Here is a 60,948-nt window from a genome sequence, read left to right on the forward strand (position 1 = left end):
CAGCAGCCCTAGCAAATTAATACATTACCCAAACAGAAACAGCCCTAACACGTATTTCCCTCTGCCCTCCATATAGTCATGGTGTCCTTTCCTCTCCTTTATGTGAATCCATATGAAAATGATGCCTTGATTCCAGTGCCTAAGAATGTGGGTCTCTAGAAGAGCTTGTGCAGAATACTGAATTCCATTTTGTGTTTTTCAAACAAGTCCAAATGAAAGGCAAAAGTACCCCCCATTACCTCCTCTGCTCTCAATTTTGACGGAAAATAGTAAGATCGGGCAGCTGTGGGACCCACAAGGCACAGGGCCTCAGCATGGAGACCATCTTGGGAACGCCATGGAGGCCATTTTGGACCCTGATAAAGGCCAGCAGGGCTTGCAGGAGAGCCAACCTCACCTAAGGTTTCCAAGCACTGCAAAGTATCACTGTGCTTTAAAGTTAACATCCCCAAAATTCATCATGTGACTGTTTTATTCCTGTCAAAAATGCATCACCTCTCATCATGAGGACACATCAGGCAAACCCAATTTGAGGGACATTCTACAAAATCACTGGCCTGTACTCTTCCAAAATGTTGATGTCATGAAAGACATAGAAAGGTTGAGGGCTATCCCGGGTTTAAGGAGAATTAAGAGATATGACAACCAAGTACAACAGGTGATTGGTGATCCTAGACTGGAGCATGGACTAGGAAAAAACCAGCTATGAAGGATATTCTTGGGACAATTAACAAAATTTGAGTATGACATGTAGACTCTATAATAGTATATAATGTATCAATGTTATATTTCTTGAATTTGCTAACTTTACTGTGTTTATATAACAGAATGTTCTTAGGAAACACATTGAAGTATTAGGGAGCAATGGGACTGCAACTTACTCTCAAGTGTTTCAGAAAAAAAATGTGTGCATGTGTGTGTGTGAGTGTGTGTGTGTGTGTGTAGAGACAGAGAGACGATGGTAAATGTAAAAACATGCTAACAATAATATATTAATCTTTATCAAGGGTATGTGACATTTCTTTTCACTATCTTTGTATACAATTTTCTGTAAAATGAAAATATTTTGAATTAAAATTTTAAAAATATATGGCACTTCCCTGGTGGTCCAGTGGTTAAGAATCTGCCTTCCAATGCAGGGGATGTGGGTTCAATCCCTAGTTGGGGAACTAAGATCCCACATGCCGCGGGGCAACTAAGCCTGTGCGACACAACTACTGAGCCAGCGCCCTCTACAGCCCACGCACCACAACTAGAGAGCCCTTATACTGCAACTACTGAGCCCGTGCGCTCTGGAGCCTGTGCACCACAACTAGGGGGAGAAGACTGCACACCACAACTAGAGAAGTCCACACACTGCAATGAAGAGCCTGCGTGCCACAACAAAGGGTCCCACGTGCCACAACAAAGATTCCGTGTGCTGCAACTAAGACTCGACACAGCCAAATAAATAGATAAATGAATATTTTTTAAATTAAAAAAAATAAAATTAAATTTAAAAAATATATTATTTTGAGCATTTTACCATGGTTCCTGATGCTGTGCTAGGTTTGATATTCAAGGGAGAACAAGACATGGTCTCTATCTTTAACCCAGAAGCTCATAGTCTGGGGCTGGCAGGACAAAAAAAGAGGCCAGCACAATTCAGTGTGATAAAGGATGGCACAGAGGAGGTATGTTAAACCCAGACTTCCTGGGGTGAGGGGGTTGGAGGAGGCTTTTTACAGAGGAAGTAAAGGAGAAGCTTAACGTTGGGGGAGCTAATTAAGTTTGGGGTGCCAATGGGACATTGCAAGCAGAGCTGACCAACAGCCTGTGGGTTATAGCGCAGAGGTGCCTGGACCTGTAGGCAGCAAGAGAAAGCCACCTGCCTCCTGAGGACAGACAACAAGGCCTGAATTAGCAGGTGTCGGGGGCCAGGCCCAAATCACCATAGCCTCTGAGGTAACGTAAGAAGCGCAGGCATAAGCAAAAACACTTGAAGCCGAAAGGTTGAACACAAGTGTGCTTACTGATGGCTTAGGATGAGCTTTGTGGTGCTGTATACTGAATGTGCTAGAGACATCAGCCCCTAGATTGATAAATATCAACAATAGTGGCCTGGATAAGGGCATGGCCCCAAATTAGTTAGGACTGCTAACAACAGACTGTGAGGCAGGAAGAGGACGTTACTGATCATAAGAAACTAAAGAAGTGATTTTTCGAGAACAGGATGAGCTTTACCAGCAATAAGGATAAGGTAGTACCCAATTAACACACAACAGGATGGGGAGAGATTGTTGTTAACAGGAAAAATCCTGAGAACAGTACCGGGTCCCATAATAAAGGGAAATCAGCAAGGCAGTACTGCTGCTTCAGAAGTCACGGGGGGAATGGGAATTTCCACTCAATTATTAGATATAAGAGCCAGGATGAGAAAGTACATGAATGTTCCTACCAAGGGCCTGGTGGGAGCTCATTTTTTCCCTTTCTTTGAAAACTTTTATATTATGGAAAATTTATAAAAATAATGAGAACAGCATTGGCTTAAGCCACATACAACTGCCAAAATGTGACAATTTTTGACTCAGAACAATGGCAATTTCATGTTTCAAAAGAAAATGAACCTCCATATACCCATCCCCCAGCTTCAGTGATTATCAACACACAATCAATTTCATTTCATCCAAATCCCCACCCATTACCCTGGCAAACCAACTAATTTGAAGCAAATCTCTGGTGGGAGTTTATGTTGTGCTTTTAAAAAATGATTTAATATCTATAAAAGAGATTCAAATTATATATACATATACAACGTTTTTACTTAATTTCCTCAGTAAGTAATATATTTATGTGGCTCAAAATTCAAAAGATACATCCTGTTGTATACCTTTAATATACACAATTTTTACTTTGTAATTACACTTCCATAAAGCAAAAGCAAAAAAAAAAAAGGTACAAAACAAAAGGACAACATCTCTCCCTCCTCAGAGACAACCAACATTAACAGTTTTTTATGTATCCTTCCAGAGACATGTTATGCATATGTTAGCAAAGAGACTGCAAACTATTTCTACTGATTTGTACCTTGCTTCTTCCAACTAACAAAATATTTTAGAGATCAATCCATATCAGCACATAAAGAGCTTCCTCGTTTTTCCAGCTACCTAGAATTCCATTTAAGAACTCTAATTTATTAACGTTTAACTAATCAAATCACTGTTGGTAGACTTTTAAGCTGTTCCCAATCTGTTGCTATTACAGACAGTGTTGCAATGACTAACCTTATGCATTCATCTTGCACCAAAGCAAGTAAGTGTATTTATCTGTAAGAGAAATGCCTGAGGGCTGAATTGCTGGATGAAAAGGAACGTGCACATGTAATTTTGATAGATATTGCCAAGTTGCCCTCCATCAGGTAGGAGTTATTTTAATGCTGTCTTCACCCTTTTACTATGTGCAGTTTTCTAGCTGCTCCTTTTCACTTACTCCAAGGGCTCTATAGGGGACCATTTCAACATATCAAACTCAGAAACACCCCTCTGACCTCAGTCTCCTATGGGTCTCCCTCTACCACTCTGCCCCCACAGCCACCAGCCTGTCCTTCCTCCCCTCTCCTTGCCCAAAGGTCATCAGTAGCCTGCTGGCTTCCTTTCCTCCTTCCAAGCTGGCCCCATGATTAGCCATCTTAGCCCCCTAGTGTTGATCCCTGCACTCACTCTCTCCATGACCTTCTGTAGTACCTGCTCTGCCAATCCTCAGCCCTGTGAAAATCCCACCATCCATTCTCTCCATCCGCCACTCCCAGTCTGCTAACTATTGCTGGAGAAGGTCATGAGATTGGCTCTGCGACAAAGCCAGGCCAGTCAGCCTCAGCGGGGCCCCAAGGGCTGCAAGGCAATCCTTTTACACATCTGTATCAAATTTCTCTCACTGATGGTTCCAAATCCTCTCCCACTCCTCAGATCCCTTACCCCACCCTCACCCCGACCCCTCAGATGAGGTCCTAGCTTTGGGTTTCAATGACAGGACACAGGTCATCAAGCAGGAACTCCCTCGAGTCTCGGGGCTCTACCCCTCCCTTCTTTGGATCTCCACATTTTCGCCTATGCCTGCTCACCCCCCACCCCTCAGCCTCAAGAGAATGAGAGGCTTTCTCCTCAAGGCTGCCTCTTCTACCTGTGCCCTTGACACTAGGTTCTCTTGTCTTCTCCTGCACTTGGCCACAGGGGCCATCCTTTTTCCCTTTGGGTAAGCTCTCCCTCCATGCTAGTGTTTCCCTCTCAGCCTAAAAACACTTCCCTCATATCGGTGTCACTGTTCCACGCTACCAACAAACTTTAAAAATTTAGTCATCTTTAAAATTACACAAGTGATTCATGCCTCCTGGCTACTTATTCCTTCTAAGTAAGCCCCAAAATTTAACAGAAAACTCAGAAAATAATGATAAGCAAAAAGAAGAGATTAAAAACCACTCACAATCCCACCATGTAACTGTTAATATTTTGGTGTATTTCTTTCCACTCATTTTATATGCACATATATGTGTTTACATTATCTATATGTATTTTTTTCTTACAAAAGTGGATCATAGTTAACAATGTGTTGTCACACTATATTTCAGACATCTTAGCTTTGCTGTTTGTCTGATCCTGGTTAAGGAAATTAACATCCCTGAGTCCATTTCCTCCTGTATAAAATGAGGACTGTTATAGTAACCACCTTGCAGGGCTGTTATGAGGACTAAATGAGATAAAAATATACAAAAACACTTTTCACAGTGCCTGACACACAGCAAGTTGAATTAATGTTATCTATTATGATCTTCCCACGTCAATAAATATAGCTCTACATAATAATGTAATGAGTTCTGTCAGTGTTGTGTCTAATAGGAGTGACTAAAGCACTGCAGTGACTCACCGACACATATTCATTTGGCACACGAGCAAGTGTATCTGTGGGATAAACTCCTTAAAGCACAACTGATAGATATTGCCAAATTGCCCTTCCTCAAGTGGAAGTTACCATGTTTTCTATAACTTATCCCTTATTGACGAATACTGAGGCTGTTTTCAAATTTTTCACTGATACAAACCCAGACTGTGAAGAACATTCTTATAACTAAATATTTGCATGGATCCATGACTATTTATTCAGGACAAAGGAAAGAGTATGAGTAAATGCACAGAGATGGGGGAGCAAATGGTGTGCATGGGAAACTGCTAGTATCAGTGACACACAGAGGGGAGAAGGACAAGAGGTGAGGCTGTAAATAGACTGGGACCAGCTTGTAAAGGACTGTGAAAACATTTATTCATTTAGTCAGTCACCAAATATTTAGTGACTATCTATTACAGGCCATGCACTGTTTTAGGCACTTTATCCACTTAGTGAACAAAACCAGAAAAAGATTCCTGCCCTGAGGGAGCTTACATTCTAGCGAAGAGATACAAACAATATAAGTGATAAGTAAACTATAGAGAATGTTAGAATGTGATAAGAAAAAAGGGAAGAGCAGGCTAAAGGGGATCAGGAGTTGCTGGGAGTGGAATTATTATCTTATTGTAATAAAATAATATATTGTTATTAAATTTTAATAATTAATACTAATACTGCACAGTGCAATATTAAATAGAGTGGCTGCCCCGTTGCAGTTTGAACTTATTCTAGTAATGAGGAATCATCATCATCTGTGCCATGTCCACATACCACCTGATACCTAATTATTTCTTTAAATAAACTTACCTTTCCCTACTTAAATTTATTCTAAATGAAGCTTTATAACACCAGCATAAATGGAAACCCAGTATTACATGCCATGAAGGTCTAGAAGGGGGTACTGGATGATACCTAGGACTGCCCTCTTCCCTTAATTACAGAGACCAGCTAGTAAATAAGAACAATAACAACCAGCACTTTAAAAATTGTGTGCTCCTTATTTGCCAGGTAGCTTAGCATTTTTTTTGGTAGCTTAGAATTTTACATGCAGATAGTTAATTTTATCTTCACCATAATTCTATGCTGTAGGTACCATTATTGTTCCCATTTGTTTAGGAGGAAATTTGGGCAAGTGATGAACTCTCCTAAGCCTCAGTTTCCTCCTAAATAATGGGGACAATAATGAGGATATAGATTTAATACCTTTCTCAAACTATTCCAAAGTTGAAGAAGAAGAAATACTTCCGAACTCATTCTACTAGGTCAACATCACCCTGATACCAACATCAGACAAAGACACTACCCCAAAAAGGGACTTACAGGCCAATTACAGGCCACTGATGAACATCAATGCAAAAATCCTCAACAAAATATTAGCAAATCGAATCCAACAACACATTAAAATGATCATACACCATGATCAAGTGGGGTTAATCCCAGGGATGCAAGGATGATTAGATATCCACAAATCAATCAATGTGATAGACCACATCAACAAACTGAAGAATAAAAATCACATGATTATCTCAGTAGATGCAGAAAAAGCTTTTGACACAATTCAACATCATTCATGATAAAAATTCTCAACAAAGTGAGTATAGAGGGAACATACCTCAACATAGTAAAAGCTGTATGTGACAAACCACAGCTAACATCATACTCAATGGTGAGAAGCTAGAAGCATTTCCTTTAAGATCAGGAATAAGACAAGGATGCCCACTCTCACCACTTTCACTCAACATAGTATTGGAAGTCCTAGCCGCAGCCATCAGATAAGAAAAAGAAATAAAAGGAATCCAATTTGGAGAGGAAGAAGTAAAACTGCCACTGTTTGCAGATGACATGATACTACAGAAAATCCTAAAGATACCACCAAAAATCTATTAGAACTAATAAATGAATTCAGTACAGTTGTAGGATATAAAGTTAATATACATAAATCTGTTGCATGGCTATGCACTAACAATGAATTATCAGAAAGGAAAATTAAGAAAACCATCCCATTTATAATTGCATCAAAAAGAATAAAATACCTAGGAACAAATCTAACCAAGGACGTGAAAGACCTGTACTCAGAAAACTATAAGACACTGATGAAAGAAATTGAAGATGATACAAGCATATGGAAAGATATACCGTGTTCATGGGTTGGAAGAATTAATATTGTTAAAATGACCACTCTCTCCAAGGCAATCTACATATTCAATGCAATCTCTATCAAAATACTAATGACATTTTTCACAGAACTAGAACAAATAATTCTAAAATTTGTATGGAAACACAAAAGACCCCAATACCCAAAACAATTTTGAGAAAGAAAAACAAAGTTGAAGGTACCATACTCCTTGCTTTCACACTACAGTACAAAGCTTCAATAATCGAAACTATGGTACTGGCACAAAAACATACATATAGATCAATGGAATAGAATAGAGAGCCCAGAAATTAAGCTACACATATGTGGTCAATTAATCTATAACAAAGTATATAAGAATATACCATGGGGAAAAGATAGCCTCTTCAATAAATAGTGTGGGGAGAACGGAATATCTACATGCAAAAGAATCAAACCAGACTGACTACATTCTCACACCATATACAAAAATAAACTCAAAATGGATTAAAGACTTAAATGTAAGACCTGAAACCATAAAACTCTGAGAAGAAAATATAGGCGTATGCTCTTGACGTCGGTCTTAGCAATATTTTTTCAGATATGTCTCCTTAGGTGAGGGAAACAAATACAAAAATAAACAAATGGGACTACATCAAACTAAAAAGGTTTGTACAGCGAAGGAAATTATCAACAAAACGAAAAGCTGCCTCATGAATAGGAGAACATATTTGTATATGATATATCTGATAAGGGGTTAATACCCAAAATATACAAAGAAATCATACGATTTACATCAAAAAAAAAAAAACAAAACCCAAAAAATCTCATTTAAAAATGGGCAGAGGACCTGAACAAACATTTTTCCGAAGAAGACACACAGAAGGCCAACAGGTACATGAAAAGATGCTCAACAGCACTAATCATCAGGGAAATGCAAATCAAAACCACAATGAAATACCACCTCACGTGTCAGAATGGCTATTATCAAAAAAGATAAAAAATGACAAGTGTTGGAGAGGGTGTGGAGAAAATGGAACCCTCATGCACTGTTGGTAGGAATGTAAACTGGTACAGCCACTATGGAAAACAGTATGGAGGTTCCTCAGAAAATTAATAGAGCTACCATACAACTCAGCAATTCTACTTTTGGGTATTTTCCCAAAGAAAACAAAAACATTAATTAAAAAAAAAATGCACCTCTATGTTCAGTGCAACATTATTTACATGGCCAAGATATGGAAGCAACCCAAGTATCCATCGATAGGTGAAAGGATAAAGAAGATGTGGTATGTATACACAATGGAATATTACTCAGCTATACATAAAAAAAGAATGAAGTCTTGCCATTCACGACAACATGGATGGACCTCGAGGGTATTGTGCTAAGTGAAATAAGTCAGATAGAGAAAGACTACCATATGACTTCACTTAGATGTGGAATCTAAAAAACAAATGAACAATCAGTCATAACAAAACAGAAACAGAGTCATAGATACAGTGAACAAACAGGTGGTTGCCAGAGGGGAAGGCGGGTTGGGAGGATGAGTAAAATAGGTGAGGGAGAGTAAGAGGTACCAACTTCCAGTTACAAAATAAATGAGTCACAGGGAACTAACATAGCACTGTAGGCCAATTATACTTCATTTTTTTAAAAAGGAAAATAACCTAAATGGTCCCAAATGAGGATCTAATTGAAGAAATTATGGTCAGGGGAAAATCATAAGCAAACCTATACATATGCTTATAGTCTCTGGTCAGAGGTTATAAAAACATAAAAAAACTGTTAAATTTTTAAACAAGTAAAACAAAAAATACAAAATTATATATATAGCATGATCACAAAAATATTTCAAAAATATGCATAGAAGAAAAGACTGGAAGGAAGTACATCAAAATATTATTGATTATCTTTGCGAGTTAAGACTATTAGTAAATTTTTAATCTTGTAGTTCTTTGGCTTTTACGATTTCTCTATGAGTATTAATTATAAAAAATAAACTTTTTTAAAAATAAAAAAAGGCGATATATAGAGAGAAGGGCCCATGGCTTCTGCTTACTCCATGTAGTGCTTGGGGGGAGACTTGGAGAGAGGACAGGAAGGGAACAGAAGCTCCCAGCTAAATCATCCCCTTGACCACTAACCTCCCAAAATGCAGTGATTGAGGTTAGAGCTAAATTACTGCTTTAAAATACAAACACCTCCCCCCAGAGTTAAATTTACTCGTCACTTTAATTTTCCTGTGAAGAACTTTAATCAGAATGTCCAAATTGATTACAGACTTGCTAGGATGGAAGTTTTGATTAGAAGAGGGGAAGAAGATGAACATCGGGAGCATCAGCCCTGGCCCCTTTTGGAAGAGGGCAGACCTGGAAGATATCAGCAGACAGAGGGAAGGCTGGTACTTGCGCAGCTGGAGGGAAAGAGGCAATAGAAAGCAAAATGGGAGAATACTAAAGACAAGCTATCAACTTCAGTTGTCTCTAATTCAAGTCCTTTGGGGAAGAAACAGAATATAAATACAATAAATAATACATCAGCAGAGAGACAGTGCCTAATTTCTGTTAACATGCGTAGTCTCTAAAAGCATAGTACTGCTATTCAACTTCCTGAGAAGTGAGCTTTGTTTCTTAAAAAAACAAAGCCACTTTCATTCATAAGAAATAATATGGGACTTTGAACCACTCAACCTAAGAGTCTGAACCCGAGATATGTCTTTTCCTGGTTTCAGTCATCATTGAATAATGAGATTCCCATAAAGTCACACAGATGAACCCAGGTTCCCTGAAAGGCTTACAACCAAGGAAAGTTCAATATAATATTGTAATGCGGTCCTTTGATATTTGATTTCTAAAGGGAAGATGAATCTTTGAACGGAGTAAATAATAGTATTTTAAATAGCTTTGAGAAAATTGGATATTGAAGAAAAGCTTCCCATGGAAACAAAAAAACTAGGAGCAGAAGGGTTACATCTCTGATGTAGAGCAAGCATTGCCTAATGACCTCCAGTAGCCTTCAAATGTGATATTATGTTGCTCTTATGTCACAAAGGAAAACAGTATTGGATCTGTTCATTGCAGACCGTCTAGGATGGGATAGACATCCGTAAAGGCAAATACACTATCCCCGCTTTCACAATGTAGGAAAGGAGACAACAAAATCCTTTAGTTGATAGCCTGGTGAATGTGGTACCACATTTTCTAGTACACAAATAGCTTCCTTCTCCTGCCCAACATTTGAGGAGTCCCAGACAAGACTCAGACAACCCTGGCACTTCTGCTGGAGTTCCTATTTGGTAAAGTGAAATTAGCAAAGCTCGTTGCTTGGCAACAGGTGCTCTATTAAACACTTGGATCCTGGGTATGATGAAATAGACCAAGTATATCTACTGTTTTGTTTTGCTTTTCTTTCTTTCTTTCTTGTCACCAATATCCAAAGGCTAATACCATGCTTCATAGCTTTCCATGTAACCACAGCCCCCTAACCAACAGGTTACTGGCAAATCTCTATGAAAGTCAGACTCTTCAGTCAGTAAATGAGGGCGTTTCGGAGGCTACATACACATTTAGTATGTCACTGGGACTTTAGCAAGCCATAGCTTCTCTTTAATCGACTATGATTTATCTATGAATTTATCTTGAAGTTAACTAAAAGAAGTGGGAAGTCACATGATGCTATTCCTAAGAACCTTAGAAGCCTCTGGAGAAAGTCGTCAGTTTACTTTCGAAATCAAATAGGATTATCTTTTGAAGGAAGAATTCCCTTTAGCTGATCATTTTAAACAGTAATGAATAATCATATTTGGCCAAATACCATAACCCAAGATATACAAGGTAAATTCTTTGAAAACAAATATAATCTGATGAGCATTTTTGATAAAATAAACATATTTAAACATATCTCCTCACTCTCATTGATGGCCTTATCTCAAGCAACATTTAACACAACAAATCCTTTTGATTTCAAAATCAAAATATTATTTACACAAACTACACACATGAACCACATAAATGAACATGCATTGCTGGTGGAAATACAAAATGGTAAAATTACTTTGGAAAACAGATCGGCAATTTCTTATAAAGTTATACATGCACTCGCCATATAACAATCATCGGTATTTACTCAAGAGAAATTAAAATACATGTCTACACAAAAGCTTAAACAAAAATGTTCATAGCAGCTTTATTTGTAATAACCCCCAACTGGAAACACCCTAAATGTCCATCAAAAGGTGAATGGATAAACGAATTGTATCATATACATACAATGAAACACAACTCAGCAATAAAAAGTAATTAAGTACCAATATAGGAATGGATTTCACAGACATTCTAAGCAAAAGCAGATTTTTCAGCAATCGTTGCATATGGATTATATAAAGTGAAGAGCAGGGGAAATACTAAAATGTCTGTTCTCCTGATCCACACGTGCATGGCAGCCCAAGGCTTTGTTGTGGGAACAATGACTCTTGGTATGGGCTATTCCATGTATCGAGAATTCTGGGCAAAACCTAAACCTTAGAAGAGGAGATGCTGTTTTGGTCTTATTGGTGGTGCTTGCTTTAGTTAGACATCTCAAATTGAGGTTATATGTTTATGTTGAAAATAAATTGTATGAGACAGACAATAACATGGTAATTTGAATATAGGCTTCCCTTCTTGCAGGCTTGATTTGCCTGGTGACCAAGTTACTGGTGACTAGTTCACTAGCTAGGTCATTCAGGGGAGTTGGATTAGCACAAAAGAAACATGTCACTTTTAAATGCACTCGATAGTGGTACAATGTCCACCTTCTTACTCTTCTGATGAAATTAGTTCTAAATAGGACATGCCAATCCTGAAAATGCTCCCAGTTGCTGCAGAATATTCTATGCTTTTGATGTAATGTAGGAATCCTATTTACCCCAGTTAATTTAACTCTTTCTGACTGACTTGTGGACTGAGTACTGTTTTAAGGGCTGGTTGGCTCTTGAGGAACCCTTTCAGAACAGTGCATGGTATACATTATAAACCTCCTGGCAATATGTATGTGATTTTAAACCAAACCTAAAAAGCTGGTAACAGAACTGCTTTGAAATAGTAATTATTTCAGAATCAAAGTTGTAAACATGAGAATAACTTAATTGTAGATACCCATTTAGCTCTTTTGTAATTTCAGAATTATATTTTGCTGCTGTTATAGCAGAATAATTTTTAAATGTCATTTTGAAATAGAAATGTGTATTTTAAGTGCTAATGCAAAGGTAAATGAAGAACACTTTTTAAATGTGTGCAGTATGTTTATTTTCTCTATAAGAATCATAAATGTCAAATGAAATAAATTGCCTATAATGGAAGTGATTTATGAGCAAGCTGGTTTGGTGAGACATTACACAGACTTTGGTATACTCCAGAATGCTTTGTTGTACTTGTGAAATTCTCTTGTCTAACCTGAATTTACATTCCATGGTGATAACATGGTAAAATGTAGTGTTATTAAAGTAAGTGGACACACATACACACAAAGACCAAAGGACGGAAGATAGACTTTAGTTCAATATCTGGGGGAATTTTTGAATGAGTAGAACTTTTCAATAGTTGAAAGGCTCTTTGACTCTCCTTCAATGAAAATTCAAATAGAAGTAAGTGAAGAATCCAATAGCAGTAAGGGAGTCCTGATTCTCTTATCCTCTCTATCACATAATTAATAACTGCATATGAGTTTCTAAAACATATTTAACTTCTATTATTTCTTGATTATACAAGTAACAGATATGCCATGTGCACAAAACTGAAAATACAGGCAAGCAAAGCAAAATGCAAATGAAAACAAAATGGTTCATCTTCCCACCTTCCAGAGATGTAAACATTTTGGCAGATAGCCTTACAGACTTTTTTCTGTTATAGAGCCCTATAAAATATATACATATACTTTTTGAAAAAAAAATGAGATCCCATTAATCACACTGCATTTTTACTTTACAATACAGTGTAAACATCTTTCCTTATCAAGTAATATACAACCATATCATCGTTCTTAATGGGTGCAGAGATTTCCATGGAATGAATGTACTGTAATTTAACCCAATGTTTCCCAAAGGGCATTCTACATAACATCAGTTCTGCAAGATGACCCTCAAAAAAGAAAACTTAGGTTAAATAGTTTAAAAATGCTCCATACCATATCCCCTTTCTTGGACTTTCACAATGTGAAAGAAATGAGTTTCCCAAAATTATTTGACCATAGATTCTCTATGGCCTCTCCTGTCTTTAATTCTTCAGGACACTTACGTATTCACATTTTATAAAACACCTTGATAAGTGCTGAGTTAACTGATCCTTCAATGTTAAATATTAGGTTTTTTGTTTTTTATTTAAAACTTGTCATTTTAACCATTTTAAATATACAATTCAGTGGCATTAATTATATTCACAAGGTTGTACAATCATTCCCACTATTTATTTCCAAAAATTTTTCATCATCCCAAACAGATATTCTGTACCCATTAAGAATAACTCCCCATTCCCCCTCCCACCAGCCCCTGGAAACCTGTAATCTATTTTCTGTTTCTATGAATTTGTCTATTCTAAGTAAGTGGCAACACGCAATATTTATCCTTTTGTGTCTGGATTATTTCACTTAGCATAATGTTTCCAAGGTTCATCCATGTTGTAACATATATCAGAACTTCATTCCTTTTTGTGGCTGAATAATATTTCACTGTATGGATACACCACATTTTTATCCATTCATGTGGTGATGGACACAAGTTGCTTCCACCTTTTGGCTATTGTGCATGAATAACACTGCAAGGAACACTGGCATACAGGTACCTGTTTGAGTCTTTGTTTTCAAGGAGTAGAATTATTGGATCCTATGATAATTATATGTTTAACATTGCGAGGAACTGCTAAACTGTTTTCTACAGTTGCTGTGTCATTTTACATTCCAACCAGCAATATGTGAGGGTCATATTTCTCCACATCCCCACCAACACTTGCTATTATCTGTCTTTTTGATTATAGCCATCCTCATGTATGAAGTGGTACCCCTTTGTGGTTTTGATTTGCATTTCCCTAGTAACTAATGATGTTGAGCATCTTTTCATGTGCTTAACCGACCATTTGTATATCTTCTTTAGAGAAATGTCTATTCATGAAGTACTTTACCCATATTTTAATTGGGTTATCTTTTTGTCGCTGAGTTATAGGAATTCTTTAAATTTTCTGGATTAAACCCTTATCAGATATGATTTACAAATATTTTTTCTTATTCTATAGGTTGTCTTTTCACTGTTTTGCTAATGTTCTTTGATGCACAAACGTTCTTAATTTTTATAAAGTTCAATATGTCTATTTTTTTCTTTTGTTGCTCATGCTTTTGGCGCTATATCTAAGATTCCATTGGCAAATCCAAAGGTCATAAAGATCTACCCTCTTTCTTCCCTAAGAGTTGAATGGTTTTCGGTCTTAATATTTAGCTCAGTGATCCATTTTGAGTTAATTTTGTGTATGGTATAAGGTAGGAGTCCAACTTCGTTGTTTTGCACATAGATATTCAGTTGCCTTAGCAACTGAAAAACATCAGGTTTTTCACAGTGACAAATAACATTACAGTAAACATCCATTTCAACCTGTCCTATATTTTTCCCTGAGAAAAATTCCTAGAAGAGTTGCTATATCAAAAGACGTACACATTTTGAAGGCTTTTGATACATACTACCAAACTTCCTCCAGAAAGGCCATTAGGAAATCACGACAGTGAATCAAATAACACTTTCCCCACACTCTCAACAGCTTTGTCTATTGTAAAAAAAATTTTAAAGCTCTGCTAATCAATGTGGTGTGGGAATGTATTCCGAATCAAGTTTAAGGGAGTTTTAGCAGAACTTCCCTTGACAACCCTAACATGCTAGCTTTAGCACCTGCCTCTCCGAAGACCTCACACTTATGAACAGATTATCTAAGAATAAGATGATGTAAACCACTGCAGAGTTTAATATGTCTAGTTAAGGAAGCAAACTAAACCCTTTCTCTCAGGAAAGTGGGACTAGAAATGAAAAGTATAGTTAGGTTCCTCTGCTGGATCATATCATTTCAAAATATTTCTTTCCTCAGCACAGTCACAGACCAGCTATTTGTGACTTTCAAGTGTGTCCTTTTCCATTTGTGTTCAATGGAGAGTTACCAAACAAGAGCCATGCTAAGAAATCAACTAAACTGAAATTAGAGGAAGAAAGTTTTCTGATAGCCATATAATAATCATTAAGGAAAAAGAAAAAGCTATTTTGCTGGTTATCTGTTTTTTTAGTACTAGTTGAGCACTTCCAAATGTGTATTGGGACAGAATTTTTATAGCTGATGTTGCTTTTGGCCCTGTCTCCGTTGCTTCTCTGAAACAAATACACCAAGTATATCTTTATTTTTGTTTTGTCTCAAGCTGTAGTTATAGTAGAAAAAAAATTTTATGGTGAGTGTTTTGTCAGTGAGAACTTGTTATTAATATGGAAGTCCTGAGAGGATCATTTATCCACACAAAACAAGAAACCAGGGGGAAATTAGCTTCCCACATTTCATCATAAAGCATGCATAATTCATAGAAGAGAGGAAACTATTGATGAGGCTGAACAAAATGAGTTTCTTGTTGCCAGAAAGAATAAAAATATTAGGTACAAAGCTCTCTAATTTCCTAAATATTTTCTTAAAGCCTTCTGAAGTTTAATGTCATCATGACTTTCGCTGTCATGCTAGCAGAGATGAAGGCAGATGTTTTTACAGAATCGATAAAATTTTAAGAGACAGAAGAGAGCTTATAAATATCTAGCCCAACTCTCTTTTACAGATTGGAAATATGAAATGCAGAGAGGTGACGTGACCTGCCTCAAGTCATAAAGAGCTAGTGACAGAGCTGGAGCTATAAGTCAGGCTTCCTGACTCCTGTACTCACTAACAGTGTAGACTGGTCACTCACCTAAAAGGTTGATGTGAACCAATGTTACCAACGTACTTTGCTATTAGTAATGCCACAGACATCTCCAGTTTCATACAGTAGCTTATTGGTCAATTTATAGGATTCAGTTAATAACTGCAGCAATTTAACACATTTCTTCTGAGAGACTAGGGTCATTAACTCTCCCACTATTAAGAAAGTTGAGCAAGTTTCTCACATTCCTTTATGATGTATGACTCTTTCCACCTATACCTTGTGGATATTTGTAAAAATCAATCTTATTTACTCTTGGATTAAGAAGCATGTTTTAAGAGTTCACGATATCTGTGAGATATCGTGGAATTTAAGGGAAAGAAAGCTACCTTTTCACCAGAGTAACTTACTGTTCTCTGGCCTTTTTTAAATGCACAATTTCAACTGAGAGTGAAGTCTACCTATATGATAGATTTTTCAAGCTCAACTTTTAAGATTTAAAATATTTAAAAACACTTCAGGCAAATTGTAATTAGTTTTCTCCATAGATATCCAAAGTACCATACATGCATTTTCATCATGGATATTTATATATAGTTGCTTCTAGGTGAATTTTAAAAATTCATTTAGCAGATGAGATTAAATATCCTGTAGTAGGAGTACTAATAATTCAAGGAGCAGGGACAAAGATTAATGCAGAATTAGAATCTTGACTCATGTGCTTTTAATAGCTCATTTGATTTGCCTCAATTCTAAAGAGCCAGTGAAACAGGCCACCTAGATACAAATTCTAACCCCATACCCATTTTTAATGTAAGAGCTTTCTAATTGTGAGAGTTGTCCAACAATAGAATGGACTGGCCTGTGAGGGAGTTCAGTCAGTCACTTTGAAATCATAAGATTTCAAACTAAGGCTAAAAGATAATCTGTCTGGAGTTCTTAAAAGGATTCCTGCATTGAGAGGTAGATTAAAAGACTTCTAAAATCCTTTATGTTCTAAGATTCTGTGATTTCAATATTGTCTTTCTCTCCTACTTTTATAGCCATTTCATATGTGTATTTATAGTCATATTATCTTAGACTGCCTTGTATCATTACTATTTTTGCACTTATCCTGCTTAAAGATAGCAACAGTATCTCACTTATCTTCATATAAACCTACAGTTTTAAGTATAGTTTATGTACAAAGAAAGTATTCATTAGATACTTATTGAATATACTTGAAATTACAAGCTTGATTAGTTGATTTATTCATTATAAATTTTAAGAACCATATTTGCTATTCATTATAAATTTTAAGAACCATATTCTCAGACCTGAAGCTAGGAGAAAGGCATTAACAGATTCTTCCTTAAAGCCTCCAGAAGGAACCATTTCTGCTGACACCTTGATCTTGGACTTTTGGCCTCCAGATCTATGAGATAATCCATTTCTATGGTTTTGGGCTACCCAGTTTGTGGTACTCTGTTGTGGCAGCCCTACAAAACTAATATATGTCCTTCACTGAGGAAAAGTGGCATGACAACTCCATGGCATATTTAGGATAACAAAACACAGTCTTTGGACTTCCCTGGTGGTGCAATGGTTAAGAATCTGCCTGACAATGCAGGGGACACGGGTTTGAGCCCTGGTCTGGGAAGATCCCACATGCCGTGGAGTAACTAAGCCTGTGTGCCACAACTACTGAGCCTTCATGCTGCAACTACTGAGGCCAGTGTGCCTAGAGCCCGTGTTCCACAGCAAGAGAAGCCACCACACTGAGAAGCCCGTGTACCACAACTAAGAGTAGCCCCTACTTGCCACAACTAGAGGAAAGCCCGTGCTTCAACAAAGACCCAATGCAGCCAAAAAATAAATTAAAAAATAAAATTAATTTAAAAACAAAACAAAACATAGTCTTTCCATAATTTTTTAAAAATCAACCACAAAATACCTCATGTAAAAGTTAGAATTGCTTTGGTCTGAAAATTAATAAATGGAAAATCATTTAAGACAGAGCCTCCCTTAAGATAGAAAGTGAATCATTTTCTATCCCTCTAATTTGGGAGGTCTAGCAGTACTCAGTAAGCAAGAAAATCAAGACAATTTTGTAAATGACTTAAAACACAGCAGCTACGAAAAGGATGATCTTCAACAACCTGCAGCCATGCATATAGGAATATTTTCCCCTAATTTAACAACACATAAACGCACAAATTCCAGCTCTAAAATTTCAAATCAGAGAATCCGAAAGCTGCTGCAGTCTGTCTTCGTGAACACTTTTTTTTCCTTTCTTTTTTTTTTTTAAAGGAAAAATACCTTTCCTTTAGAAAACTGTAACAAAGACTAAGCCCAGAAACTTTGTCAAAACATAGCCAAGGCAATAGATGCTGGAGAAGACACGCAATTTAAAAACAGTCACAAAATGTCCCAGTATGATTGCTTAATAAAAAAATTAACTTTGTTCTGCTGAATGCTCCAAAAAAAAAGAAAAGAAAGAAAGAAATGGAGCCTCCCAATACACAAACTCAAAAGGTAATAGAATGGAAAACTAACTACGAAGTTCTCAGTTCTGAGCATATTATAGTGAGTTGTGGCATCCTAAGATTCAACTAAAACAATAAAAGCTAACCAAATAAAGTGAAAGAAATTGTTTGAGTTGAAAAAAAAGAGTATATTGAGGTGAGAGAGTCAAGATTATCAAGATTTATCGATGAAAGTTCCTCACACATCTGAGTAGTAGTCTCACCCCCATTGTTCACTTTCTCCATCCTTAGTCTTTGTACTTAATCATTCTGAAAAACTTTTTTGCTGGAGTGTCAATAGTGCATGGGGACCTTTTTTTCTGTCAATGGTTTATAATTTAAGCAAGGAACATCACTGTAATTACACCTAATTCCATGAAGGCCCCCTTATATGCTCACAACTTGTTCACTAAAGTCTGGCAAGAAGCTAAGTAACAGAGGCAATATTGATAGTTCACTTGTCCTTAGCCAATTTGTAGAATCCTATGCCAGTTTCAGGAGACCATATGATCCTCGTCATCTCAGAAATATTCAGTTTCGGGCTTCCCTGGTGGCAGAGTGGTTAAGAATCCGCCTGCCAATGCAAAGGACACGGGTTCGATCCCTGGTCCGGGAAGATCCCACATGCCATGGAGCAACTAAGCCCGTGCGCCACAACTGCTGAGCCTGCGCTCTAGAGCCCGCGAGCTGCAACTATTGAGCCCTCGAGCCACGACTACTGAAGCCCGAGCGCCTAGAGCCCGTGCTCCGCAACAAGAGAAGCCACTGCAATGAGAAGCCCGTGCACTGCAATGAAGAGTAGCCCCAGCTCGCTGCAACTAGAGAAAGCCCATGTGCAGCAATGAAGACCCAACACAGCCAATAAATAAATAAATAAATTAAAAAAAAAAAAAAAAGAAATATTCAGTTTCATTTATTCATAGGTGAATAGAATCTCCCTCTGCCATATATATCCATTCTAATCAATTCCATCAGGGCCATTATCAAAAAAATTCTTGATGCCAGTCTTTTTCTCATGTGGTCTATACCTACATCAGATTTCTATCATTCTGATTATTTTAATGACAGGGAAAAACATTTAATAAACATTTTAGATAGCCATTTCTACTTTCATTAGCTGAGGAAATTTAAACCAATTCTCAACTTCATTTCATGAAGATACATTTCAATTTTTCAAAACGCTAATACTGCCCCCAATTATTTAAAGCACTTATTTTAGATTTAAAATTTTTAACACATTATTTTTCTTATTTAAAAAATCCTTAAGGCTTTTGAATAGAAAATTGGGTTTTAAACAACCCTTTATAGCCCTTACAGAAGAACTGGAAGTGCATGATTCTTGCAGAAAAATCCTAACATTTTAAGCCTGTATTTAATCAAATCAGTAGTCATGATGATGAATAAAAGGTAATTCACAGAAATGTAAAAGACCACAATTTATCTACATTGTCTTTTTTCTATACTTAATTAGAATGTAAAATTGATCAGCGATAATCAGGTTAAGTACAAATTGAGTGAAGCCCCAATTACATACTATTTTCTTGCTGTTCAATTAGCTTCCATTCATCTTGCTTCCCCTACCTATTCCTTCTCAACAAATTAAACATCCAAGGATTCATGTGTAAAATGGGCAATCCTCGGATCAGTATAGTATAACCAGCTTAGCTTTTAAAACTGCTTTTGATAGATGATTTTTCCTTACCAAATGGAAACTAGTAATTACTGAAAATATTAAAAACTAGCATAAATATTCACTATTAATTTTAAAAATCATTTTACCTATTGATTAATGGAACAATTATATTTCATTAGAATGTATAATTTTACTTTTTATTCACATAAATAGAGCTCTCAATTTTCTTTTTAAAAAGTCAAGGTACAGCATGTTTCTATACATCAGCAACTTGAAGATGTATGATTGTATCTTTAACATACTTCTTATTTGGAAAACATCTTTGAAAGTATTACTACATTGCTTTTAAGGGCATACACAGGAATCAGGCATGCAAGTTCTGTAGACAAACAGAATTTTAGGAAATTGAGAAAAAAAGATAAAGAGGAAATAGTCTAAATTATACCACATACAATTCTGTTATTGCTCCAACGTGCCTGTACGTGTGTGAGAGAGACAGAGAGAGAGACAGAGAGAGAGACAGATAGAGACAGGGAGGTATCAAGTGAGTGGATGAGTGTTACGCCATTGCTCCATTGGGGATAGTCTTGGGATGGGTAAATCACTTAGTTGAAAGTTCATCTATTAGAATAAATGGAGAACTAGAATCAGAAGGCAACACAGGAGAGTTTGTAACAGTACAGATTTTAGCTGGTGAATTATGAGAAGATCCTGCATTGCCGCTGTTTCTGTCAAGAGCATCTGAAGATAGACTAGGAAAAGAAAATGCCACTCATTGATAACAGAATTCAAGAGATCTCTGTGCTTTGTCTAAAAACGAATGCAAAATACGTGAAGCAAAGAACTGGCATGAGTTACAAGAGCAGTTTCATAAGAGCAGTAAAACAAAACCAACAGTAACAGTAATAAAAATCCATTCACCGTATTTCCCATTTTGATTATTAAAAACGTGCTTTCTTGGCACACTTGTAAATAACATGCTCAGCCTAACAAAGCACACAAAAATCCAAGGTAGAAGAGACAGGCAGAACATGACTCTTTTCCAAGTTTGCATTTTTATGTATTTTTCTAATACCTCTTAATCTAATGCCAAAATCCCACTTCTAAAAATGTGTCTACCATGTATTAATGTCACACATAAGTGTTGGGGAGAAGAACTAAAGTTAATATTACAGTATCCATTTGGGATATTCATTTTATAAAACTTCCAAAAATATTTCATAATATACCATACTTCTGAATATATACAATAGCTAAAGTAAACTTAAATACGAAGTTAAAAGTGGCCAATGAACGCTTAAAATCTCATGCTAATACTCACCATAGGGGGCTTCCTAGGTGGTGCAGTGGTTGAGAATCCACCTGCCAATGCAGGGGACACGGGTTCGATCCCTGCTCCAGGAAGATCCCACATGCCACGGAGAAGCTAAGCCTGTGCGCCACAACTACTGAGCCCATGTGCTGCAACTACTGAAGCCCACTGCACCTAGAGCTCGAGCTCTGCAACAAGAGAAGCCACGGGAATGAGGAGCCCGCGCACCACAACAAAGAGTAGCCCCCACTCACCGCAACTAAAAAAAGAAGAAAGCCCGCGCACAGCAAAAAGGACCCAACACAGCCAATAAAATAAATAAATAAATTAATAAAAAAAAGAATAGATTAAAAAAAAATACTCACCACACATTCGTATCAGACAGTTGGATAGTATTAGAAGAAAGCATGTTGGTCGTGTCTTGGGAAAAATCTCTTTGGCTGATGTTCAGATGTCATTTCACCTATGACAAAAATGCAGATCAAGGTAGATAGATTTTATCTAATGTGTTTATTATGCTTTTAATTGCAAAAGTAAAACTTATTCATTGCAATTAATTTATAAAATACAGAAAAGCAAAAGGAAAAAATTTTCACATCATCATTATCCTGAATATGTGTGTATACATGATTGTTTTTTTAATGAAATTGGATTTGTACTGTATATAATACTCATATGTAATCTATTTTTTGTTTTTAATGATTATAATTTTTCTCATATTATTAACTAAATGCTACAACATAAGTTTATATAGCTACGTACTAAGGATGTACCATAATTTAATCTCATTCTTTATTTTAAAACTTTGTTACTGCTATCCTTAATTTGCTAAACATACACAGTGAACTAAATAGATCGATTTTTATAGCATACAATGAACAAAATAAATACATTTTTAAAGATTAGGGGAAAACAATCTCAAAAAACCTCATTGCTATAATCTTCACTTTGAAGTAAATGTTACACGTTCATGTGATAACCACGTCTGGATGTGAGTAAAACTGATGACCAAGTCCATAACTTCTAGGGTGGAATATGTTTGAATGATAAAACGCTAAGGCCACCTACTCATTAAAAAATATCCTTTGGAATAGAGATTTCACAGACCTTCCTCAGGAGTATAATCATGGCTCACAAAGCTCAAAAGAGGTCTAGGTATTCTGTTTCATGCCAGATACACTTATACCATTATGGAAAAAACTACTCATCTCTCCTTTTTGGTTTAAATTGAAAACAAGACAAATCAAAACAAATTCATCATAGAAGAAAATTAAAATTTTCTTTGCTAAAATCAGTATTATTTGTAAAACAATTTCTACAGCTGCCTAATTTCTGTAGATTTCTCAGAGTTCCCACTTGAAGCCTTATTTTTTCTTGTTTGTTCCCAATGCAAGTAACTGCTGCTAATCACCATAACATATGCCTTCATACGCTTGGAGACGCTAACCTTTATTTCATACTCTCCTCCACTTTACAGAGAGTCCTCATTCTTTTTTGTTTTTTTCCCCCAGGACCTCTTTTTGATTTTTTATACCATCTTTCCCCACACTTCACTTGTATTAATGTGATAACAGGACATAGTTTGTTGTTTCCCAAATAAATATTCATATTCCAAAATATATAAATAAAATTAAATTTCTGTTTAATATGTTATTATATCTGAAAAGTCAGATAAACTTTGACCAAATTTGTTTAGGCTAGGTTTGGTAGGGTCTGACAATACATATAAACCGTGTGGTACTTATAGAATTGGCTTTGGAGTTCTTAGGGACACCTCAAAGAAATCAGTCAGTCAACTTCCAGAGCAACTGAGAACCAGGTACAAGAAGTTCGAGTGGGACATGCCACATCTACCAAAATACTGGACAGAAACCAAGTCTATTATGTCAAAATTGAAATACAAAAAACGATTTTTAAAATCGTAAATTCTAAGAAAATTCCAGGCATTTCCAATATCATGAAACATTTTATGTGTTGTCTTAAAAGAAGAATTATTTTAACTTAGTAAAACACTGTCTTTAATTTAAGCATATTTGATTTTAAATACTCAAATGCCCCCCAACTTCCTGACAGCTCTTCAACTTTTTTTAAACATTAGCCCAAAGGTCACAGCACAGGTAAAAGACCCCTAAGCTAGGTCATTGAATCAACTCATAAAACAATGTGCTTAGTTTGCAAAAGAGCGTTTTTCAGAGTTGATCTCCTCTTAGTCTTAGAATATAATGAGCACACGCTGAGTTAGGTATGTTGTTGGGAGGACTGCCATTAATTCACACCAAAGGCATGGAACACTGCAGCACACTTCAATTTCCTTCCCTCTAGTTTTGTTCTCCTGCTTCTCCTTCCCCTTCCCCTACCCCTCCCGCTCCCCCTCCCCCTTCCATTTCTTCTTCTTTCTCCTTCTTTCCCATCTTAATGAATTTTTCACAATTATACATTTTTAAGTTTAATCTCCTTCCCCATTTATCCATTTCCCCTCCCTATTATAGTTAAACTCTGTATTAAGCCTGTAATTCAGTAGTTATATCAAAAAAAAAAAAAAGGAAGTACTATATAGCTTAGTGAGGCAGGGATGAGAAATGGGATCCAGGACCATGGGAGTTTAAAAACAAAAAAATTCTGCTCTTTCCCTGTCATTACTGAGTAAGCGGGTCATTTTCCATATATTTAACCAAAAATAACTCCCATAAACAAGTGAAACATCAAAGAACATACACTGCAGCATATATTTTTAGTGTACTAAGTGGATCTAATTTGTGTCAACTTATTCACATGGTATCAACATGTATGTGTGGTGGCGGGGCAGGGCAGGGGTTGAGATTCAGCAGAATACTTGATGGCTGACTCACTCTATTTATTTATTCATTCCCCACCTCATTTCAGAAAGTATTTAAGGCAGCTACCTTGGTGAATTATACAATGAAAATCATAATAGTTGACTTAAACTGGAATTAAATTTTTCAATTCACACTTATATGGCAATGTCTTTACAGATAGTTTCATTTAAGTAAAACAAAAGCCTCTAGTAATTTATCAAATATATTTTAAATAAATAAATCCTTTAAAATGAATTTTTGTATAAAACTTGATTTTATATGATATCTTATAAAAATAAAGTTATATTTATTTCTGTTGGTAGATAAAAGTACCTTTTCTTTTTAATGGTCCAAGGATACTTGGTCTAATAGTGTTGGTGGGGCTTTGACTTCTTCTAAAACTATCATAATCATTACAAGAAAACATTTGAAAAAGATCAGCTGTGACTATTTCATTATAACAGATCTAAGGATATACACTAAAAGAGAACTCTATGTAGTATCCCACATCATATGATTTCATCGCTTTTCTCTAAATCTAGGTAAAAATAGGAAAGCCTCAGGACAGCAAACTGTCTCGTAACTTATAAGGATTCAGGATTTTCCCAAGTTTCAGGGAAATAAAGCTAGAAGGACCTACAGTCCTGGCTGTGACCTGCCTTGAGTCAAGGTGAAAATCATGAATGAATGAGAGGGTATGGTTGTTAAACGTTCATTTGAGAGTTTGCTCTGATCCTTATGAACAAGATGGGTCAGAGGAAGACTAGGTTCAGACAGGGTTAATGAATTACTGATTCTTCATATGTCCACATGTTCTCACATGTTCTTGGTTGATTCCTTTCAATAATACAAAGTGATAAACCAAAACAATGACATTTTAATTTTTTAATTTCACTAAAAAGACATTACTTGTTTGGTTGTAACAGATCTTGGAACTATAATTTCTTTTTTTTTCTTTCTCTCTCTCTTTTTTTTTTTTTTTCTGGCTGCACCGCGCAGCTTGCAGGATCAACCAGGGATTAAACCCGGCATAATTTCTTTTAAGTTTCTAAAATTCTTATTCTGCAAGCAACTTGGTATTTTCATGTAACATAAACTTACATTGTAAATTGTTGCATAGGACTGGGAATGGGACTTGGAAGCAAGCCGGTGCAACACATACTTCGTAATGATGGAGAAAAACATTGCTAAAACCAAATTAGAACAGAGGTTTTAAAACTGCCACTTTTCTCAGAAAGCATATCAGTGGTTTCCTAGGGCGGGCGGGGAGGGGGGAGGAGATCAAGTGCAAAAGATCACGAGGAAACTGTTTAGAGTGTCGCAATTGTTCTGTATCTTGATTATGGTTACAGTTACAGGATTATACACAATTACCAAAATTAATCAAATTGTATACTTAAAAGTTGGTGACTTTTGTAATATGTAAATAATAGCTTAAGAAATGAAAGGGAAAACTGCCGTTTAGAATCAGATATACTATAGCAAAATAAATTCCCCAAAAGATTTGGGTGGTGCAACATTAATGTTTTATAAATATTGCAAGGGACACAGACTTTTAGACACTCCTTTCTTACTGTCCCAATCACCCCAGTGAGAGAAGCTGCTGAGGATGCTGGAATTAAATCAGTGCACTTTGGAGAAGATGGTTTCTCTAAATCGTTGTTGCTTTGTGTAAGCAGAAAGCAGTGTACAATTGTAGCGCCTGTCGCTTACTTATCAAATGCTGAGGGTGATAGCTATGGCATGGGGAAGAGAATCCTTACTGCATCAGTGGTTGTACCATGGAACTCTCACCATCCTAAAGCAAGCAGGGAACCCAAGACTCACTTCAATAAGCAAAGGCACCTTTTGCCTTTTGGGAAAGAGAGTGACATGCCAGATGAGGGGCTTCCCTAGCACCCTCAAAAGACCTAGAATGTGAGTACTCAATATTGAGTAATACTTACTATATACACAAATCCTAAATTTCAGTCTTTCTCTTTGGGTTTGACCTGTGCTTTATTATTGAAAACTACAATACTATGTCCAGGAAAGGATAAAAAAGATTTGGTTAGAACTAAGATAAAAATGGGACAGCAAAAATCAACAGCTATAAAAATGTACATAGATTTTATGTGGACAAAATCAGGACCCCACAATTCAGGATTTTAAAATGTACTCTTTTCTTCTCCAAGACACAAGTAAAGTTATATTACATGTTTCTTTCCTCCTTCTAACACACTTGCAGATTTACTCACTCACTCACACCAACACCTAAAGTACTTAGAATTGGGTCAGTTAAGGGAATCCAACAGCCTCTATAAACTGTATTAGCACCAAAACATGAAAAGTGACAGGCTCCAAGGTTATCTACTCATTCTTTAGGACTTATTCCTAAATCAGGGATAGATGCTCATCTAAGGCACTCAGGGCTCAAAAGAAAATAACATGTTACTGCTTCTTCTAATGACCTACTTCCCTACCTAATAATCCCCAAATCTAGAAACTGACATCTAACCAGATTCTCTTTTACTCAAATTTCAGCTCAATTCTTATTCTGTCATTATCTGAGATGTCCATGGAAAAGAACCCTAAATATCATTCAACTACCACAACTTAGTAATTATAATACATACAGGGACATAAAAATGTTAACAAGGAATAGAACTACATTCAAAATATATTTAAATGGAAGGCTATACGTTAAAATGTTGGTAGGAGTATACATGTTACAGGCATAAAAATGCAGTATTTTCCCAGTAAATCCATTGTCTGTGGTTTAAAACTCTAATATACAGTTAATAAATGACACAGAAGGGAGTGAAATCATTTATTGTTTTATCATCTAAGCAATTCAACCAGTAAAACTGAACTTTTTTTAGACTCACTAGGACAGAGAGGAAGTTGGTCCACAGGAACAATGGTTTTGTATCAGACAACTATTTACTTTGAACCCCACTCTCAAACAATTAGTTATTTTTATGGGTAAATCATAAACTGTTTCTTAAGAGCAATAAAAAATTATGCAGCATATGTAATTTTACTTTCAAATGAGAGTTTAAATTTCTAGAAATTACAGCAAAACTAGGTAGTGCCAACATTAAAAATCAGAAAAAATTTCAAATTTTCTACAAAATTGAAGTGCTAATACCATACCAGGCTCAAAGTTTCTTTCCAAGATTGGCTTATCTGTATTGTAGTTTGCATCTTCCTACAAAAGAAAAGACATCAGTACTGAAGTTTGCCTACCTAAAAAAAAAAGATATAACTGAATATGATCAGAATAGTAATTCAATGTACACTACTCACCATTCATGTATTGTTTCTCTATTCGATAAATCCATGCCTTCTTCCTGAAAGGTAAGAACATCAGAATAAACTGAATACCCAGTTCCTATGATTTTACAGAGTTTTATTTCATTTCGCTATACGTTTATTATCATTCACTGGGCTATAGTAGAGCTAGAGTATAAACAAATCTCTAAACAAGTGTCTGGTTCTCTACTTTTCATTGTTGCACTTACCACATCAGAGATCTATTACCATTACAGTATACTGGATATGCAGGAATTGATTAGATGAAAAATTTGTACCTTTCTTCATTCAAAAGAGAAAACATCAAACATTCAACATTAAACTATTTTTTCCAACCATGAATTATTAACAAATAATTACTCACAGTCCAACAAACTAAAAGTCTTTCAGCATGGGTTTGCTTAAGCAAATGATGATACAAGCATGATTTAAATCTAGTCATTGATGTTGAAAAACATGTATTACATATTAAGTAGGAAAAAACCACAAATGCTTTTTATGTAAAATTGTAAATGAGAGGTGCTCAGAGGAATGTTCCCCAAAAAGTTAACAGTACTTATCAATGAGTAGTGGGATTTGTGGCAATGTGTTTTTTCTTTCTCTGTACTTTACCATATTGTTTGACCTTTTTATAGTATGAAAGTATTTTTCACATAAATAGTTACTTAAAAAAATAACCCACATATGGAAAAACATCCTGTGTATGTGAACTGGAAGACTTAATATTGTTAAAAAGGCAATACTACCCAAAGTGATATACTGATGCAAGGCAACCTCTATCAAAATCTCAATGGCATTTTTTGCAGAAATAGAAAAATGATCTTGAGAAAGAAGAATAAACTTGGAAAGACTCACATTACCTAATTTCAAAACTCACTACACAAAGCTAGAGTAATCAAAACAGTTTTGTGGTTCTGGTATAAGGACAGACATATAGACCAATGGAATAGACTAGAGAGGGCCTAGAAATAATCCCTTGCATACATGGTCAATTGATTTTCAACAAGGATGCCAAGACCATTCAATGTGGAGAGGATGATCTTCTCAACAAATGGTGTTGGAAAACAACATCCACATGCAAAAGAATGAACTTGAACTCTTGCCTTACACCATATATGAAAATTATTAACTCAAAATGGATCAAAGACCTAAACATAAGACTTAAAACTATAAAATTCTTAGAAGAAAACATAGGGCAAAAGCTTCATGTCATTGGATTTGGCAATGATTTTTTGCATTTGATACCAAAAGCATAGGTAACAAAAGAAAAAATAGATAAACTGAACTTCATAAAAATTTTAAACTTTTCTGCATCAAAAGAGAGTGAAAAGACAATCACAGAATTGGAGATGTTTGCAAATGATATATGTGATAAAGGATTAATGTCCAGAATTTATAAAATATTCCTATAACTCAATGACAACAAAACAATTCAATTGAAATATGGATGGTCCCCAATTTACAATGTTTCTACTTATAACTTTTCGACTTTACGATGGTGTGAAAGCAATGTGCATTCAGTAGAAACCCTACTTCGAATATGAATTTTGATCTTTTCCTGGGCTAGTGATACGCGGTCAGATACTGTCTCGTGATGCTGGGCAGTGGCAGCCGCAGCAGCTCCCCGACAGCCACACAATCACGAGGGTGAACACCCGATACCCTTACAACCATTCTGCACCCAGACGACCATTCTGTTTTCACTTTCAGGACAGTATTCAATAAATTACATGAGATATTCCACACTGTATTATAAAAATAAGCCTTGTGTTAGATGACTTTGCCCAGCTGTAGGCTAATGTAAGTGTTCTCAGCACGTTTAAGGTAGGCTAGGCTAAGCTATGATGTTCAGAAGGTTAGGTGTATTAAATGCATTTTCGTCTTAGGATATTTTTAACTCAAGATAGGTTTATTGGGACATACGCCCATAGTAAGTTGAGGAAGATCTGTATGGGCAGAGGACTTGAATAGATGTTCTTTCAAAGAAGATATACAAATGGCCAATAAACATGAAAAGATGCTCAACGTCATTTGTCATTAGGTAAATGCAAATCAAACCCATAATGAGATACTGCTTTGCATGCATTAAGGATAGGTATTACTTTAAAATATGGGGGGAAAAAACAAGTGTTGGTGAGAATTTGGAGAAACTGGAACATACATTGCTAGTGGGAATGTAAAATGGTGCAAACTCTGGGGAAAAACTGGTTTCTCAAAAAGTTAAATATCAAATTATCATATGATCCAGCAATCCCAGTCCTAGGTATATACCGAAAAGAATTGAAAGCAGGGACTCAAACAGATACTTGTATACCAATGTTCATAGTAGCAGTATTTTTTTTAAATGGTATACACATATAATGGATTATTATTCAGCCATAAAAAGAATGAAGTTCTGACACATGCTACAATATGGATGAATCTTGAAATGGGTACAGAGTTCCTGTTTGAGATGATGAAAAAGTCCTGGAAGTGTAGAATAGTGATGGCTGCCCAACACTGTGAATGTACTTAATACCACTGAATTGTAGTCTTAAAAATGGTTAAATGGTTAAAAAAAAACCCACCCCATACTCCAAATTCATCCTGGCATTCCTAAAAACATACTTCACAAATAATGAAGAACTTAGGATGGTGCTGGGGAAATATGGTGCTAAATATTATGGAGAACATGAAATAAGCAGGTGAGCCTTCCCTTAAAGAGGCCTAGAACCATATTGGAAAGACAAGCTTTATTATATACATTAAGCCAATGCTCTCCAAAGTAAGCACAGTCATAACTCAGGAGGTATACAAGGTGATCCACCAAGAAGAAAAAAGAAAAAAAACAGAAACTTAATTTATATATTTTAAAATCTAAGACAGTAAGAAATGAAAGCATGCCAATATTAGATTGACACTGGTGCCCTCACTCAGCCCATAGGGTCCAAAGATCTTGTGAGAGAAGAGCATTTTTCTGGCCTTTAACTAAATACACCTAATTGCAGTTCACCTGTGCCAAGTTAGGTGGGCACATAGATATACTATCTAGTTTTAACTAAACCAAGCTCCACAATGGACAAGTGCCTTAACAAGATTCCCATGAGAAACCTTGGACAGAGATTAGCAATGCAAATCTATGCAGATAACAGGGCAATGGCGAAGGCAGAACCTGTGCCTCTCCTACCACAGCTTCTCATCTGCCACATGACTGAAAACACAATGCTGAGCTAATCTGCTTTGTCAAGGAGCTGGCTAAAATAATTCTAATCCTCAAAACTATTGGAAATATGAATTCATACTGACTCTCAATAATCATCTATAATTAATAAAACAAAATTTAAAATTTTCTAGAAACATCATTTCATCTTCATCTCATCCTTTTTATATCTCTATTTTGCATATATTCTATGATTCACACTGTATGCTGGCACTCAATATACACTATATTCACAGTATATGGCCATAATGTAAATACAATATACATAAATTGGAAGCATGTGCTCAAACAGTTTTTATTGATGCAGTGCATGATTAAGAGTTTAAATATTATTGTCTGTAGTATAAACAATAAATGTCATAAATAGCCCGTAATAGAAGAGTGGAGTGAATTGTGTGAGTGCAAATTTGACCTAGGCCTTGAAAGATGTTTAAAATCTGGACAAGCAGAGGTTGCAGAGGAGGGTGTAACAGCAGAAGGAACCATATGAACAGAAGTTTAGAGGAGAGAAAGAATATGGCAGGGTAGACGGCAGTAAGACTAGCCTGGCTGAAAGGGAATTTGTACTACAGAGCAATGAGAAAGAAAAACTGGAGTGGTAAGAGCACCAGATTTATAGGATCTTAAATAATTGAAGAGATTGAATTTAAAGAGTTTGGGCAGAATAGCATAGTTGTTAGGTCCACGGGTTTTGGAGCCAAACAGAACTGAGTCAAATTCCAGTTCTATAACTTACTACCGGTGTGACCTTAGGCAAGCAGCTTAACCTGAGCCTCAGTTTCTTCACCCTATAAAGATGATGATGATGATAAGAATAATGAGGTGGTTGTACAGTTCCCATTAAAAGGTCTGGCACATAGTAAGTGTTTGATACACCCTAGCTATTCCTCTTCTTCTTCTTATTCAAAAGGTAATGGGGCGAGGAGGGTTGGGGGGAATGAATTGGGAGATTGGGATACCAAATTGTACACTCTAAATACATGCAGTTTATTGTAAACAATAAACAATAAAAACATTTAAAAAAAAGGTAATGGGAAGCCATTGTAATTTTTTGCACAGGAGAGAAAAAGATGAAAATAATGTTTTAAAAAAGCTTTTTTGGGACTTTCCTGGTAGCACAGTGGTTAAGAATCCACCTGCCAATGCAGGGGACATGGGTTCAAGCCCTGAGCCGGGAAGATCCCACATACCACAGAGTAACTAACTCTGCAGGCCACAACTACTGAGCCTGTGTGCCACAACTACTGAGCTGCATGCCACAACTACTGAAGCCCATGCACCTAGAGCCTGTGCTCCGCAACTAGAGAACCCACCGCCCTGAGAAGCCCGTGCACCAAAACGAGGGGTAGCTCCCGCTCACCAGAACTAGAGAAAACCCACACCCAGCAACGCCCAGCAACAAAGACCTAACACAGCCAGGAAAAAAAAAAAAGTGTGTCTTTTTAAAAAAAAGAAAAGTAAATACGATTTTAAAAAAAAGCTATTTTGGTGTTGGTTGTGGAAGTCAGATTGAACTAGCATGGATAAGAAATCTTTTAGAATATTATTATAGTAATCTGGACGCAAGGGACAGAAGGAAGTAGTAATGGGAACAGAGAAGATGTTGTTAAGGAAGAATTAATAGGATTAGATGCCTAATTGGATACAGCAGAAAAATAATGAAGAATTGAAGATGAACCTAGAGCTTTGAGTCTTAAAACTAAGACTGACATTTTGATGCCATTATGGAAAATGAGAGAAATTGGGAAAAGAAGTTCAAGAAGTTAATCAGTCTTTTAAAACAATGGAATAAAGTAAATCTTTTCAGCAAAATGTAACTGTTAGTATAGTTCTTCCATTTAATATTTATGTAGATGTTTTCCTCTAGTGAGAAGCTCAAAGTATTTTGTAATTCACTCAATCCACAAGTAAAGAGCAAGTTTTCTCAGAACTAGGACAGAATTTTGCTTATTGCTTCTCTCACTGAAAGTTGGAGCATTCCCCAACATCAGCTATTTTAGGATCGTTAGTAAAATTGGGTTGACACTTTTATTATTTATATCTTGCCTATCTCTAAAACGGATATGAGATGGCTTATAATAAAATAAGACTGTTAAAATAAGGATAAAGTTGAGAGCCATGTAACTGTCAAGGGCAAAGAGTACTATATGCTAGAAACCTAGGTTAAGGAGAGTTGTTGCACTTGAGCACTGAACTTGGCTTTCAACTTTTTAGTATCTAAGGTAAAAATGAAAATAGTAAGTCACCCAGGGACTTCCTTGGTGGTGCAGTGGTTAAGAATCTGTCTGCCACTGCAGGGCACATGGGTTCAATCCCTGGTCCGGGAAGATCCCACATGCTGTGGAGCAACTAAGCCCTTGCACCCCAACTACTGAGCCTGCGCTCTAGAGCCCACGAGCCACAACTACTGAAGCCTGAGCGCCTAGAGCCCGTACTCCGCAACAAGAGAAGCCACCGCAATGAGAAGCCCGCACACCACAATGACGAGTAGTCCCAACTCACTGCAACTAGAGAAAGCCCGCGCACAGCAACGAAGAACCAATGCAGCCAATTAATTAATTAATTAATTATTGTTTTAAAAAAGTCAATCACCCACTTTTGTTCTCTGAAGGAGAGTTTTCTTGAAAGATTTTAGTTGCCCAGTGACACATTGCTCAATAAATGCTTGTTGAAAGAATGAAATGATTTGTAAACTAAGATCAAATTAAATTTCTTTTAAAACAAGCTAGGCTATTCCCTTAGAGGAGGTCTCTTCATAAGACAGACTAAGTATTTTGTAGGTTCCAAGGAAAACTCAAAAACGAATCACATGGGCTTCCTAGGTGGCGCAGTGGTTAAGAATCCGCCTGCCAATGCAGAGGTCACGGGTTCGATCCCAGCTCCAGGAAGATCCCACATGCCGCGGAGCAACCAAGCCCGTGTGCCAAAAAAAAAAAACAAATCACATAAACCTAACGTCATTGCTTTACTAGACTAAAAAATGGTAGCAAAGTCCATAAGACAGACTAACTGTGAAACCTGGCCAGTAGAAGAAAAAGCTCACAGGCACACTTTATGTAACAGACAATATCTAAATTGTCCCTATCACAATCATGCCCTGTACTCCAGCTGGTATAATCTGTTTTAAATGGCTTCATCTCATAAACTTCCCTTACCTTTGTGTCTAAACCCAGTTTAATTTATCCAAACTAGGTAATATAAAAAGAAGGCTGTAATATGTGTGTCTAGAGTTTACATTTGTGAAGATATAAATACAAGGGATGCTAGAAATGCAGAGGTAGTATGTAAGTAGATAATTTTTAAATTGATTTTACTGAAGGCACTACAGAGAAAGTCAAGTTCTTATTGGGTACCAGTGATTTTATTTTCTATTTAACAAGTCAGGAAATAAATGTAAAGTTATAGAATAATATATCGTGAGCAAACTGTTATGGGTTGAATTGTTCCCCTCTGAAATCCATATGTTGAAGTTCTAACCCTCTGTGCCTCAGAATGTGACTTTATTTGGAGAGAGGGTCTTAGCAGAGGTAATCAGGTTAGGATAAGGTCATTAATGTGGGCCCCAACCATTATGACTAATGTCCTTATAAAAAGGAGAAATTTGGAGAGACACTTGTATAAGGAGAACACTACATGAACATAAAGACGGCCATCTACAAGCCAAGGAGAGAGGCCTGGAACACATCCTTTTCTCACAGCCCTCAGAAGAAATTAATCCTGATAACACCTTGATTTCAGACTTTGGGCCTCCAGAGCTGTGAGAAAATGAACATCTGTTTAAGCCCCCCAGTTTGCAATACTTTGTTAGGGTAATCCTAGCAAACTAATACACAAACTATTTCTGCAGGGCGGTTATTTGTTTAGGGGCCTGGGAGAGAGGGAACTAAAGGCTGAATGCTTTCAAACCTCTTGAAATATAAGCTCAATTATCATTAGGAAAGGAAAATGGCATAAAAGTTCCTGAATATTTAGGAAGAATTACTATGTTTAGAAAATCAACTTTCATGGTAATCATTTGATATGTGTATATATTTTGCAATATAAACACATATCAAATTATTACATCGTACACCTTGCACATAGACAATGTTACATGTCAATTATACCTCAAAGCTGAAAAAGAAAAATTAACTTCTAGCTTGATGTTCTCAAGCTCTCTAATACCTAGAAAACAACTAACAACCATAGTCAAGAAGAAATTGTCCATTAACCGCCTAATAGGAAAAGGGCAACTAAAACCATACCCTTACTTAGATGTTGACCCAGAACCTAATACTGACTTGGGGCTGTGTGCTTATTTTAGAATAAAAGCAAATATAATCAAATCAGTTTGTAGGAAATACAGGGAATAAAAGAGCATATTAAACAACACCACATGGAAGCAGAATCAGAATGTGGGGCTTTCCACAAGACAAATGGGCTGGTTTCTTCAATAAGTAAGTGGCATAGAAGAAAAACAGGAAGCGAAGGCTGTTTTAAATAAAAGAGACCTAAAAGATCATGGTTGGAACATGTTTGAATCAGTGACAAAGGCATTTTTTTTCTTTGAAAATCAGGAAAATTTAACATGGATGGGTTATTTAATAAAATTAGGGAATAACTCTGTTAGATGTGATGATGGCATTGAGATTATGTAAAAAGTCCTCAGAGATTCATACTGAGTACTTATCGGTAAAAAGATAGCAGGGATTTACTTTAAAGCACCCTCTTCCCCCAAAACAGAAGGGGATAGTTGAAAAATGAGGTACAAAATGTAATCAACAGTTAAAGCTGAGGGACTTCCTTGATGGCGTAGTGGTTAAGAATCCGCCTGCCAATGCAGGGGACACGGGTTCAATCCCTGGTCCAGGAAGATCCCACATGCGGCGGAGCAACTAAGCCCGTGCGACGCAACTACAGAGCTCAGCGCTCTAGAGCCTGCAAGCCACAATTACCTGCGAGCCACAACTATTGAAGCCCTCGCGCCTAGAGCCCGTGCTCCACAACAGGAGAAGCCACCACAATGAGAAGCCGGCGGACGGGCTGCGAAGCAGAGTAGCCCCCGCTCTCTGCAACTAGCCTGCATGCAGCAACAAAGACCCAACGCAGCCAATAAATAAATATTAAAAAAAATATTTAAAGCTGAAATTGAATACATGGAGGTTCTTTTTTGTGTGTTTTAAAATTTCTATTAAACAATTTTTAATGTAGTATGCCAGGCACTACACATATATTAAATCCTTTCATCCTCACAATAATCCTATGAAGTAGCTACTATTATTTCCCCTATTTTACTAAAAAATTAAATTAAATTAAATAAATGCCTTTGTTAATGTCATTAAAGTTCAGAATGTAATGAGGCAAGAAGCAGACATTTGTGTTTTGTACTTAAAAGGTTAATAAGTTCAATAGCTAAAAAGAAGTCATAGTTAAAGAATGTATGTAAAGAAATATGCAACTTAAGATATCTATCAGATGATTAAACTGCTGAAAATGTCTTAATTTTCCATTCAGTCAGCACCCAGATTGAAAGCTAATGTTATTTGTTTTCCTATTTCATTCATTTTCTACTTGTGTTTCATTTTATTTTAGTTTTAGTTTTTATTTTTGTTTTATAATTTTACTTAAAGTTTTTAAATTTTACTTTATTTTTTACTGAAGTATAATTGACCTACATAGTTAGTTCCAGGTGCACAACATAGTGATCCAGTATTTCTATATATTACAAAAAATGATCACCACTGGTGTTTCATTTTAAATGTTTATAATATATATTCTGTCACTATGGAAGTAAATTGCTTTACAGTTTATATTACTAACCAGTTAAATTAGTCCTGATTTCAAGCTTCATAATCAAATAGAAACATATAATCAATTTTTAAATATTTGGTCTAATTTAGGGGAAGCAAAAAAAAATTGCACGGATAAATCAGAGGTCACTTTACTAGTTTTAGGTTCTTTCATTAAGAATTTCTTAAACAGCTGCATACTCACAATGACAAACAGTAAAGGAATGTTTTATTTACTAAAAAGTAAAAGAATCTTTTAAATCTTGCTAGTTGACGATAAGGTGGGCCTTAGGGAAGCCATGGTGTGGAGAGAGAGGGAGAGAGGGAGAGAGGGAAAGGAAGCAGGAGTTGGAAGTACTAAAAACTAGGGTTACAAGATACTTTGGGTTTTGTGCCACTGAAACATGGTGAGGGTAGCTGTAAAAGAATCCAGTAATTTGGGGTTAAGTCTTGGCTTGACACTTGCTAAGTCTGGACATTGGACAAATTACTAAATTTCTGCCATCTTTGGTTTCTGACCTTCTAAATTTGCTGTGGGATGAAATGAGACCACAGGTGAGACCTATTACAGTGCTAAGTGAATAATAAGTGCTTCATAACAGTTAACCACACCAGCACCACCCCCCCAGCCAAACAAAAGTCTGCTTGTAGTGGGTGAAAAAAATCCCACCACCCGTGGTGGAATGGTGATTTGATCTTTTGAGCTCTGTGGGTAATCCTTGGATAAATCAAAGATTTAATTCTGCATTAGGCTTTTGCTATTAAACACACACACACACAAAACATAAGGCAGTGAGGTGCAATGTGTCCCTGAACTTAGATCACTGAGAAGTGAACACAAAACAATAGCATTAAGACCGTTTTATATGTCAAAAAAAATTCATCTGGGGATTTAAGAAAACCATGATAACTATGGCTATTGTGAACCTGAAAATTAATTTTCATATATAGCATTCATTATCTTCTCTGAGATCCCTGAAAGAATGTAAAAGAGTATGCAGTTGACATAGATACACTACCAAATGTAAAATAGCTAGTGGGAAGCTGCTGCATAACACAGGGAGATCAACTGGAGGATGGGTGAGGACTTAGAGGGGTGGGATAGAGAGGGTGGGAGGGAGTCTCGGGTGGGAGGGAGTCACGGGAGGGAGGGGATACTGGGATATATGTATAAATATAGCTGATTCACTTTGGTGTACAGCAGAAACTGGCACAACAGTGTAAAACAATTATATTCCAATAAAGAGCTTAAAAACTTTTTTAAAAAAAGAGTATGCAGTATTTCAGGAAACTATCAGTTCATTAAAATAGTTAATAACCCAAATAAATAGAGGGCTCCTTAGTTGTTTTGGATTTTGGTTCTTTGTTTTTTTAGGGAATTAAAAACTTAATCACATGTGACCTCACTTAAACTTACTGAACCACAGGTATTTTTAAAAAGAAAAATAAAATTTACTTTTTTTTACTGAACAGCTGTCAGTTTTTCAAAACTTCTTACCTGTTTGATTTGATGAAGGCGACTGTCGGAAGCGTGCATGGGAGAAGGTGGTACAAACTGAAATTTAAAATATAAAAGTCAAGTTTCCTTTAATGTTTCTGATTATTTCTAAACATTAATTAAGTCAATGTTGAATGGCCTAAAATATTTCTTGGGTGCCTAATGCATGCTAGCAACAGCATTAATTAAATTTAAAGTTTTTTAAAAATCAAAAATCCAATTGAATCTTGTCTGAAAATTATATTAATTGAAAGTCTATATATATCATAACAGAACAAAATAACTGTTAAGATAAATACGGGGCAGAACATCAATAGAACATTTTGTTTATCTCTAGCTTTCCCTTCCCAAGGCATTAAGATCTTGAAAATCACCTCATTTTTCCTCGCTCATTATTAAAGCTTAGTGACGGGCATTATCCAGAAAAAAACTGAAAGTCATTAAATCAGAAGCTAACTTAATAAGCATACAAAAGAAACTAACAAAATAACCGCAAATATCTTGGAATCTAGCTGGGAAAACTAAACTTTCCTACTAAGGAATGACTAAAGGCAGATACTTGCTGTCTAGGCCCTTTCTCTTTCGCAGGACTACTTTCTCCTTTTTGGTCTTTTCTCAAAGCTTATGAAGATCCATACAAGAGGGAAAGGAAAGAACGGAGAGATTTAAAATGAGGCTTGAGAATTACCTTTAAATTTCATTTATCAATTCTATCTGTAGTCTGGTTGGTTTTTGAAATGCTAGATAATGAATTTACCATACCTTACGTTCACATTATATCTTAAGATCACACTGAATTGTGTGTTCAAACATATTTAATGAGCACCTACCATATGCTAAAGCACTGTGCTAGGCCCCGAGGAGCCAAAGATAAAAAGACATTTTTCTGTCCTTGAGAAATGCAAAGTCCAGGTAGGGAAAACTAGGCCACAGGTAAGTGCCAGAACAAGTCAGGATTTGTAGGAGTTCAAAGGACAGAGAATATAATTCTGCCTGGGGTCTTCGAGATGGCTTCATAGAAGAGGGCAGGAATTCATTACACAGAGAAGAGGAGGGAAGCTACTTCAGGGAGTGGGAAGAGATGCTCAGACAGAGAGGCATGTTTGGGGAACACGGAGGTTCAGCATGGCTGAAACTTGGCACATAATAGGGCATGGCAAGAAGCAAACTTGGGGGAAATTTGGCTGAAACCAGGTTGTCGTTTTTGGACTTAAGCCTTTGAGCCCAATAGGAAACCTAAAGCATAGGTCCCTCTGAGTTCTTAAACCTCAAAGTATTTTCAACAAGAAGATTATATCTATTTTTGAAAGGCAACCCTAGCAACATATGCAGGACAAATTGAGGGTGGAGCGAAGAGGGACTAGAAGCAGGGTCACAAGTCAGGTAAAAGATGACAAGGGTTTGACATTAAAAGGGAGGGATGAAGACAAGGCAGATTGGAGAAATGATAAAAAAAAAAAAGTAAAAAGCTAAAAGTTGGCCTGAGGGTTCTAGCCGAAACTACAAATGGATGGTGGCCAAGAAAGGCAGTAAGAGGAGCAAGGTGATGGTGGGGAGAAGATGAGTGCTCAGAAAATGCATGTTGGACAAATAAATGTTCTTATGAAGCAGATAGTCTGAATTTTTATTAGATTTTAAAATTTATCATATAACTTTTAAAGGAGATATTACCTCATCAATTATATTTTGCTTAAGAAAGTGTTGAAATCAGCTTTTTTCTAACCATTTGCTAGAAGGTGAAGGAAACAGCCAAGGTTCAAACACATTGACACATCATCAACCAAAGTTCATAGCTTATATTAGAGTTCACTCTTGGTGTTATACATCCTATGGGTTCAGACAAATGTATAATAACACAAGTCCATTGTTACAGTATCATACTGAGCAGTTTCCCTGCCTTAGATAGTCAGTGGGAAGTTGTTGTATAACAAAGGGAGTCCAACTCGAGGATGGAAGATGCCTTAGAGGACTGGGGCGGGGAGAGTGGGGTGACTCGAGGTGGGGGGAGTCAAGGAAGGGAGGGAATACAGGGATATGTGTATAAAAACAGATGATTGAACCTGGTGTACCCCCAAAAAAAATAATTAAAAAAAAATCCTCTGTGCCCCACCTATTCATCCTGATCTTTAATTTTCTCAACAGAATTTGACTCAATTTTTTTCTCCTTATAAAGCAATCAATACATGCTCAGTATAAAACATAATTAATGGGGAAAAAAGCATCATCCACTCTCCAGAGATGACCATAGTAAATATTTCAGTGTTTGTTTTTCCAGATATTATTTTGCAGTTTGAGTTTTTTGTTGTTGTTGTTTTTAATAACACATTCTGGCTGCACATCTGAGGCTACTTGCAGCTCTCAGCTCTTGGTACAGCTTCTATCAAAATGCCTACTGTTCACAAAATTCCGTGCAAGTGCAGTTTAGAAGGTGACCACTATACATGCTCAAATGCATACAGGTCAGTCAAAGCATACACCAACTTTGATGCGGAGCGGGATGCTTTGAACATTGAAATGGCCATCAAGACTAAAGGTGTGGATGAGGCGCCACTGTCAACATTTCAACCAACTGCAGCAACGAACAGAGACAGAATATTACTTTTGCCTATCAGAGAAGGACCAAAAAGGAACTTGCATCAGCACTGAAGTCAGACTTGTCCAGCCACCTGGAGAAGGTGATTTGGGGCCTTCTGAAAACACCTGCTCAGTACAAGGATTCCAAGCTGAAAGCCTCCTCCAGTGAAGAGGCTGGTGACTGATGAAGAATCTCTCATTGAAATCACCTGCTCAAGGACCACCCAGGAGCTGCAGGAAATTAAAAGTCTACAAGGAAATGTACAAGACTGATCTGGAGAAGGACACTGTTTCTGACACATCTGATGACTTCTGCAACCTGATAGTTGCCCTTGCAAAGGGTAGAAGAGCACAGGATGGCTCTGTCATTGACTATGAAGTGACTGGCCCAAGATACCTGAGATCTCTATAATGCTGTAATGAAGAGGAAAGGAACTGATGTTCCCAAGTGGATCAGCATCGTGACCGAGCAGTGTCACCTCCAGAAAGTATTTGAAATGTACAAGAGCTATAGCCCTTATGATCAAGAAGGAGCTGAAAGGAGACCTGGAAAATGCTTTTCTGAACCTGGTCCAGTGTATTCAGAACAAGAAGCCCCTGTAGTTTGCTGACTGACTGTACAACTCCATGAAGGGCAAAGGGACTCATGATAAGGTCCTGATTAGAATCATGATCTCCGGCAGTGAAGGAAGAGGACACACTGAAAATTAGGTCTGAATTCAAGAGGAAGTACGGCGGGGCCCTGTACTGCCACATGCAGGATGACAGCAAGGGTACTATCTGTAAGTGTCGCTGTGCCTGGGTGGTGGGGGGTGAAGCCTGAGATGCACGAGGGTCCAGAAGTGGGGCTCCTATGCTTCCAGGTGACAGTTCTAGAAAATCAGTTTGCGATTAACAGCCCCCTTGTACCCATCCCTGTGAAGATGCCATTAGCTTGCATAAGCATTGCCTGACTTTCCCAGCAAGTCTCTCCTTTTAGCCAAAGAAATGAACATTCCAAGGAGTTGGAAGTAAAATCTATGATGTGAAACACTTTGCCTCCCTTGTACTGTATGCTAAACAGATGAATAGACTGAATTTTTACTTTAGAAAAAACGCAAACCCAAAATACATTCCAAGTAACTTTCGATGTTAAAATTCACCTGCAACACCACTGTTAAAGTCTGAATATTATACCATATAGAAGTACCATAATAATAAGAAGCACCTCTTTATGTGCCAGACATGTCTTCTCTCACTCAATTCTCACAACAACCCCATGACATTGACATTATTATTGTCCCCATTTTAAAGATTAGAAAACTGAGGGCCAGAGATATTAAGCAACTTGCTTGATCATACAGCTAATAATTGCTAGAATTGGGACTCAAACACAGATAAGGAAGGCTCATTCGGGCTCCTTTGGTGGCACAGTGGTTGAGAATCTGCCTGCCAATGCAGGGGACATGGGTTCGAACCCTGGGCTGGGAAGATCCCACATGCCGCGGAGCAACTAAGCCCATGTGCCACAACTACTGAGCCTGCGCTCTAGAGCCCGTGAGCCACAAATATTGAGCCCACGTACCACAGCTACTGAAGCCCACGTGCCTAGAGCCTGTGCTCTGCAACAAGAGAAGCCATCACAATCAGAAGCCCAAGCACTGCAAAAAAGAGTACACTCCGCTTGAGCAACTAGAGAAAGCCTGTGTGCAACAACAAAGATCCAATGCAGCCAAAAACAGATAAATAAATAAATTTAAAAAACAAAAAAGGAAAGCTCATTCGTTTAATCTGTTCCCTGTTGCTGGACATTCATACGGTTGCCACATTTTTTGCTTGCTTTTATAAATAATGCTATGATCAAAGGAAACTATAAGCAAGATGAAAAGACAACCCTCAGAATGGGAGAAAATATTTGCAAAAGAATCAACAGACAAAGGATTAATTTTGAAAATATATAAACAGTTCATCCAGCTCAATATCAAAAAAACAAACAACCCAATCAAAAAATGGGCAGAAGACCTAAATAGGCATTTCTCCAAAGAAGACATACGGATGGCCAAGAGGCACATGAAAAGCTGCTCCACATCACTAATTATTAGAGAAATGCAAATCAAAACTACAATGAGGTATCACCTCACACCGGTAAGAATGGGCAACATCAGAAAATCTACAAACAATAAATGCTGGAGAGGGTGTGGAGAAAAGGGAATGCTCTTGCACTGTTGGTGGGAATGTAAATTGATACAGCCACTATGGAGCACAGTATGGAGGTTCCTTGAAAAACTAAAAATGGAACTACCATATGACCCAGCAATCCCACTCCTGGGCATATACCCAGAGAACACCATCATTCAAAAAGACACATGCACTCCAATGTTCATTGCAGCACTATTTACAATAGCCAGGACATGGAAGCAACCTAAATGTCCATCAACAGATGAATGGATACAAAATTGTGGTACATATATACAATGGAATATTACTCAGCTGTAAAAAGCAATGAAACTGGGACATTTGTAGAGACATGGATGGACCTAGAGACTGTCATGCAGAGTGAAGTGAGTCAGAAAGAGAAAAACAAATATTGTATATTAACACATATATGTGGACTATAGAAAAATGGTACAAATCAACCTGTTTGTAAGGCAGAAATAGAGACACAGATGTAGAGAACAAACATATGGACACCAAGTGGGGAAAGCGGGGAGGGTTGTGGGGAAATGAACTGGGAGACCGGGATACCAAATTGTACACTCTAAATATATGCAGTTTATTGTCTGTTAACTGTATCTCAATAAAAGTTCTATAAAAAATAAATAAATAAAGTTTTAAAAAGCAAGGCAGAAATAGAGACACAGATGTAGAGAACAAACATGGACACCAAGTGGGGAAAGTGGAGGGGGTGGGGTTGGGGGGGGAATGAATTGGGAGATTGGGATTGCCATATATACATTACTAATAAGAAAAAAACTATCAAATTGTACACTTTAAGTAAAAAAATAATGCTATGATAACCTTTAAGCTAATCTTTGCACACATCCTTAATGAGTTCTTTAGGATAAATTCATAGAGTTGGAATTTCTGGGTCACAAAGCTGTTGATACGCATTGTCGAACTGCCCTGCAGAAAGCTTATACAAATTCGCTTTCCAGCAGTGTATGAAAATATTGATTTCTTTGTACTTCTCCAACATTAGATGTTATTACTAATTTTTAAAAAGTGTATGCCCACTCTTAAGGCATACTTTAAAAATAATCTATTTTCCAAAGCAAGTAAAAAATATTGTGATCTATCCACAGTTTTGGATATTCTCCCCCAATGCATTGATCATTGAGAAGTTGTGCGGCAACATGCACCAAATCTGAAACCTTTAGGTTTACCTTTAAAAGTTCAAATATATATGTCCACACACACATATCTTTGAACAAGCAGAATTTTAACAAGTTTAATTCATGCTACTGATGCTCATATCATCCTCATTCAAACGTCCAGAAAGTTCACAATATAGAATGTGCAACATTAATGTTTATAAGATTTATAATCTAACTGAAAAGACATGCTAATCTGAACTTAAATATATACATACACCCTATATACGGAAATTATGGTACTTTAGTTGTATTATAAATGACTGTTGTTTAAAAAAAAACAAAAGAAGAGAATTGCATGGTGTGGCAAACAGTTCTAAACTAATTATGAAAGACTTCCTGGAAGAGATTATTTTTAATTGATATCTAAGGGATGGGAAGAAATCAGTTTAGTTTCAGACAAAGGCTCAGAATTTCCTATTGGAAAACTTTATCCAGGAAATCCTGAGAAGATTGCCTGGCTGAAACTGATGACATCAACAAGGATATAGTGTGATATGTCTGGGGAAGGTAGGATTTGAAACTGAGCTATAAAAGTATAAGCCACAGTAAAGCTTTTAAATTGGATAAAATATGGATCAAATATTGGACTTGGTGGGTTCTTTTAGTAATAACGTGGAAAATGAATTGTAGAAAGGGCATCTGGAAGAGAATTCTCCCAAAGATTAAGTACTGTAGGTGGTATATGCAAGAGAATTACCTCAGATAATTTTTCTACATGAAACAAGGTATTAAAATAGAAATAGTTTCCTGAGATGTCAATAAACCTCACTGGTATCTTTGGTGTAAATTTCCCATTTTGCCATTCTCTCACACTTTAGGGAAAAAAAGTCCTTGGGAGGAAGCAAGAGTACCAGCAGCAATGAATGATATCGCAGGGTAGGGAGGATAGGAGTGGGAATGTGGGGTTGGGAGGGTGCTGGGTGAAGCTGATTCCCAAGTGTTATCTCTAGTGAAGGAATTAAGATAGGAGGAAAGGTCATGGCTAGTTCCATTTAAGAGAGACCACGGGGTTCCTAGGTGGTGCAGTGGTTAAGAATCCGCCTGCCAATGCAGAGAACACGGGTTCGATCCCTGCTCTAGGAAGATCCCACCAAAAAAAAAAAAAAAAAATGAGAGACCAGAGAAAACTAATGTTGCAAAGACATTAAAATTTTAAAAAATAATGTTTAACTTTCCTAGGTTTGTTATTTTTAACCCATTTCTTACTGTAGTTACTAGAGATAAAGCACTTAGAAAATTCCGAACAAGGGTTGTATGCTATGTTTATGAATGTCTCTGCCTAGTTCCCAAAATGATTTAAGTTGGCTTACGAAGATACTGAACATGAATTGAATGCAGGCTAGAAGGACAGAGTATAAAGCAGGGCAAGGAATGTATTACACACTCATTACTGGGTGGGCCATAAATCGGATTTAGAGTTCGTAGTTGCCAACGTGTAAAGCAAAACCTATTCAGGTAAATATTGGTAAAACCATAAAATTAAAACGGAGAAATTGCTCAAGTAAAGTACAACTGTTTCCGACAGGAAGATGAGATGTATTTCCTGCTTCTGCTGGAGTGAGAGGAGGTGAAGATGGAGAAAAGACAAGGCTGCACCAAATTTAACAGAGGTTCCAGGAAGAGAATTCCTAGCACAAGAGTGGGGAACAGGCACCCAACCTCGGAGGTCTTAGGGGATACAGCAAAGGGGTAATTCAGGGGGAAGGCATAGTCTCCGTAGCCAGAAGAGGGTCTTGGGTTTCTGTTCATCAGAAGTGGGATGGAGTGATTTCCTGATAGTGGTGAAGAAAATATTTGAGCTTAATCAAGAAAATAATTGTGAGATAGGAGATTTTTACAAGGTTTGTAAATATACATCTCTATTTGTGTGTTAAATGGCACCCATGACTCTAGAATAACCTTTATCACCGCAACTTTTTCTAAAACACAGTTCAACCTACCTTTTAATACATTAAAAGCAGCGCCAGTTAAAAATTTTTAATTGTAGTAAAATATACATAACACAAAATTTACCATCTTAACCATTTTAAGTGTACAGTTCAGTAGTGTTAAGTAAGTACATTCATACTATTATGTAACTGATCTCTAGAATCCTTTCCATCTTGCAAAGCTGAAACTCTATACCCATTAAACAACACCGCCCTCAGCCCCTGGCAACCACCATTCCACTTTCTGTCTCTGGGAATTTGAATACTCTAGATTCCCGCAGCACCAATTTAAGGACAGTCTTAAGAATCATAAGCTATGGTTCACGATACCATTTAATAATACTTCTCAAGTACAGTTGACTCTTGAACAACATGGGTTTGAACTGCACAAGTCCACTTATACGTGGATTTTTTTCAATAAATATACAGTTGGCCCTCTGTCTCTGAGGGTTCCCATCCATGGGTTCAAACAACCACGGATTGCAAACTTAATACACAATCTGTGGCTGGCTGAATTTGAGGATTCAAACAAACCCTTGGATATGGAGGATGGGCTACAGGACTGGAACAAATCCCCTGCGGATACCAAGGGACAACTATATTTTCAAAACAATATTTTCCCAAGAATGATGTTTCTAATCTGATATATCAGTTAGAAATGAAAACACTTCTATTGTTGATGCTTTGTGAAGAACATTCAAATAGTATAGAAATGCAAACGATAGAAGTAACATTCTTCCTATAATTCCATGCTCCAGAGATAACTACTAATAATAGATTGATACATATCCTTCTCGACATCTATAAATATATAGAAGATCATGTTATACATGTGATTCTGAACCCTGGGTCTAATTACTAGATACAAAGGTTAGTGAGGCTTAAATATATGCAGTTTATTGTATGTCAATTGCATTTCAATAAAAGTTCTTAAAGAAAAAAAAAAGGTTAGTGAGGCTGCTCAGGATGGTAGAGTGGAAAGATTGAAGGAACCTGAGTCTCTGATGACATCACTGAGCCACTGAATTAACAAATCCTGGAAACTTCTTTCATGAGATTTCTTGTTATTTGAGATAAAAAATGTCCCTTATTGTTTAAGTCATTTCTAATCGAATTTTGTTACTTCTGCCCCAAACATTCAAATCATCATGTCATTCTCCTAGATAACTCAGCCTATCTATACTTAAGGCAAATATATACCTCCGTAAGTCTTATAATTATAGTGAGGTGATACTTGGAACAAAATAAAAGCATATGCATAACGCTGTTACAGCAAGCTAAACCAAAAAGCCTTGAAATTCCCATCATCGAATAAGCGAAAATGACTTCAGTTCTACCAAACCCAATCCATTGTACAAATGGTTTATTTTAAATATGCATGATATTAAGCTTAATTCCTTATGGGAATTAAGAGCCTAGAAATCCTAAGGAAAATTATGCATTTAAAAAAATGCCAGGTACATAGTTTCTCTACATATGTATTATCACTAATAAAAACACATTTATTGAGCATTTAGTATGAACCAGTGCTTTACGCTGATTAATACAATCACAACAAACTTATGAGGCAGATACTACTACATTCCCATTTACGGATGAGGAAACTAAGGCATAGAAAGGGTAATCTGTCCCCAGATAATCAAGCTCATATGTATGGTGCCATTTACAGGTCCTCTCCTCTCAGTCATTCTTTAACCCAATCCAATCTGCCTTCTTCTCATCCTACTCTTTTCTCCACTGAACTTTCAAGTTCATGAGTAAGCTCCATTTTGGTAATTCAAAAGGACACCTTTCAGTCTTTATCATGTGTGATCACTTGACAGCATATGACAATAATTTTCCGTGGTTTTTCATGATATTACTGTCTTCTGAGTCTCTTCCCACCTCTCTGACCATTCCATCATAGTCTTCTTTGGTGAAGTCTCTTCTGAGATTGATTTTTAAATCTGGCGATTTTAAAAGCTTTTTCCTGTAGCCTCTTCTCTTCTTTTATACTCCCTCCATAGGTCATTTCATTCATTCCCATAGCTTTAAATAATGATCTATTGATGATTCCTAAATGTATCTCTACCCCAAGCGTCAAACTAGTGTATATAACATCTCCACTTAAAGATCGCAGAGAACCTCAAACTTAACATGTCCAAAACTAAACTCATCTTCCCTTCTAAATCTATTCTTTTTCCAATGTTCCCTTCTTCTATGGTACCACTATCCCACCAGTTGCCCAAGCCAGAGAGCTAATAGTCATCTTTGCCTCCACTGTTTCCCACTCTCCATTGAATCTATCACCAATTGATTCTACCTTTCAAATATCTCGGGCATCTGCCACATTTTTCCATGCTCACTGCCATCATATTAGGCCAAGTTACTATCAGTTGTTTGCTAGGGTTACTGCAGTTGCCTATCTGATCTCCTTGCATCTATTTTTGTCCTCTCCCAATTTATGGGGCTGGCCAGAATGTTCAAACTTTTTGGCCAACACAATTCTTTCCCCTCTGCAGCTAGGGTAATCTTTTAAAAATGCAAATTTGATCAGGTCACTCACAGACTTAGAATTTTTCAATGGCTTTCCATTGACCTTAGGATAAAGTGTTTTGGCTGTGCCACATGGCTCGTGGGATCTTAGTTCCCTGACCAGGGATTGAACCCAGGCCCAGGCAGTGAAAGCATCGAGTCCTAACCGCTGGACTGCCAGAAAATTCCCTAAAGTGTACAAATCTTTAAAATGACTTGGAAGGCCCTAGAAGATTTTACACTAGTTTACATCTCCAACCTCACTTCTCATCACTTCATCTTTACCTCCACTCTAGCTAGAATGTACTTCCTTCAAATTCTCGACACCCTCTGTCCTCTACACACCGCACTCTAGGCCTTCAAACATGTCATTGTTTTTAAACCTGGAATAGTGTCTACTCCTGTAACCAATATCCCAAACTAGCTAACTCCTTCACATCAGTAAGATCTCAACTAATACGTCAATTCCTCTCTAAATCCCTCAAACTAGGTTAGATCTCCCTGGCAAGTAGATCGGGGCTTAATACATAGTAGGTTGCTAAAAATATTTGTTGACTTGGTTGAGTAGAAAAGAAGACTGGATAGGTAGAGAGGGCTTTGATAGACAAGCAAGTGCCAGTAAATATTGCTGAATGAATGAGTAAGTGAGTGAATGGATAGAGGAAGAAAGATTTTTTAAATGAACAATTCTAATACACTATTAGTACATTTGTGGGAATAATACTGAATATCATTTTATAAAGGGGAAAATGCCCAGTTTTAAGATTAGGAGGCAATATTTTAAAATAGGTTCCAAGCTAAAACATTTCATTAAAATATGTCCTATAGCTTCCATCATATTAAATCATATGAGAGAAATCTATGAATAATTGTATATCAACAATTTCATCAGATAATCTAGATGAAATGGACAAATTTCTAAAAACACACAAATTACGAAACTAACTCAAGAGGAAATATAAGATCTCAACAGACCTGTAAATGAGAGATAGAATCTGTTTCCAAAACCTCCCAACAAAGAAAAGTCTAGAGCCAGATGGCTTCACTGGTGAATTCTACCAAACATTTAAAGAATTGACACCAATCCTAATAAAACTCTGCCAAAAATATAAGAGGAGGAACATTTCCTAACACATTCTAGGAGATCAGCATTACCCTGGTACCAAAGCCAGCAAAGATACTATGAGAAAAGAAAACTACAGACCAAAATCCCTTGTGAAAACAGGTGGAAAAATCCTCAACAAAATAATAGCAAACCAAATCCAATAGTACATTAAAAGGACTATACACCAAGACTAAGCGGGATCTATCTTAGGAATTCAAACATGGTTCCACATAAGAAAATCAAAGTAATAAATCATATTAACAGAATGGAGAGAAAAAAAACAACATGATCATCTCAATAGATGCAGAAAAAGCATTTGAAACAATTCAGCGCACTTTCGTGATAAAAATAGTCAGCAAGCAGGAGTAGAAAGGAATTTCCCTAACATGATAAAGGCCATTTACCCAAACCTACAGCTAATATCATACTCAATGATGAAAGACTGAAAGCTTTCCACTTAACGATCAGGAACAAGACAAGGATGTGTGCTTTTTGAAACAGGAGAGAGGTGTTGGTTGAACAACACTGAGAAAACACCAAATGCCCCTGAATTGTATACTGTAAAATAGTTAACTATGCATTTTATGAATTTCACCTCAAAAACGATTCCTAGAGTAAATCATTTATTCATTTTGGCTTACTGATATACAAGCATATTTCCTATGTTTACAGGATAATTAGTAGATGAGTTATAATTTAGAGATTGCATTATAACACCATGGAAGACAAACTATATTTTCAATTCAACATAAATGCGAGATAAAGTCAAACTGTAAGCCTGAAAACCACCCTTAGGAGAGCCTGCAAATCTTCCTCTCAAAATTAGAATGTTCTTTTAAAAATTGGAAGCCAGATGGTTTTATATATAAAAACAAATCCTCAACATTAAATCCATGTGGGATTTAAAAGTTAATTCTGCTGCAGCTGCAGCAGCTGCACCAATCATAACTGCAGTCAATGTGTTTATTTTTCCTTCAGTAATGTTTACAGCAATGTTTCTCAAAGTGGGAACTTGTTAGAAATGCAAATTCTCAGCCCCAGCCCCAGACCTCCTGAATCAGAAACTCTGGGGTTGAGGGCCACTAGTCTGTTTGAGCAAGCCTTCCAGGTACACACTCAGGTTTGAGAACCACTGATTAAGACCCATAGTGCAAGTCTATAAGCATTTTCTTACCAGACAGTGTTGTGCCAAAGACGTTGTACTGTTTCTTCGAGTTCTTAATGTGTCAGATTGGAACACCTGTGAATTATCACTAAGAAGAAAAGGAAAACATTTGTCATTTAAAATCCATTACAGGGACTTCCCTGGTGGCGCAGTGGTTAAGACTGCCTGCCAATGCAGGATACATGAGTTCGAGCCCTGGTCTGGGAAGATCCCACATGCTGTGGAGCAACTAAGCCCATGCACCACAACTAGTGAGCCCATATGCTACAACTACTGAAGCCCACCCACCTAGAGTCCGTGCTCTGCAACAAGAGAAGCCACTGCAATGAGAAGCCCATGTACCACAATGAAGAGTAGCCCCCGCTTGCCACAGCTAGAGAAAGCCCGTGCAGAAGAACGAAGACCCAACACAGCCAATAAATAAACAAAACAAATTTATTAAAAAAATAAAATCGAAGCGAGAGAGTAGCACAGACATATATATACTACCAACTGTAAAATAGATAGTCAGTGGGAAGTTGTTGTATAACAAAGGGAGTCCAACTCGAGGATGGAAGATGCCTTAGAGGACTGGGGCGGGGAGGGTGGGGGGGACTCGAGGGGGGGGGAGTCAAGGAAGGGAGGGAATACGGGGATATGTGTATAAAAACAGATGATTGAACTTGGTGTACCCCCCCCCCAAAAAAAAGTAAAAACATAAAATAAAATAAAATCGAATCCATTACAAACACTTTTTAAAGAAATAAGATTTCAAATCCTTAAACAACAATGCCATTGATGTAAATGGCTTCTTTGTGGAGACAGCTGTGCAGATGTACAAAATAGAACACACACACACACACACACACACACACACACACACACACACACACACACGAAGCCTTGGTTGGCTGAGCCTAAACAACTGTCCATGTAAGGTAAGGAATTCTCAAGCATGCCACTTTACCTCTAATCATTCTACCAAGAATAAGTATAATTTACTGTGGCCTTGGAGATACATCATTTTCTGGGTAAATCTGTAACAAATTTAAGCTTATGATTGAAGCTATTATGTTCTAGTACCAACTCCCTCTCAACTCCCAAACGAGAGGGATAGCCAGTAGCAGAGGTCGATAAAACTGAGATTTTCAGATACGTTTCATTTGGCCTACTCAATGTTAAAAATGTTTTTGAGTTAGCTGTGCACACTTGGAATAACTATGGAGATTTCACATAAAGAACCCAGATTCCAGATTTCTGGATTCTATGGAAAACTGGCAAGATTTTGCCACACTGGGCCACCTTCCCCCATGGCAACAATGTACTGAAGCTGAGCAGCTGCTGTCTGCTGAAGACAGCTCTTGTTCCCTCAGCTTTGAAGGTGCCCACCTAGCCGGCCTCAGCCTGATTTGAGCTTGGGACCCTGAAGAGATCATCTTTTCCTTTTATGTTTTGTTTTGTTATAACTTTTTAAAAATTTTTATTTTATATTAGACTATAGTTGATTTGCAATGTTGTATTAGTTTCAGGTGTACTGCAAAGTGATTCAGTTATACGTATGTGTGTGTGTGTATATATATATACACATATATATATTCTTTTTCAAATTCTTTTCCCATTTAGGTTATTACAGAATATTGAGCAGAGTTTCCTGTGCTATACAGTAGGTCCTTGTTGGTTATCTATTTTAAATATAGTAGTGTGTTGTTATAACTTTTCATTTTTAAACCTTTTAAGACTCATAAGAAATTGCAAAATGAATATAGAGAGTCCTCATATACCTTTCATCCAGGATTCCCCAATGATAATAAGAAAGCATCTTTAACATATTCTTTTCTGCCATCTATATCCAATCAGTTGCCGGGTCTTTTAGGTTTTACCTCTATGATCTCTCATGTTCATCTTATTCTTCCCAGTCTCCTTGCCAAAAAAGAATTCAAAGCATTTTTACTTTTCCACTGACTCTGCAATAGTCTAATTGGTCGGCTCACCTCTGTGCTTTCCCTATTGCAATCAGCTTGCTCTCCTGCTCACAACTTTCAATGACTCTCTTCATTGCCTGCTGAATTCAGTTACATTCTTTACTAAAACTTTCAAAGCCCTCCACAATTCAGCTCTGCAGACTTTGCGATTTCATAGACTAGGAAAATTTCAAAACAAATTCTTGACACAAACATACAGTTGCTACCGTTTTCTCTTGCCAAGTAAGGTCATTTTTAAAAAAATCTCACCAACTACCAATACCATCATTTCATTTATTAAAGGATATTTTGTTAATTTTTTAAAAAGCAGGAATATTAAAAAAAAAAAAAGGCAGGACTAACAATCTGAGTAAAATACAGTCCCTGCCCAGGAAAGTATGCTGTACTTGACTTTTTAAACCATGGATTAGTAAACTGTCACCTGGGATCAGCACTGGTCAGCAGATGAATATTTGGGAGCCAGTGATCCAGACATAGTTGACCAGCATTTTGGAAAACACCTATGCTTTCCTACTTCCAAGCCTGTTCCATGTTCTTGGAATGCTGTCCAGCTACCTGGCCCCCTTTCTTCCAGTCTGCATCCTATCAATCTGTTTGTTAGGGCCCATCTTAAATGCCACCTGTCCAAGAACCTTTCCCGTATCCCTCACCAATTCTGCTGTCATTTCTCACACTCTTCTTTTAATTAACCTAGCACTTTCTTTCCCTAAGCACATATTATTCTAGTATACCCTGAAGTCTTTTGAGTGTTTATTTTCCCTATTAAAAGCTTACTGAGCCTTGAGATACATCTTTGCAGCATGGTAATTTGCAAAATCAGGCAGTAACTCAATATTTTATGAGAGGATATACGTACAGGTCTAATTTTTACTTCCTTTCCTGTTCCCCTATGATAATAGGAATATATTTTAGCAGTCACTACTAGGAAGTTGGAGGGACACCAATGGGTTACATATTTCCACTGTCTTTTGTGTGTCGGGAGTAATTCTTTTTTCTTTTAAATTTTTATTGGGGTATAGTTGATTTACAGTTGTTGTGTTAGTTTCAGGTGTACAGCAAAGTCAATCTGTTATAAATATACATATATCCACTCCTTTTTTAGATTCTCTTCCCATACAGGCCAACACAGAGCACTGAGTAGAGTTCCCTGTGCTATACAGTAGGTCCTTATAAGTTATCTGTTTTATATATAGTAGGGTATATATGTCAACTCCAACCTTCCAATTTATCCCTCCCCCATGCCAGGGTAATTCTTACAGCTCACAGTTATATTCTCCCCTATATTTTTGTCTGAAATTTTATTTAATAAGACTATAACTGAAAAAAATCATTAAGGCAGCATATATTTCAATTGATATGCGTCACTCAACATGAATTCATGAAATCCTAGGTGATATCTAGAACAATTTGGAAAAAGTGAAGGTAATATAACTAGATAATGGTTAAATGACCAGTAAGCAGCTCTGTCTAAACTGCAATATACTTACGCCAGTTATATTCCAAAAGCAATCACTCTTCATAGTCACTATTCTTCTTCCAGGTTTGTACAAGTCTAATAAACCTGATGGGGGATATGGGGATATATGTATAAATACAGCAGATTCACTTTGCTGTACAGCAGAAACTGGCACAACAACATAAAGCAATTATACTCCAATAAAGAGCTAAAAAAAAGCCTTAAAATATCCTCTGTAAAAACAAAACAAAACAAAAAACAAACAAAAAAACCTGATGGTTGGCAAACTTTTTCTGTACAGGGCCAAAGAGTAAATATTTTGGGCTTGGTGGGCAATACAATCTTTGCTGCAACTACTCAACTCTGCCATTGTAGTGGGAAAGTGGCCCAAGGACAGTAAGCAAACAAATAGGTGTGGCTGTGCTCTAAGAAAACTTTATTTACAAAACCAATCAGCAGGCTCAATTTGGCCCCCAGGGAAGCAGTTTGCCTTTCAAACAAAATTGAGGCAGTAACAGTTTAAATGCAGAGTCAGGCTAGCAGTATTTAAAGGGGGAAGGCACTGGCAGAAACCCAAGAACTTAATCTCTAACAAGAGCCAGAGAAGTAGAAGAAAAAAAATACTACCTCTAAATAAAGTCACTGACACCAGTAGTGAAGTCAGCCAACTAGAGGGGCTAAAGAATATAAAGAACCAAGAGATTTAAAACTTTTGATATTGGTATTTTTAGTAATACAAGAGGAACACAAAACTAGGCAGGAGCTTCTTAAAAAATCGTGATACTCTCTCGCCATTATTATTCAACATAGTTTTGGAAGTTTTAGCCACAGCAATCAGAGAAGAAAAAGAAATAAAAGGAATCCAAATTGGAAAAGAAGAAGGAAAATTGTCACTCTTTGCAGATGACATGATATTATACATAGAAAACCATAAAGACGCTACCAGAAAACTGCTGGCACTAATTGATGAATTTAGTAAGGTAGCAGGATACAAAATTAATGCGCAGAAATCTCTTGCAATCCTATACACTAACAACGAAAGAGCAGAAAGAGAAATTAAGGAAACTCTCCCATTTACCATTGCAACCAAAAGAATAAAATACCTAGGAATAAACCTGCCTAAGGAGGCAAAAGACCTGTATGCAGAAAACTATAAGACACTGATGAAAGAAATCAAAGATGACACAAACAGATGGAGGGACATACCCTGTTCTTGGATTGGAAGAATCAACATTGTGAAAATAACTGTACTACCCAAAGCAATTTACAGATTCAACGCAATACCTGTCAAATTACCAATGGCATTTTTCACAGAACTAGAACAAGAAATTTTACGATTTGTATGGAAACAAAGAAGACTCTGAATAGCCAAAGCAATCTTGAGAAGGAAAGATGGAGTTGGTGGAATTAGGCTTCCTGACTTCAAGCTATACTACAAGGCCACAGTCATCAAGACAGTATGGTACTGGCACAAAAATAGAAAGGAATATGAATGGAACAGAATAGAGAACTCAGAGGTAATCCCAAACACATATGGGCACCTTATCTTTGACAAAGGAGGCAAGAACATACAATGGAAAAAAAGACAGCCTCTTCAATAAGTGGTGCTGGGAAAATTGGACAGCGACATGTAAAAGAATGAAATTAGAACACTTCCTAATACCATACACAAAAATAAACTCCAAATGGATTAAAGACCTACATGTAAGGCCAGACACTATCAAACTCCTAGAGGAAAACATAGGCAGAACACTCTGTGACATACATCAAAGCAAGATCCTTTTGGACCCACCTCCTAGAATCATGGAAATAAAATCAAGAAGAAACAAATGGGACCTAATGAAACTTCAAAGCTTCTGCACAGCGAAAGAAACCATAAACAAGACTAAAAGGCAACCCTCAGAATGGGAAAAAATAATTGCCTATGAAACAACAGACAAAGGATTAACCTCCAAAATATACAAGCAGCTCATGCAGCTTAATACCAAAAAAGCAAATAACCCAATCCACAAATGGGCGGAAGACCTAAATAGACATTTCTCCAAAGAAGACATACAGATGGCCAACAAACACATGAAAAGATGCTCAGCATCACTCATCATCAGAGAAATGCAAGTCAAAGCCACAATGAGGTATCACCTCACACCGATCAGAATGGCAATCATCACAAAATCTGGAAACAACAAATGTTGGAGAGGGTGTGGAGAAAAGGGAACTCTCCTGCACTGTTGGTGGGAATGTAAGTTGGTACAGCCACTATGGAAAACAATTTGGAGGTTCCTTAAAAAACTACAAATAGAACTACCATATGACCCAGTAATCCCACTACTGGGCATATACCCAAAGAAAACCATAATCCCAAAAGAAACTTGTACCATAATGTTTATTGCAGCACTATTTACAATAGCCAGGACATGGAAGCAACCTAAATGCCCATCAACAAATGAATGGATACAGAAGATGTGGCATATATATACAATGGAATATTACTCAGCTATAAAAAGGGATGAGATGGAGCTATATGTCATGAGGTGGATAGACCTATAGTCTGTCATACAGAGTGAGGGAAGCCAGAAAGAGAAAAACAAATATTGTATGCTAACTCATATACACGGAATCTAAAAAAAAAAAAAATAGTACTGATGAACCCAGTGACAAGGCAAGAATAAGGATGCAGATGCAGAGAATGGACTGGAGGACACGAGGTTGGGGGGGCAGGGGGCGAAGGGGAAGCTGGGACGAAGTGAGAGAGTAGCATAGACATATATATACTGCCAACTGCAAAACAGATAGCCAGTGGGAAGTTGCTGTATAACAAAGGGAGATCAACTCGATGATGGGTGATGCCTTAGAGGGCTGGGACGGGGAGGGTGGGGGCGAGTCGCGGGAGGGAGGGAATATGGGGATATGTGTATAAATACAGCTGACTGACTTTGGTGTACTTCAAAAACTGGTACAAGAATGTAAAGCAATTATATTCCAATAAAGAGCTTAAAAAATAAAAATATCGTGATACTTAAAGAGTTGACATTTTAAAGAACAAATTCTGCAAATGCTGCTGCAAGAGAGACAGAGTTTTTACATACAGGAAACATCAAGCAACATTGGAAAACGGCTTGAAAGAAGTGCAACAGTATTTAGTGATCTGTGAAAGAGGCAAGGCAATGAGTGTTAGAGGCCCAATTTAGGGAAAGTGGGAAAAGTGAGCAGTGGACATATGCAACTGAAAAGAACGGGGCGGGGGGGGGGGTTGGAGGGGATGAATTCAACTAAGACTCAGTGTAGTTCTACTCTAAATTTTTCTTCTTGTTTACACCCTACTTGTACTTGCCACAATAGCACAAAATACGCCCTCAGGAGATCACTTGGACACATTCCCTGACCTCGGGCATGTCGTATACCATTCCTATGCTAATTCTTTTTGATAGACAAGAGTCCTGGACTTGGTCCACTTTGTGGGTTAACTCCTACTAGATAAATATGCAACTGCTCCTCACCTTTCTGTACAAAATTCACGTCCTGCATCAGGATCTTAAGCTATGGAATTCAACACTGTAACCATGCTCTAACATGATAAAAATAAAAATTTCAAATCCTCTGCAGAACAAAGCGAAGTATGAAGGGATAACTGTGATCACTCTCTTTGCTTCCAGAACTTTGAGGATTGAGAAAAAGGGGCCTGGTTCCCCCACCCCCGCCGCAGCACTTAATATATTAAACAGGATCCCCATGTTCCTTCAAATATATATCCTCCATCATCTATGTATTTGCAACTTGTTTCTTCATTTCATAAAGCCTTTCAATAAAATGAACATTCTCCGCAAGTGTTTTCTTCTACTTGCAGAGTGCACCCATAACAATTCACTTATTCACACAACAGAATTTAGAGTAGAATCCTGAATTAACATCATGTTTTGTTCTCAGTACAACATGCAGAGATGCCCCTACCCTTAATTTTTCTATCTACCTATTTAAAAAGGTAATGTATTATTTTCTGGTCACTCAGTTTGCTTTTAATTTTGTTACAACATATTCTCCCTTAGCTCAAATGACCAGAAAGCTGCATTTGTTTAGTTAATCAGCTTAGTTATTGATTAGTAGTGGATAAAGCACTAGCCTAGGGGTCTGGAGACACAGCTTCCTAGTACTGGCTCTACTACTGACTTTGACATTTTGGAGATTTATGCGCCTGTTTCCCCATATATTAAACAAGGAAGATAGATCTGGTCTCTTAAGTTCCTTTCTAACAGTTGTGAATTACAGCTATCACTTAGGATGATGCCAGCAAAAGATGAGGAGCAAACTTAATAACATATGTAGTGAATGCATTTTTCAGACATTTTTACAATACTAAGAAAACCTGATGATGTGCGATCCAAGATCTCACTTTAAAATTCTATCTTAAGAAATAAAAGACTTGAGTCACACCAGATCTTTGGATATGTGCAGGAAATACAGTTAACCATCAGTCAGCTAAATCTTTTAAATCTTTTTCACCATCAAATCTCTAAAGAGCCTTTTTAGACATTTCCTCCGCTCATATTAGCTCCTCCTCGAAAATCCCCACACAGTTTTAATATACTGCATATCCGCATATAATATACTGCATGTACACAAATATACTACATATCTATGTATTGTATTTATATCTGTGCTTTATACATATGAGAAAAAACCCCAAGAACTAAGTAGGGGTAATATTGGCCATTGAGAATGCAAAATTTAGATCAAGTTTCTGTGACACGTAAACTTTTTGTTCAAATAAAAACTAAGTGTAAAACGGGCCCAAGCTTATTTGCTTGACAACAATTTCCATTCCAAGTGTGCTGAAGGTGAAGGTCAGAGGTGACAAAGCAGCCGAGAGAATGACAAAAATTACAGTCATTACAGAAGATCTGGAGGCGAGGGTAGGGAGTGCACAGTTTCTTCAAAGGAGTGGGCAAGAGATAGAGTGAAGTTAGAAAAAGTCGTGCTCCACACCTGTCCTGATGAACTGTCAGAAGAGGACGTTCAGGTTCCTGTGTGCTCTCGCCCTCCGGCCAACCCATCTCTCCCCCACCCCGCCCCCAGGCTGAGGGTGGGATCTTCCGGACACCAGGAACAACCGAGATACCTGCAGAACCTCGCTGAATAAAGCGGTGAGAATGCTATTTGGAAGTCACTTTTTTTGCAATTCTTGCCAACCTCCCCCGCCCCCGCTTGCCTCCTCCAGTATCTCAATCCTGCTCACCCAAGCCCATTGATCAAAGGGACGCTGTTGGATCTTCTCAGTGTGTTGTCTCCTGTGGTGGTTGAACTCGGCAGCAGCTCCAAGTCTAGTTCCATTTTCTCCTGTACCACGTCCGTGCTGAAGCTTAGTTTGGAGCTCTCAAGGTTTTCTGGCTCCCGTTCACATGGGAACAAGTCAAAGTGAGGAGATGATGCAGGGAGAGAGGAAATAGGGGGAAAAGAGAAGAGAGGAGGAAGCTCTTAGACGAGTACATGCTCACTTTTGCAGTCCTACCATCCCTAACACCAGTGGGCACAAAGGGGCTCCGACCCTTCTAACTCCCAAGCTCGGGGCACCTAACACTGAGATCCTCCACCTCCAAGCCTGTAATGAAAATGACGAATTTATCTTAATCTGTGAATCCTTCTCCTTTATTTCTCTCGACCAAGGAAAGCCTGGGTAAGCCTTTCCCGCCCAAACAAAAACTACAAGCTGCTGCCTTGGAACATCATTTGGGCACCGCCCCTCTGCGCATGCGTGCTGTGTCCCGCCAGCTGACGCAGGTTTACTACGCAAACAATGAGCGCCTGTGTCAGCCTGGCTAGGGGCGCGGCAGTGAGGGAGCCGTCTTTCTCCCCAAGCCCGGTTCTCCCTTCTCTCTCCCTAGTGCAGACTCACCTTCGTTGTTCTTCTGCTCCTGTGTTAACCCTGGTATGGTTTCGTTAACCATTATTTAGGAAAGAAAGGATTGACTTAAGGTTTATGGGAGCGCCATCCTTTCTGTCCTAAGTATAATACTCAAGTTTTCTCAGTTTTGGTTAGCCCATTGTACCCTTATGACTGAGGCCAGCAAGCTTGTTACCTCCCATGACGATTTTTTCCATCCTGTTACAAGAGACATCCTATAACTTTGCAATTTAAAAAAACACTAAAGCCTGGGGGTGGGGGCGGGGACACTTCTAAGTGTTTAGGGACCACCTGCTCCCAAAGGGTTCTGGTAAGGCGCTAACACAATTGAACCAATTGCACAAACAAATCATTGTTTTCCGTGTGTGTGTGTGTGTGTGTGTGTGTGTGTGTGTGTGTGTTTTACGATAATCATACAGTGTATATTTTTACACTGAATAAAACTTAACTCCTCAAAGCTATTCATTTAAGAAAAAAATTGGGGTTAAAGCAGGGAGGCTTATTTTCTTAAAACAAAATCTCAGGATTTAGTACACATTCAAATCAGTGTTTCCATTTAACAATGCTGTCATGGCTCGAAACATTCTAAGAACTGCTCTTTTAGAATTTTTCACCACCAGTTAATGAGCCACATCCAGTACTGAAATCTTAACTCCACGCTAATAATTTTGAACACATTTTAGGAACCATATAGAGAACTGGCAGAGAAGGCAAGTGAAACGAGTAAAATGGGAGTTATTAATTAAAACAGTCATAACATGGTATAGCACTTTACAGTTTACAAAATATGTTTTCACATACTTATCTCAAGTGGTTCAATCATTAACCCTGCTCAGCTAATCAGTGGTGAATTTAAAATAATGGGACTATCTTGAAACAGTTCATGACAAGTTCATGTCATCACATGCAAGATCATAATCATTCTTCATTCATTCTGAGAATAGAATAAGTGTAATTATATTAGTCAGAATTAGGTTACCTAAATCCTAGACATGAGGACGATTTGGAGTATCCATTCCTGATATGACAGGTTAACA

At 37.3% G+C, this 60,948-nt stretch overlaps 2 pseudogenes; one reads left to right on the forward strand and one right to left on the reverse strand.

The window, feature by feature from the left end:
• Window positions 1–20,677: 20,677 nt before the first annotated feature.
• LOC130841745 (PABIR family member 1-like) lies at window positions 20,678–59,704 on the reverse strand (annotated as a pseudogene).
• On the forward strand, window positions 40,318–41,356 carry LOC130842172 (annexin A2-like; annotated as a pseudogene).
• Window positions 59,705–60,948: the final 1,244 nt, after the last annotated feature.

The sequence above is a fragment of the Hippopotamus amphibius genome, chromosome X (assembly GCF_030028045.1).
Source record: "Hippopotamus amphibius kiboko isolate mHipAmp2 chromosome X, mHipAmp2.hap2, whole genome shotgun sequence".
Lineage (NCBI taxonomy): Eukaryota > Metazoa > Chordata > Mammalia > Artiodactyla > Hippopotamidae > Hippopotamus > Hippopotamus amphibius.